Below are 72,089 nucleotides of genomic sequence, written 5' to 3'. Positions count from 1 at the left end.
AACACACACAGTAATGGGCAAAAGGCCTATTTGCCATATTTGGCTAATAGTGCATTTGCCCCTTTTTGAATCAATAAAAAAAAACATTTGAAACATAAAACCATTCATTGTCTCTGTGGATTACTAGACCCTCTCAATGGAGGAAGACAAGGACAGTGTTAATGTATTTATTTAACTAAAGATTATTATTGACGGCCAATGTGACTATCTAGGATCTCCATTGAGAGGGACTATTAATCCACAGGGACAATCAATGGTTTTATGTTTCAAATGTATTTAATTTGATTGTTTTGGTAATTACTGCACTGTACAGTAAGTGTATTTTATTTTGGTTAATACCCAAAGCCACTATAATCCACTTTGGACAAAAGGGATATACTTTACTATACTCTGTCTTTTCCTTTTTTTCCAACACTGCCTGCACAGAAGCAATGCACCACAGTCTCTTCCCCATGGAGCCAACAGTATTTCATTCTGTCTTTATATTTAGGGTCTAAATGGATAGCCTGAAGTTATTCCTCTCTCTGTTTCATACTGAAAGCATGGGGTAATTGGCCAAGCATTCAAGCAATTTATCAACCTCTGCCACTATTTCATTATCATTATTTTCATTGTATTAAGCTCACGGGACCCGCATTGGCTGTTAGAGGCTGGTCCACTTAAGGCTCTTTCAATCCTACACTATGTACACTTGCCACATTGACTTTAAATGCTGAATCCCGGTGGTCCTAATGAGGGATCTATATACTTCATAGGCGTTAACATCACCCCTTAGTATGCTTATACTCGTGCTATATATTCCGATATACATATGATAGGCCTTATTTTAGAAGAGGTTTCCACCAGGCGGGGGAATATCAGGGTTCAAGGTATATAAAACACAGAACCCCAGCAAGCTCTTTTTGGGAACCCCTGAGCCCCCACAAAAAAAAAATATATATATATATATATATATATATATATATATATATATATATATATACAGTATATATATATATATATCAAAATGGAGTGCTATTGAGCGTGGCATATGTATACAACAGAAGACAGAGAAGCCCAATGCTACATCCAACATAACAGAAATGCACAGTATAATACTTAAATATTCTCTTGAAATAGGGTCATTTAGTTTAACCCTTTGGCCAAAGCGTTGTAAGCTTGTGAGCCACGACAAGGCAGACACCTGTTCGCAAGGCCTACCCATACCAGATACAATACTACAGTGGTGGCCGAGCTGAATCTAATGCGGCTGCCACCGCAGTGTGCGCGCAATTCGCGTGGTGACACGGCTTGTCCGTGCGTCACTGTGACGTCAGTGTCACGTGGCGTGCCCGATTCCCCGGCTTCCCCGGCTTCCCCGACATCCCCTGAAGCTGAAGCGGGATAAGCGGGGTTACGGGGAAGCAGGAGGGGGACAGCAGGAGCAGCCAGGGGGTCGGGAAGGGACAGAAAGATGCACGCGAGGGGAGTGCAGGGAGGAGATGCGGCTGGCGCGCGGCCAAGTTCGGCGCCAGCCGAGCAAAGCCCCGGGAAATTACGGGGGTTTGTTAGACTCAGATGTGCCGCTGCTGTAATATACCTCTATTAGGATTAAAATTCTCATTTACCTCTATTAGGAGGGAGAAAGACCACAGTGGGTCTATATCCAGCAGAATGAGGCACTTGCAAACTAGGGAAGTGGGGAGGGGCGGGCTTAAAACCTGGGAAGGAGGAGCCACTAACCTCCAACAGCTGAAACAGCTGAGAATGGGTTAACAAAACACAGAACACCAGCAAGCTCTTTTTGGGAACCCCTGAGGCCCCACAAAATATATATATGTATTTGTGTCAAAATGGCGTGCTATTGAACGTGGCATATGTATACAACAGACGACAGAGAAGCCCAATGCTACATCCAACATGACAGAAATACACAGTAAAATACTCATTTACCTCTATTAGGCCAAAGGGTTAAACTAAATGACCCTATTTCAAGAGAATATTTAAGTATTTTACTGTGTATTTATGTCATGTTGGATGTAGCATTGGGCTTCTCTGTCGTCTGTTGTATTCAAGGTATATAGCCGAGTATTAAACTTATGGGACCAGTATTGGCTGATAGAGGCTGGTCCACTTAAGCTTACTCGCCAATCTTGGTTTCCTGGTTAAGAGGTAGCATCTCTATTGCACACATTGTGCTTTTACGTCATTTATTTGCTACTAAAGGATGACATCCTAATATAGTCCTCATTTATGATTCTGTTCTACTGTATTGTTTAACATCTAAGCTGAGTGATTATTTTATCACCAAACTGTATTTGCATTCTATCCTGCCAAAGGAGAGAGTTTGTGTTACCTGTGTTACCCTATCACGTATATGTCACTCCAGTGATGTAATTTAAAGGGTTAATAGGGGTTTCCCTAATCACCTCCCTCTAATGATCGGGCTCTAGGCACCTTATTGCAGCAACCAGGCATTGCAGAGTTTGGTGCAAAGCTAATTATATACACATGTGGAGGCAGATGATGGCGTCCTTGTATGTCTATTTGGGCATAATATCCATATCTACAAACGGATCAATATGCAGATGAATGTTTATAACTTAGCTTCTATAGTAATGTGGCAGACTAAACTTCTGTAATTAAACTTCAGTTATACTAATAACTGCAATTATCTTGCTTTTTAACATAGACAGGATACCAGGTAATGGGGTTGCTTTCCTCCAACTGATTGGCATTGGAGTGATAGTACACACCCCTCGATCAGGTATATACAGGTATAGCATGCAACATAGAACACCGCTCTTACCTTGACAAAGTGTCACGTAGACACGAAACTTGCGTCGAGCTTCTATGATGTAATTTCGTTGACGCCAGGTGCAGACAGAAACGGACTAGGATAGCAGTTTAGCGACACTGTGTCACTACATGGATCAGGTCGTATAATAACTATTACATTGGGATTTATCAGCAATATATGGGACTGATACAATTAACTATAATTCTGGTCAGTATATTCCCTCACTAGTGGAGTTGAGAGACAGCAGGCACGTTACCTGATGGCTATTTAACAACTATAGCGACATGGAGAGATTAGTTACATCTTTTTCATGTTGGGGACCAAACAAGTACTAACTGTCAATAGTTTGTTTCTATGTGTCCAGGCTGAATTTACGGAACTCCCAGGGATATTGATCAGACATCTAAACTAGCTAACGCATGTATACATTGCGGTATGAGGTGCGTATGTTGCATACCCTTGCTGTTATAACATGCATTTTGCTAACGTATAGTAGACCAGTTAGGTGACACTACCGAGACACTTGTCTCCCTATATGGCTCAGCTGACATCGCTATTATAGGTCTCTTGTTTTAATTACTGTATATGGGTTACACTGTATAGCAAGCACATGATTGCGGATTCTATGCAATTTCCATTCCAGAGACCAAACTGTCGGCGGCTAACTGCTATCCGTACCATACAATACCCTTCACCCATTGGGGTTAATTTGGACGAAACAAGTCTCATAGGGGTCAAGTTTGGTTAATGTCCGTTACAGGCTCTTCCTTATTTTAAATGATTTTATATGTGTTTTCTTCGTTGTTATTATATACCTAATAAAATATTTTATATGTTATACTGGAGTGGCTATATGTGATACAATTACCCCACAGATTGAATATTTCTGGCCACAATACCAGATGTATTAATATGGTTAATATTGAATGCAGTCAGGTGTCTTTTTTGGTTGATTCTTTCAACCTTCTTCTGCATATATTCACATATCCCTTGTGCACCTATTAACCTTTACTGTCTAATATAGTACTAGTTGAGCAGCAGGTACCCTTCTCATATAATATATTAATGTACCTAAGACTGTTCATATGGGGTGCATATGATAGGGTATGTTTTTAAGATGGGAACCTATTTAGTTGGCCAGTGCCATTAGAAAGGGCTGGAGTAGTTTAGTTAGCTTTCCCTAAAGGGAATAGGTGTTATTTTTATGATTTGTTTTGACTTAAAGGGATGGTGGGCCTGTTGGTGTATAATTTAACACTGTAAATAAACCCTGTGTAGTGAAATATAATGTTTCCAGCCATATTCTGGGATGAAAAGATACTGCAACGGGATGTAAGCATCACAATACACATAGGGGTCTCATTACTCACCAATTCCCACCACCTGTGTTTCTTACAAGGCAGCAACCATAGCTTCTACACTTGCTGGTAGATGTCTGATATCATTATGCACCATAGTGTGCCAGACAAAAAGCTAAAATAACAAAAATAGATGTACAGACACTTGTACTGATGTCCCATTATAGTTACAGCACTACAATGGTAGCCTTGTGCATACTGGAATTTAAAGGCACAGATGGACCTAACAATAAAGTACAACAGTTTTAAAGAGACATATTGTATAACTGAGAGTAGTACAAGGAGACCAGGGAGATAAAGGAAAGTTTTCACCATCTTCTTTGTCTGAATCACAGATAATGTCAGCCAGAGTGAAACAATGAATGCTGAAAGGGAATACGTTGTATCTGTGTAATAACTTACAATGTGGTGTACCACTAGATATTCAAACTTCCCATACATGTTGGTATAAAGTAAACCATTTTCCACACAATGTGCAAGGATACTAAATAAAACATAAGCAACCAGGGAAGATCACGGATTCTATTCCCACTGTGATGGTGAGGGGGTAACCAGGCTCACTAATAAAGGTTAAGCCCATCTGGTTGCCCATGATCAATGTTTTGGTGTCCTAGAGTGTCAGCTCTTGGACCCAATTGTTGTATATGTACTGCCATGCATGTATGGAAAATATGTGACAATAAAGAGTTTTTTTATGTTATTGCCTTTCCAGAGGTGCCAGCAAACAGAGTTTGCTAGGCTGTGAATTTCAGTTTAGGTTTTGCAGAGAAACCTTTGTCAGAATGTGTCTAGGTAAAGGGGTTCCAGAGTTACTGGAGATCCAAGAAATGCACCCGGAAATCAGGTCGGATTTCCGTACACATTAAAGCACATTTCTCCAGTAAAACCTCTCCCTTGAAAACATTCTTACGACTCACTGCCAGGATTCCCTGCTGCTGAACAGACCATAAAGGTATCCCCAGAACAGACAAGGGGTCCCTAGTATAAGGGAGGATGCCCAGTTAATTCCCAGATCACCCTGCACATGGTATAAGGGTTCAGGTGGTGCTCCAGTTATATATAAGACTGTGAGGTTTCTGTTAAAATATAAAGTCAGGTTTGCAGAGTGTCAGGCATATGGCTAGTGGGAATAGAAAAGTTCTCATTCTATGACTAACACAAAAAGACTTAGAAGATTTTAGCAGTAAAAAAGTGTAAAAGTATATTTTATAGAAGGGAACTGTTTTAATATGTATTATGCTTGGTGCCCTGTATACGCTGGGACCTTTAAAGATGGTATTCTGAGGAGGGCCAGTGGGCTACCAAAGTATGGTGCCACTAAGTCTGCCTAAGTCCATACTTGAAAGCCACAGATGCTTCCAGGGTTGTGAAAGTCCTCTAGACAGGATGCTCTGTGAAGTGCCCACGTTCTGGGATGAATACAAGCCGTTCCGGCAAGTAATCAACATCCCGAACCTGGAGTCACGAGCCCCACGGGTGGCTTCTGAATAACAAGTGGCTAAGGTGGCAAACTTGCACATGCCCTTGTTTCATTCAGACGAACCCGCTGCCTGACTTCAGTAGGCTGGCAGTCCTCTTAACGGCTGGTGAGAATATTCCCACGATCGGTATGGCTGGAGTATTTCATAAATGAACTCATAGCATGAACGATGAGAATCCTCAATGGTAGGCGCTACAAACCTTTGTGACCAAGGTAAAATCCACATAGATATCTACACTTAACCCCAAGAGGACCGGAGTGCTACACACTTGAAATCCATATATAAACGGCAACCGCAATGCAAACAGCCGAATTGGCAATCCCCTAGATCAGGGACAAAGTGACACATAGATGGCAGGTAGGCAACATTTCCTGAAGGGAAGACCTATAAAGAGGCACCTGTGAGACATTGAAACCACTCTTTGATAAAGCGCCACCGGCGAGAAACGCGTTAGAGGTTTCTCTTTTAACTAGGCATGATGCCTCAATAAATCTTTTGTTATTTTTCTATTTTTGGCCTCCAGTTCTCTTTCTTTTTAACACAGTGCTCCCTACCTTTTTTTTGTTCTTCATAAATGAACTCAGAAATACTATAAGGATGCTTCAGCCAATCCGGACCTGAGATACTAAGCGCCAAAATAGCAGCGGCAAATTCAAAGATGATCTGTGAGAGATGTCAGTGAGCCGGCTTCGAAAATTTCAGGTCGAGAATTTTTCAGGACAAGTTCTCACAATACTTTGTAACGGTCATGGCTGGAACTTCATGCCAAAAAGAATACCAGGACGTTTGGTACTAGCTCCCGGTCAAGGGATTTCAGCACCTCCAGAGGGGAAAGAGCGGTGAAGTCAAGAACTGCATGCTGACTTGAGTTACAGGACTTTTCGGGCTAAGTCCCGGTCAACCAAAAGACTTTGCTTTATGGACTTTTTTGTGTAGGAAAGGCTAGTTTTCAGCACCTCCAGAGGGGAAAGAGCGGTGAAGTCAGGAACTGCATGCTGACTTGAGTTCCAGGACTTTTCGGGCTAAGTCCCGGTCAACCAAAAGACTTTGTTTTATGGACTGTTTTGTGTAGGAAATGCTAGTTTTCACCCGAGACTCCTAGTAAGTGTGTTTTTCTGCTGTATTTTGTAATCCTCTGTATGTATATCTGTTTCAATGAAATCAATCACAATTTGTTTTCCTTTCTGGTTTTGCTCAGTGATATGATCCTGATATTAAGGTGTAAATGCCTGGTCTCCAGTGACACCCACTGTAGTGTCAGAGTGTTCCCAGGTTGGAAAATTGAACTGTAGAGATAGTGTGGCAAACTGCTCCCTTTATGTAGCACAGCCACTTGCCTATGCCCTTCCTCACACAGTCTTCTAGGGTTTGTTTTGTATAAAAGGGGGACAAACACGTGTATACACACAGCCCTCAACCTTCAGTGGTTTATTTCTCCATTAGTGATACTACATATTTTTAAACATCGTCACTTTAAGTCAAAACAAACTTATTAAAAATAACATGTGCTCCTGTCAGGAGTCTAACTCACATGCATATCCTTATCTGCTATATTGGCTGGCTAAGCCAGTTACCAACTTAAAAATAACACACAGAACAACATTGAGTCCTTAACTGTGAGATGGGGACAGCATCCCAATAGATCCTCAGATGCTGCAATATGTGAAGGGGGCCATCTACCCCGAACTGGATGCAGGGGAGCTGCGATACCCCCACCCTCCAGGCTCTAGGTGAGAGACTGAAAAAGCAACCCTCTCTGCTCTAAATACCTGTTCTAGTAATTAGGAGAGCAGGTGTGGGAAAAAACAAAATCACTCATCTCATGCCTGGAGTTTCTATCCCACAGTCTCAGCAACTCTGAAACTGTGGAATGGATCACTTGTTTCCCTTTTTTCCACTTTCTGCCTAAAAATCGGACAGACCGCTGCCTAATATTCTGGGACTATGTCACAATAGGTTTAGAGAAACAATCCATAGCAGTCATGATCTGGACCACAATAGATCAAAACTGCGTCCCTAAATAATCCACCTGCAAGTTTGGGGATTTAAAGCTGAAGCTTACCTTACCCCAAGAACCAATTAAGTTCTAACCTTTCATTCAGGCCCCTAGGGGCTACAGTATCCAATATGTACTGTAGGTCCATTTTGCTTCTTTCTGCAGTAAGATTTTCTCTCTGTCGCACCTCTCTGTAATGGTTTCACATTGTCAATTCAGAGACAGAGGAAAAGAGTGTGCTGATTTCACATCTATTAGCAATGTGGTTAAGAAAGTAATTATTGTGCAGATGGAAGGGAATTTCCACTAAAAGAAAATCCCAAAAATGTCCCATGAAACTTTCATTAATCACATTCCTCTGAGTAAACAACACATTGTTTGAAAAACTGTACCAATACAAATTGGCAAGAAACACACACATACATGCCAGATGCCCTTCAAACGTCATTTTATAGTAAGAGGAAGTTAGGAATTATATAAAAGGGGGTTCCTAAAGACCTAAGAAATAGAGACCAGCAGAACGTCATCTAAGAAGCCATATGATGGAGAGCTGGTGGAAGGCTATTCTGTTGCTGTCTGTGGCCACAGCAGTAAACTCTCTATCACTGACCCAAGAAATTAATAGTATCCAAGATGTTGAATATATTAAAAGGGCGGTAGACATCTACAATAAGAAGGAAAATATAAACGATATATTTAAGCCCCTTGATGATGACAATGACACATACCTGCAGGTAAGTTGGTATTTTTAATAATATAATGTTCCAGTAACAAGGGCTAACGGAAATGCTTAGTGGTAAGGATTAAACCTTTGAAGTAGATGGAAACATGTTACTGACAGATTAAACTCATTGTGAACCATTCATTCATCTGTCTTGCTTTATGAGTTTTGTACATTTTTACTATTGATCTTATTGAGCAGTACTCACATTTTCATAATACGTTTGTTTCTTCACAGGTGGATGAAAACTTACTGCAGCTGGTGTTCAAAATCAAAGAGACTGTATGTCCAAAATCAGAGAATTACAACATTGGGGAATGTGATTTCAAACCAGATGGGGTTAGTAAATATTACAGTATTTAGAATAAGAGACATAGAAAAGATAAATAACTAATTACAAAGTATACTATACAGAACATCAGGCTTCCAGATGGAAGGGATGTGTGCTCTGGATATATACATTTGTTATCACCATCTCATAACGGATTTCATATTTATTTAGCCCACTGTATTTGTGCCAGTAATTTACATGGGAAGTGGTTAACATTATGTATGTTATGAATCATGTTTAGTGGTGTATAGTAAGTGTATTGTGGTACTGTACATTATAACCATAAAGCAAATATACTCCTCTAATGAGAAATACTGAAATATTTTGACATTAGTATTTTTTACATGATATATCTTATTGAAGTTTGAATGAAATGAATGTGCAGAATATTGAAGAATCCCTCAGGTAACCTGTTCTATCTTTGCAGGAGGTTAGAGTCTGTTATACATACCTGACTGAGCAGAAAAATGAGGACGCCATAATAACATGCAGCTCACTGTCTCAGGTAGTTATCACCATTGTTTATATGAGGTGTACAAAGGTCCATGTAACCTAAGAAGTGCTATTCTATCAGGCACCTTCCAATGCCATAACCCTCTTTATGGCCCAATATATACAAAACCCAAAATAAGGGACCAAAACCCTCCTAACAGGGCACACAAACAGGTAACTAGTGCAAAAATACCAAAATATGTTACACAGAATATATCAATCCATAAGAAACTGCAAATTATGGCAAAGTTATTCCCTAATGCAATGTATGAAACCGCTCCTGTGGTAACAAATAATAATGCTTAATTGCCAATAGAAGTTATGGTATTATCGCGGGATTGGAGGAATACCACGGCTTGTCAGGAATAACATAGTCCAGGAGACGCCATACAAGATGCTCGTGGTCCTCCCCGTGGTCCCACAGCGGATGCAGGTATCAGACCACAGCCAGATGTATTTGTCACTTCTTTTTGCCAGGGTATTCCTCCGATCCCGCTCTGCTACTATAACTTCTATTTGGTATTAAGCATTGTTGTTTGTCACCTCGGAAGCGGTGTCATACGCTGCATTATGGAATAACTTTGTGCACATGGTTTTGCTTTTTCCCCCTTGTTACTTATGCTAGACTTACTCCTGTACTGGGCAATCTTCTGTTTACAGTAAGGTATTTATATCTATTTCAATTCTAATTAGGGGATTCCAATGGGAAACCCTTGTGGGATAATACAGAGTAATTATTATACTAACTATACATGTGTATATACTTTATTATTTGTGATTTAGGGTCCCCACCGATGACATGTTAGTACTGTATGTACTGCAGCTTTTTAATTGTTATTAATGTGCTGCGCCGTTTCTTATGAACTAATGTATTCTGTGTAATACATTTTGGTATATTGGCACTAGTTATATGTTTGTGTGATCTGGAGCTGGAAAGTGACTCAAGTAATAAGTATTGATAGATTGTGCTACATTTGACAATATAGAGTATAACTAAATATTCAAAAAGAATGATATCAAAATTTGCAAACAGCTCATGATGGCTTCTTGCTTCATTATACAAATATTTTTTAAGTAGCTATTATTTCAGAGATTATTTAATGTGTCTTTTTCTGTCCAGGTTCATCTAGTACATACATATAAATATATTTTATTTTCCCAGGATGACTGTGTGATCTCTCTTTAAAATCAGATTGCATACACTACATTTTTTTCATGCAAAACAGAGGCTGGTAGTTATGCATCTTGTCTACACTTGCATTATATAAAGATATAGGGAACTATATACAGAATTAAAAAATAACACACAGTATGACACATTAACGTTTCATAGGTCCACAAACCTGTCTTTCCCCATTATTTCTTAGTATACATTGATTCTATTGCAGCTAGGGATTCTGGGTAATGACATGCAAATGAGCTCTCAGTGTGTCACTTTTTGCTTCTTATCCATTATAACATGGATCCCTCAGCTTATGCCTGCAGTATTAAACAACTTTATCCGCACAGCCTAGGTAGGGAAATATATGCATATTCCTGAATTTAAATGTATTCCTGATGGAATGATGGATCCTCTCAATGTTTCTGCACAATTGCTCAGTGCTGGAGAATGAAACTATCTTGTCAAAGTTCTTGATAAACAGGAGTATCGCACAAGGATCTCACTATGATAATCCAGTGCCACATTACTTTACAATATCCCCATAACCAATGTTAATGACATATTCCATGCCTGCAAGTTCTAGTGTATTAGTGAAAATGTATCTACTGACAAACTACTTTTGTCTCTCTTTCAGCATTCCCGTGCAAAACGATCTTTTAAAAAGCGCTTCAAGAAATTTTTCCGCAAGGTGGAGAAGAAGATTCGCCCAGTAGTCAAGAAAATACTAGAAAAAGGCATCAAGGTTGAGAAGCGCTTTTGAGCCCTATAGCTGCTGGAAAATATCTGCCTAGACACAGCACAATCGCCTAATTATTGTCTCTGAAGATTGAAGGAGAATAATGTGATAAATTCTGTGCTCTGTTGCAATCATACTGATTTTAACCCAAACAGCGACTGTTTTCCAAAAATATGGAGAATAAGACATAAATAAGGATGGAAACCCATAATAACATTATGACATTCCTTTATTAACACATTGCTTCATCACACCAACGCTAAAGGGTCAACAGCACTTTTACTCACTGACATAATCTTCATATGAACATTCAGTAAAATATTTCCCCAGCCATAAATATACCTTTTACATACTGTACATCTCATAATTAACATTTCAACCTTATCACCACGTCTACTGTATTCATTCAGAAATGTAACAAATAGTACTTGAGCTTTTCCTGATTTATTTCAAGGCAATAAAAACACATGAAAAGATTTTGTACTTCTTCCCATTTACTTATGTGTTCATTGTGTGTTTCAAACAAACATGAAATATCCCCTCTACCCACTGGATGCCAAGATAACAAAGCAAAAGCTCTCCTACTTTGGTCACATCATTCGAAGCAAGTCGCTTGAGAAGGACGTCATGCTTGAATGATCGGTGGCAAAAGAGGAAGAAGCCGCCCAGAACTCGCTGGTTAGATACCATCGAGAAAGATACTGGACTGAACGCAGCCGAATTGAAAGAAGCCGTGAGAGATCGGAAAACATGGAGAACACTGAACCATAGAGTGGTCAAGAGTCGCACTCGACTGAACGGATAAGGAGGAGACTTTAGTAAATTATGGGTATATTGCTACCTCAGGTTAGGGCTTCCTTGGAAGCATTTACTATAAGTATAATGAGCAGCGAGAATAGACAATACTTTGAAAGACATGCTCTATTAATTTATACTACTGTACTAGTAAGCTATTGATCTGCTATGAAAAAAAAACTTTATTAAAAGTGAACAGAACCTCCTAATGACGACCATAAATGATACAAATGAATTATAAATTGTTTCAGTGAAAATTAGTAACAAACATTGAGAGTTAAAAAGATATAAATGTATCAGAAAAAAACAAAATGGAAGATAAAATACGGGTTCTGAGGGCAAACGTTAGAAAAATACTGGTGTAAGGGCTTCCACCTAGTATGTTTATAAACTTAGAGGCCAAATTACCTATGTATTCTTATGGGCTCAATTGTTTGTCTAGTAAAAAATATATTGGGGCCTATGCTAGTAGCCTTCATAAAACATCTCACCGGTTTTGTCAGTGTAGTTATCACGGTATTTAGAAAGAATCTGAAGACCTGTGATAGCTAAATGCCCAAAATTAGCGAGGAGCAACGATGTGATAATCGCCTCTCTCAAAAGTTGTCACCCTTGGATCTGCAGGGATATGGGCAGGCCAGCTGCATAGAGAGAGCCACCTCTATCTGCCAGCAATCACAGGGTTTTTAATAAAAATGTTATTACTAGTGTACGTGAGCAGGCGATCTCCGGATCAGAACCACGTTGTTTTCAGGTCCGGGGACCCCCTGCTTCACGAGATACAGGCCCCGTTATGGGGTGTCGGGTTCTCCTATGCATTTTAATGTCCTAGTAACGTGACCCGAGACATTTTAAATGCATAGGAGATACTGGCAACCCATAAACGGAAATGTATCTCGGGAAGCAGGGTATCCCTGGACCTCAAATCAATGCGGTTCTGCTCCAGAGACCCCCTGCTCCCGCACACTAGTATTTACATTTTTATTAAAACAGCTTCATTACCTTAGCGGCTATCCTCTAAGGCAGCGGTGCGCAAACTTGGGGGCGTGCCCCCATGGGGGGGGGCGCAAGATTGTTTAAGGGGGGCGCAGACAGCAGGCTCCGATTTTGCCTGAAGCAGAGAGAAAAGCAGTTGATAGATGCATTTTCCCTTTCGGCCATTAGGTGGCGCTGTGCTACACAGCTCCGGCATTTCCTCCATGTTGAAGCAGGTGGTGAGAGTGTGAGAGTGTCAGTGTGACATGGGGAAGGGGGGTGAGTGTGTGAGTGGGACATGGGGAAGGGGGGTGAGTGTGTGAGTGCTGACATGGGGAGGGAGTGTGAGTGTGTGTGTGACATGGGGGGTGATAGTGTGAGTGTGACATGGAGAAGCGGGGGTGAGAGTGGGGGGGTGAGAGTGTGGGGGTTGGGAGTGTGATATGGGGAGGAGGGAGACAGTGTGACATGGGGAGGGGGGTGAAAAACATGGGGATGAGAGTGACACTTGCGGGAGGGAAAGAGACTGGCGGGAGGGAGAGAGACAATGGCTGGAGGGAGAGTGTGAGAGATACACTGGGGAGATGGAGAGAGTGAGAAACACTGGAGGAGGGAGGGAGGGAGACACTGGGGAGAGTGAGAGACACTAGGGGGAGGGAGAAAGAGAGAGAGACACACACTGGGGGGAGGGAAAGAGAGAGTAGGGGGAGGGAGCGAGAGACACTGAGGAGAGGATAGAGAGACACTGGAGGGGGAGTGAGAAATACTGGGAGAGGGAAAGAATGGGAGGGGAGTGTGAGACTGTGGAAGAGGGAAGAGAGGTGCTGATGTGGCGGGAAGAGAGAGATTAATAATACAGCATAAATGGGGACGCTATTAGACAAATATCATAATATTTATTTTTAAGTGATGTAATTTGTGTTCTAAAAACTTTTTTTGTAGACGCGTGGTGGGGGCGTCACAAAGCTGGTTCGCCCTCATTGGCTGAACCAGCTCACATGCGCTGACGTCATGTGATTTTAATTACATCAAGATACGTGCTAAGTGAAGGTGAAAAAACGGCGCTAACTCTATTAGTGTTTCACTAAAAACTATACAGTGAGTGGTTTTAGCAAAATCTATTTGATTTTACAATAATAAAGACGTGCTCAAATAACGTGCAAATGATATATAAAAGGTTCAAACCCCCTGCTCAAACCCAGCTGGTAGGGACTGGTTTCGCTAGTCCCGCAAATCGTCACTTTCGTTGTATTCCAGGGGGAGCATGGAGGGAAATAGAACAAAAAAGACAAAAAAACAATCTAAGTGTAGACAGTTTTTAAATACTGTAATATTAAGTGTCTTGTCTTGGCTCGTATGTTGTGCCTACTTACAAGATGTAAGTTGTAATCAAGCGGTTTAGACACACAATGGTCTCTGCTGAGGTAGTTGTTCTCCACTCTGTGAAGCGGTCTCCAGTTGTCAGCTCAGCAACCAAGTGTATGTGAAGAAAAATGATACCATAGTGCAGACCAATATAATGATAAAACTAAACTTTATAAATTTAAAAATGAACACTTACAATAAAAATGAATATATTAAGCATTGTTCACAATCTATGTGATCAGGGAGAGAAGAGTGTGTTATACTTCAGGCTCACCCGCCTCTTCCGATGGGACTTGTTGTATTCAGCCTCTCTCTGCGACGCTATGTCTCCGGTGGTGGACTGTGTGACCCAGGCTGTATCTTCCCGTGGGCTGTTGGACTCCCCTTCAGCTATTGTACATCAGTACTGCGCTTGGAGCTGCCTTTCGGGTGGATGATGTCGCCTCTCTCACCGCCGGTGCGTCACTTCCGCTTTGTCCCGTCACGTCACTTCCGGGCGCGGCTGGTTGAATTTCTGAATGGCGATCACGCCTCTCTCCTCTCCCCTCTCAGGACGGCTCCCACTCTACGCGTTTCGCCAGAAAAGGGTGTGTGGCTTCCTCAGGAGTGTACCGCCCCTTGCACTCGGGTGTCTTTTATATCCTCCCCAATTGGTATTTGATTGTAAACACTTGTACAAATCACTTTAAAACACATGGTCTGCACTGGTTGTCATCTCTGCTTCTATACATATGGTGGAGCACTTTTTTTGGGAAGAAAATTCTCTGACTAGTTTTACAATTTAACCTCTTCCTTTCTCTATGGAGATGTGGAAAAAATTTGATCCTAATACTCTTATATTAAAAGGATGATCTCTGTATACAGAAGGAGATCAAGGGGACTTTGGTTATGTCCTTAATATAGGACTCGTTTGGTAGAAGGAATATGTTATTTAATAGGTCAATTTTTGATAGGATCTAGATTGATCCTGTTTTTCTTGCAGGGAATAGATTACAACATAAATATTGAATTGCAAAGAGCAATGAGGAGTCAAGGGAAAACAAGGGGGGAGGGAAAAAAATTCCTTTTTGATAAATTCTAAGGGCCTCAGAGGAGTAACAATCAAATATGAAATATTTCTTACTACAAAAAGTAGAAATGTATAAAAAATGGGAGCTCCATCATATATATGAATACATATACTCTCATTACATGTTATACATAGGTTTTCAAGAGGGGTTGATGATATAATCAATATACAAATTCACATGATTGAATAAGTGGGAAATACATGACCTTTTTGATAATAATGTTCACAGTGCAAATATTAAAGTCATTAAATTGATGAGACTTATAAGACCTTATATTCTACAGCACTTCTTCAATATATATATATACAGAGTCTTTATATAGATGTTGAAAAAACTTTTCATATTCTTTGTATATCTGGGGGAACTATGCTGGAGTGACAACAGTGACATAAACATTTTCTATTTGAATAACAGATGTTCATTGCGTGCTGTGGGAGATGAAAAAAAGGAAAGAGACAACAGAGAATGGAGAAAGCAAAAAACCGGTTAGTTTTATCCATTAATTATTAATCTCAATGAACTACAAAAATGGTGCCAGCTCTATTTCCATGTTCAGGCCCCTGGGGGAGAGGGTCCGCAACCTGTGAATCCAAAAAGTCTCCCTCTTAACGAGTTCCAGATTGCGATCTCCCCCCCGCCAGTGGCCCGCAACATGTTCTATAGGCATGTATGTCAGACCCGTGGTGTCCCCCTGGTGCTTTTCCATGAAGTGTTTGGAAAGACTGTGTGTTAGGAGAGATCTTTTAATGCTGCTCAGATGTTCTATGATTCTAGTTCGTATTTGTCTCTCAGTCTTCCCCACATACTGCAGTTTGCATGGGCACTCCAGGAGGTACACCACATGGTCTGACCTACAGGTCAAACTAGATTGTATAGTAAATCTCTCTCCTGTATTGTTTGATGTAAATTCCAGTTTGTCATTGGATTTAAATTGACATGCTTTACATGTCTTACATGCATGAAAGCCTTTACTAGATTGTAACCAGTTTTGAGGTTTAGATTTTTGTTTAAGGACACTCGGGGCTAGTGTATTTTTTAGGTTTCGCGCCTTCCTGAAAACAATATTGGGGTGCTCTGGTAGTTCTTTTCCCAAAACTGGGTCATTCTTTAATATGGCCCAGTGTTTGTGTATGATTTTCCTAATTTCCTTAGCTTCCCCATTATATGTTGTGAGAAATGCGAAATCCAGCTTATTTGTTGTTATTTTGTCTTTCCCCTTAGATTTCAGAAGGTCTCCCCTCTCCAGTTGGTCTATTTTTAGTAAGGCCTCATCTAGCTTATCCTCTTTATATTTCTTTTCTATAAATCTCTCCTTTAGTTTTGTTGATTGTTGTAGAAATGTTTCTCTCTCACTGCAGTTCCTTTTGATTCTAGTGAACTGACTGGATGGAACCCCGTCCATCCACCTTAGAAGATGGCAGCTAGTCCGCAAGATGTAGTTGTTTTTATCTGTTTCCTTAAAAAATGTTTTTGTCTTAATTAGATCATTTTCTATATAGATTTCTAGGTCTAAATAGTTCACTTTTTTGTCACTGTACTCACTCGTAAATTTAAGATTCAGCTCTTCGTTCTCCATGCCTATTAGGAATTCTTTCAACTTACTTTCTCCGTTCCCCCAAATTAGGTACACATCGTCGATGAAACGACGCCAGAGGACCAGGCCCTCCCCAAGCTCTCCATTCGGCCAGATGTTATCCTCCTCCCAAGACGCCATGAATAGGTTGGCGTAGCTCGGGGCGAACCTGGTCCCCATCGCCGTTCCTCGTTTCTGCAGATAATAACTGCCTTCGTACCAGAAGAAGTTGTGCTGTAAAATAAACATAATTCCATCAATAATGAAATTTGCCTGTGTTTCTGCAAGGTCTGTGTCTTTCATTAAAAATCTTTTTATGGCCCTGCATCCTTTGGTGTGGTCAATTGATGTATATAACGATACAACATCGCATGTAGCCATTATGAATTGTCTTTCCCATTTCACTTTACTTAGTGTATTTAGTAAATCTGTGGTGTCTTTTAAATATGCTTTTTGTTGCGTGACATATTTCTGGAGGAATATGTCTATGTACAGTGACAAATTCGCTGTTAGTGAGTCAATCCCCGAGACTATAGGTCTACCTGGGGGATTGACTTCACTCTTGTGGATTTTTGGCAGCTGGTAAAATACCGGAACTTTTGATTTGTCACTGTACAGAAATCTATATTCCCCCTCATCAAGTACTTCAGTGTTCTTACCCCTCTCTAATAAACACTTGAGCTCTTCTGTAAATTAATTTATTGGATTCCTTTTCAGTTTAATGTATGTTTCCTCGTCTCCCAATAGTCTTAAAGATTCCTGATTATACTTATCTCTGTCCATTAGGACAGTACCTCCCCCTTTATCAGCCTGTTTTATCACCAATTCTTCATTTTCTGTAATTTCTTTCAAGGCTGCTCTTTCTTGTTTGGTGAGATTTTCTTTTAATTTATGTTTACATTCCGCCAGGTTCTCAAAATCTGTATTTATCATCTGGAAAAAAGTTTCCAGATGATTACAGTAGCGACATATCTTATTGAACTAAATACCGGCGGCATGCCGGGATCTGCCCCAGCTGCCGCCAGTAATGCACGCGCGCCGCCGCGTTCCCCCACTCACCCCCCCTCCTCCATCGCGCGCAATTTACACACGCTTCCGGACCCCTGTACCCCTTCTGCTCTGCCACTCTGCTTCCCCGAACCCCCGCTTACCTTAATGTCATCTCCAGGGGTGTCGGGGAAGCCTGGGGAAGCCGGGGAAGACGGGGAAGCCGGGCGCGCATGTGACTGTGACGTCACAGTGCGCCGCCACGCGCCGCGGCTACCCGCTTTTCAGCCACATACAGCCAGCGGCTTTTGCTCGAATAAGAGCTGCCGCTGCTGTACCCTTGGCAAATTGAGGGTAGAAGGAGGATTTAGGTTTTAGACCTGTATGTATCATGTTAGCCTCTTGAGTCACTATTGGAGGAATGCTAGGTCCCAATCTAGGGGCTTGGTCTTTAGCCATAAAGAACCTTTTGAGAGTTAGCTTACGTAGAAATCTATTTGCATCCATAAAGAGATCAAAACTGCTATGACTCTTTACTGGAGCAAATGACAATCCCTTCGAAATTACACTTTTTTGTGTGTCTGTCAATATAACTTTACTTAAATTGAATACACTACTCTTAGGCTCTATCTGGCACTTCTCTTTCTTTCGTGATCTTTGTCTCCCCCCCCTCTTTCCTCTGACTGTCGGCTTCTTTTTAATTTCCCCTTTTCCTGTGTTCTCTGTTGATAATTCGGTTTGTCCTCTAAATTCGAAGACGTCCCTTTCTCTAAAAAAGAATCTGCATCATGTTGTTCCCTTGTAAGTGATTGACTCCTCTCCCTGCTTCTGTCTTTTCTGTCATGACTCCGTCCTGGAGACCTGTGTGTTTTTTGTCGTCTCTCTTTATCTCTTTGGGCTCTTTTATCTTTGTTAATGGGTGTAAAATTGGCCCTGCTTCTCTCAATTGAACTGAAACTGTTCGAGGGTTTGGTGTCCACTGAACGTGATTCGCCTTCCCCTCTTTCAGTGTCTGTTCTTAATCTCTCCCTAGAGGTGCTTCTATCTCTATTAGGTGCCCAGCTCTTGTAATTATTACCCCGATAATGTTGACTGTTCTTGCCTTTATAATTCCCTCTTCCCTGATCCCATTCTCTTCTAATTCTTCTTTTTTTCCAAGTCCTTTGTTCTCCCTTTAAATAATCTTCCTCATCCCTTTTGAATTTGCCTAACTTGGCTGTCTCTACTTCTTTTTCTAATGTGTCAATTTTCTTTTGCAAGGCCTTATCTTTTTCTTTGAACTCGTGTGTATCCTCTAGGGGAATTAGTCTTTCCTGGATTTCCAGTATGTCCTCATCTAATTTCTTAAGATGGTTGTTTTGTTGTTCAATGATTAAATCTATCAATGTAAAAGAACATTTGTCCAAAACATCATTCCATCTTAATAGAAACTCACTGTCTTCTAGATCAAAAGAGGGACTAATTGAGATCCTTAATCCCCTCGGTATGCGGTTACACCTTTTATATTCTTCTAGGAACGTGACATCAAGCCACTTCCTAGTGTCCCTTACAAAAAGTTTTTCAAGTTTGGCAAATTCAATTTCCACTGTATTCCCCATGTTATTATCAACCTCAATTACTTCTTGTGTAGTGTTGTTAAATTTAACAGTTCTAGATAATCTCTTAGAGAACACATTGCTACCTCTTGTCGCCATTTTTACTAATAGTAAGCAGCCCAATCACCAGAAACCAAGATATGTGCTAAGTGAAGGTGAAAAAACGGCGCTAACTCTATTAGTGTTTCACTAAAAACTATACAGTGAGTGGTTTTAGCAAAATCTATTTGATTTTACAATAATAAAGACGTGCTCAAACAACGTGCAAATGATATATAAAAGGTTCAAACCCCCTGCTCAAACCCAGCTGGTAGGGACTGGTTTCGCTAGTCCCGCAAATCGTCACTTTCGTTGTATTCCAGGGGGAGCATGGAGGGAAATAGAACAAAAAAGACAAAAAAACAATCTAAGTGTAGACAGTTTTTAAATACTGTAATATTAAGTGTCTTCTCTTGGCTCGTATGTTGTGCCTACTTACAAGATGTAAGTTGTAATCAAGCGGTTTAGACACACAATGGTCTCTGCTGAGGTAGTTGTTCTCCACTCTGTGAAGCGGTCTCCAGTTGTCAGCTCAGCAACCAAGTGTATGTGAAGAAAAATGATACCATAGTGCAGACCAATATAATGATAAAACTAAACTTTATAAATTTAAAAATGAACACTTACAATAAAAATGAATATATTAAGCATTGTTCACAATCTATGTGATCAGGGAGAGAAGAGTGTGTTATACTTCAGGCTCACCCGCCTCTTCCGATGGGACTTGTTGTATTAAGCCTCTCTCTGCGACGCTATGTCTCCGGTGGTGGACTGTGTGACCCAGGCTGTATCTTCCCGTGGGCTGTTGGACTCCCCTTCAGCTATTGTACATCAGTACTGCGCTTGGAGCTGCCTTTCGGGTGGATGATGTCGCCTCTCTCACCGCCGGTGCGTCACTTCCGCTTTGTCCCGTCACGTCACTTCCGGGCGCGGCTGGTTGAATTTCTGAATGGCGATCACGCCTCTCTCCTCTCCCCTCTCAGGACGGCTCCCACTCTACGCGTTTCGCCAGAAAAGGGTGTGTGGCTTCCTCAGGAGTGTACCGCCCCTTGCACTCGGGTGTCTTTTATATCCTCCCCAATTGGTATTTGATTGTAAACACTTGTACAAATCACTTTAAAACACATGGTCTGCACTGGTTGTCATCTCTGCTTCTATACATATGGTGGAGCACTTTTTTTGGGAAGAAAATTCTCTGACTAGTTTTACAATTTAACCTCTTCCTTTCTCTATGGAGATGTGGAAAAAATTTGATCCTAATACTCTTATATTAAAAGGATGATCTCTGTATACAGAAGGAGATCAAGGGTACTTTGGTTATGTCCTTAATATAGGACTCGTTTGGTAGAAGGAATATGTTATTTAATAGGTCAATTTTTGATAGGATCTAGATTGATCCTGTTTTTCTTGCAGGGAATAGATTACAACATAAATATTGAATTGCAAAGAGCAATGAGGAGTCAAGGGAAAACAAGGGGGGAGGGAAAAAAATTCCTTTTTGATAAATTCTAAGGGCCTCAGAGGAGTAACAATCAAATATGAAATATTTCTTACTACAAAAAGTAGAAATGTATAAAAAATGGGAGCTCCATCATATATATGAATACATATACTCTCATTACATGTTATACATAGGTTTTCAAGAGGGGTTGATGATATAATCAATATACAAATTCACATGATTGAATAAGTGGGAAATACATGACCTTTTTGATAATAATGTTCACAGTGCAAATATTAAAGTCATTAAATTGATGAGACTTATAAGACCTTATATTCTACAGCACTTCTTCAATATATATATATATATATACAGAGTCTTTATATAGATGTTGAAAAAACTTTTCATATTCTTTGTATATCTGGGGGAACTATGCTGGAGTGACAACAGTGACATAAACATTTTCTATTTGAATAACAGATGTTCATTGCGTGCTGTGGGAGATGAAAAAAAGGAAAGAGAAAGCAAAAAACCGGTTAGTTTTATCCATTAATTATTAATCTCAATGAACTACAAAAATGGTGCCATCTCTATTTCCATGTTCAGGCCCCTGGGGGAGAGGGTCCGCAACCTGTGAATCCAAAAAGTCTCCCTCTTAACGAGTTCCAGATTGCGATCTCCCCCCCGCCAGTGGCCCGCAACATGTTCTATAGGCATGTATGTCAGACCCGTGGTGTCCCCCTGGTGCTTTTCCATGAAGTGTTTGGAAAGACTGTGTGTTAGGAGAGATCTTTTAATGCTGCTCAGATGTTCTATGATTCTAGTTCGTATTTGTCTCTCAGTCTTCCCCACATACTGCAGTTTGCATGGGCACTCCAGGAGGTACACCACATGGTCTGACCTACAGGTCAAACTAGATTGTATAGTAAATCTCTCTCCTGTATTGTTTGATGTAAATTCCAGTTTGTCATTGGATTTAAATTGACATGCTTTACATGTCTTACATGCATGAAAGCCTTTACTAGATTGTAACCAGTTTTGAGGTTTAGATTTTTGTTTAAGGACACTCGGGGCTAGTGTATTTTTTAGGTTTCGCGCCTTCCTGAAAACAATATTGGGGTGCTCTGGTAGTTCTTTTCCCAAAACTGGGTCATTCTTTAATATGGCCCAGTGTTTGTGTATGATTTTCCTAATTTCCTTAGCTTCCCCATTATATGTTGTGAGAAATGCGAAATCCAGCTTATTTGTTGTTATTTTGTCTTTCCCCTTAGATTTCAGAAGGTCTCCCCTCTCCAGTTGGTCTATTTTTAGTAAGGCCTCATCTAGCTTATCCTCTTTATATTTCTTTTCTATAAATCTCTCCTTTAGTTTTGTTGATTGTTGTAGAAATGTTTCTCTCTCACTGCAGTTCCTTTTGATTCTAGTGAACTGACTGGATGGAACCCCGTCCATCCACCTTAGAAGATGGCAGCTAGTCCGCAAGATATAGTTGTTTTTATCTGTTTCCTTAAAAAATGTTTTTGTCTTAATTAGATCATTTTCTATATAGATTTCTAGGTCTAAATAGTTCACTTTTTTGTCACTGTACTCACTCGTAAATTTAAGATTCAGCTCTTCGTTCTCCATGCCTATTAGGAATTCTTTCAACTTACTTTCTCCGTTCCCCCAAATTAGGTACACATCGTCGATGAAACGACGCCAGAGGACCAGGCCCTCCCCAAGCTCTCCATTCGGCCAGATGTTATCCTCCTCCCAAGACGCCATGAATAGGTTGGCGTAGCTCGGGGCGAACCTGGTCCCCATCGCCGTTCCTCGTTTCTGCAGATAATAACTGCCTTCGTACCAGAAGAAGTTGTGCTGTAAAATAAACATAATTCCATCAATAATGAAATTTGCCTGTGTTTCTGCAAGGTCTGTGTCTTTCATTAAAAATCTTTTTATGGCCCTGCATCCTTTGGTGTGGTCAATTGATGTATATAACGATACAACATCGCATGTAGCCATTATGAATTGTCTTTCCCATTTCACTTTACTTAGTGTATTTAGTAAATCTGTGGTGTCTTTTAAATATGCTTTTTGTTGCGTGACATATTTCTGGAGGAATATGTCTATGTACAGTGACAAATTCGCTGTTAGTGAGTCAATCCCCGAGACTATAGGTCTACCTGGGGGATTGACTTCACTCTTGTGGATTTTTGGCAGCTGGTAAAATACCGGAACTTTTGATTTGTCACTGTACAGAAATCTATATTCCCCCTCATCAAGTACTTCAGTGTTCTTACCCCTCTCTAATAAACACTTGAGCTCTTCTGTAAATTCATTTATTGGATTCTTTTTCAGTTTAATGTATGTTTCCTCGTCTCCCAATAGTCTTAAAGATTCCTGATTATACTTATCTCTGTCCATTAGGACAGTACCTCCCCCTTTATCAGCCTGTTTTATCACCAATTCTTCATTTTCTGTAATTTCTTTCAAGGCTGCTCTTTCTTGTTTGGTGAGATTTTCTTTTAATTTATGTTTACATTCCGCCAGGTTCTCAAAATCTGTATTTATCATCTGGAAAAAAGTTTCCAGATGATTACCCTTGGCAAATTGAGGGTAGAAGGAGGATTTAGGTTTTAGACCTGTATGTATCATGTTAGCCTCTTGAGTCACTATTGGAGGAATGCTAGGTCCCAATCTAGGGGCTTGGTCTTTAGCCATAAAGAACCTTTTGAGAGTTAGCTTACGTAGAAATCTATTTGCATCCATAAAGAGATCAAAACTGCTATGACTCTTTACTGGAGCAAATGACAATCCCTTCGAAATTACACTTTTTTGTGTGTCTGTCAATATAACTTTACTTAAATTGAATACACTACTCTTAGGCTCTATCTGGCACTTCTCTTTCTTTCGTGATCTTTGTCTCCCCCCCCTCTTTCCTCTGACTGTCGGCTTCTTTTTAATTTCCCCTTTTCCTGTGTTCTCTGTTGATAATTCGGTTTGTCCTCTAAATTCGAAGACGTCCCTTTCTCTAAAAAAGAATCTGCATCATGTTGTTCCCTTGTAAGTGATTGACTCCTCTCCCTGCTTCTGTCTTTTCTGTCATGACTCCGTCCTGGAGACCTGTGTGTTTTTTGTCGTCTCTCTTTATCTCTTTGGGCTCTTTTATCTTTGTTAATGGGTGTAAAATTGGCCCTGCTTCTCTCAATTGAACTGAAACTGTTCGAGGGTTTGGTGTCCACTGAACGTGATTCGCCTTCCCCTCTTTCAGTGTCTGTTCTTAATCTCTCCCTAGAGGTGCTTCTATCTCTATTAGGTGCCCAGCTCTTGTAATTATTACCCCGATAATGTTGACTGTTCTTGCCTTTATAATTCCCTCTTCCCTGATCCCATTCTCTTCTAATTCTTCTTTTTTTCCAAGTCCTTTGTTCTCCCTTTAAATAATCTTCCTCATCCCTTTTGAATTTGCCTAACTTGGCTGTCTCTACTTCTTTTTCTAATGTGTCAATTTTCTTTTGCAAGGCCTTATCTTTTTCTTTGAACTCGTGTGTATCCTCTAGGGGAATTAGTCTTTCCTGGATTTCCAGTATGTCCTCATCTAATTTCTTAAGATGGTTGTTTTGTTGTTCAATGATTAAATCTATCAATGTAAAAGAACATTTGTCCAAAACATCATTCCATCTTAATAGAAACTCACTGTCTTCTAGATCAAAAGAGGGACTAATTGAGATCCTTAATCCCCTCGGTATGCGGTTACACCTTTTATATTCTTCTAGGAACGTGACATCAAGCCACTTCCTAGTGTCCCTTACAAAAAGTTTTTCAAGTTTGGCAAATTCAATTTCCACTGTATTCCCCATGTTATTATCAACCTCAATTACTTCTTCTGTAGTGTTGTTAAATTTAACAGTTCTAGATAATCTCTTAGAGAACACATTGCTACCTCTTGTCGCCATTTTTACTAATAGTAAGCAGCCCAATCACCAGAAACCAAGATACGTGCTAAGTGAAGGTGAAAAAACTGCGCTAACTCTATTAGTGTTTCACTAAAAACTATACAGTGAGTGGTTTTAGCAAAATCTATTTGATTTTACAATAATAAAGACGTGCTCAAACAACGTGCAAATGATATATAAAAGGTTCAAACCCCCTGCTCAAACCCAGCTGGTAGGGACTGGTTTCGCTAGTCCCGCAAATCGTCACTTTCGTTGTATTCCAGGGGGAGCATGGAGGGAAATAGAACAAAAAAGACAAAAAAACAATCTAAGTGTAGACAGTTTTTAAATACTGTAATATTAAGTGTCTTGTCTTGGCTCGTATGTTGTGCCTACTTACAAGATGTAAGTTGTAATCAAGCGGTTTAGACACACAATGGTCTCTGCTGAGGTAGTTGTTCTCCACTCTGTGAAGCGGTCTCCAGTTGTCAGCTCAGCAACCAAGTGTATGTGAAGAAAAATGATACCATAGTGCAGACCAATATAATGATAAAACTAAACTTTATAAATTTAAAAATGAACACTTACAATAAAAATGAATATATTAAGCATTGTTCACAATCTATGTGATCAGGGAGAGAAGAGTGTGTTATACTTCAGGCTCACCCGCCTCTTCCGATGGGACTTGTTGTATTCAGCCTCTCTCTGCGACGCTATGTCTCCGGTGGTGGACTGTGTGACCCAGGCTGTATCTTCCCGTGGGCTGTTGGACTCCCCTTCAGCTATTGTACATCAGTACTGCGCTTGGAGCTGCCTTTCGGGTGGATGATGTCGCCTCTCTCACCGCCGGTGCGTCACTTCCGCTTTGTCCCGTCACGTCACTTCCGGGCGCGGCTGGTTGAATTTCTGAATGGCGATCACGCCTCTCTCCTCTCCCCTCTCAGGACGGCTCCCACTCTACGCGTTTCGCCAGAAAAGGGTGTGTGGCTTCCTCAGGAGTGTACCGCCCCTTGCACTCGGGTGTCTTTTATATCCTCCCCAATTGGTATTTGATTGTAAACACTTGTACAAATCACTTTAAAACACATGGTCTGCACTGGTTGTCATCTCTGCTTCTATACATATGGTGGAGCACTTTTTTTGGGAAGAAAATTCTCTGACTAGTTTTACAATTTAACCTCTTCCTTTCTCTATGGAGATGTGGAAAAAATTTGATCCTAATACTCTTATATTAAAAGGATGATCTCTGTATACAGAAGGAGATCAAGGGGACTTTGGTTATGTCCTTAATATAGGACTCGTTTGGTAGAAGGAATATGTTATTTAATAGGTCAATTTTTGATAGGATCTAGATTGATCCTGTTTTTCTTGCAGGGAATAGATTACAACATAAATATTGAATTGCAAAGAGCAATGAGGAGTCAAGGGAAAACAAGGGGGAGGGAAAAAAATTCCTTTTTGATAAATTCTAAGGGCCTCAGAGGAGTAACAATCAAATATGAAATATTTCTTACTACAAAAAGTAGAAATGTATAAAAAATGGGAGCTCCATCATATATATGAATACATATACTCTCATTACATGTTATACATAGGTTTTCAAGAGGGGTTGATGATATAATCAATATACAAATTCACATGATTGAATAAGTGGGAAATACATGACCTTTTTGATAATAATGTTCACAGTGCAAATATTAAAGTCATTAAATTGATGAGACTTATAAGACCTTATATTCTACAGCACTTCTTCAATATATATATATACAGAGTCTTTATATAGATGTTGAAAAAACTTTTCATATTCTTTGTATATCTGGGGGAACTATGCTGGAGTGACAACAGTGACATAAACATTTTCTATTTGAATAACAGATGTTCATTGCGTGCTGTGGGAGATGAAAAAAAGGAAAGAGACAACAGAGAATGGAGAAAGCAAAAAACCGGTTAGTTTTATCCATTAATTATTAATCTCAATGAACTACAAAAATGGTGCCATCTCTATTTCCATGTTCAGGCCCCTGGGGGAGAGGGTCCGCAACCTGTGAATCCAAAAAGTCTCCCTCTTAACGAGTTCCAGATTGCGATCTCCCCCCCGCCAGTGGCCCGCAACATGTTCTATAGGCATGTATGTCAGACCCGTGGTGTCCCCCTGGTGCTTTTCCATGAAGTGTTTGGAAAGACTGTGTGTTAGGAGAGATCTTTTAATGCTGCTCAGATGTTCTATGATTCTAGTTCGTATTTGTCTCTCAGTCTTCCCCACATACTGCAGTTTGCATGGGCACTCCAGGAGGTACACCACATGGTCTGACCTACAGGTCAAACTAGATTGTATAGTAAATCTCTCTCCTGTATTGTTTGATGTAAATTCCAGTTTGTCATTGGATTTAAATTGACATGCTTTACATGTCTTACATGCATGAAAGCCTTTACTAGATTGTAACCAGTTTTGAGGTTTAGATTTTTGTTTAAGGACACTCGGGGCTAGTGTATTTTTTAGGTTTCGCGCCTTCCTGAAAACAATATTGGGGTGCTCTGGTAGTTCTTTTCCCAAAACTGGGTCATTCTTTAATATGGCCCAGTGTTTGTGTATGATTTTCCTAATTTCCTTAGCTTCCCCATTATATGTTGTGAGAAATGCGAAATCCAGCTTATTTGTTGTTATTTTGTCTTTCCCCTTAGATTTCAGAAGGTCTCCCCTCTCCAGTTGGTCTATTTTTAGTAAGGCCTCATCTAGCTTATCCTCTTTATATTTCTTTTCTATAAATCTCTCCTTTAGTTTTGTTGATTGTTGTAGAAATGTTTCTCTCTCACTGCAGTTCCTTTTGATTCTAGTGAACTGACTGGATGGAACCCCGTCCATCCACCTTAGAAGATGGCAGCTAGTCCGCAAGATGTAGTTGTTTTTATCTGTTTCCTTAAAAAATGTTTTTGTCTTAATTAGATCATTTTCTATATAGATTTCTAGGTCTAAATAGTTCACTTTTTTGTCACTGTACTCACTCGTAAATTTAAGATTCAGCTCTTCGTTCTCCATGCCTATTAGGAATTCTTTCAACTTACTTTCTCCGTTCCCCCAAATTAGGTACACATCGTCGATGAAACGACGCCAGAGGACCAGGCCCTTTCCCAAGCTCTCCATTCGGCCAGATGTTATCCTCCTCCCAAGACGCCATGAATAGGTTGGCGTAGCTCGGGGCGAACCTGGTCCCCATCGCCGTTCCTCGTTTCTGCAGATAATAACTGCCTTCGTACCAGAAGAAGTTGTGCTGTAAAATAAACATAATTCCATCAATAATGAAATTTGCCTGTGTTTCTGCAAGGTCTGTGTCTTTCATTAAAAATCTTTTTATGGCCCTGCATCCTTTGGTGTGGTCAATTGATGTATATAACGATACAACATCGCATGTAGCCATTATGAATTGTCTTTCCCATTTCACTTTACTTAGTGTATTTAGTAAATCTGTGGTGTCTTTTAAATATGCTTTTTGTTGCGTGACATATTTCTGGAGGAATATGTCTATGTACAGTGACAAATTCGCTGTTAGTGAGTCAATCCCCGAGACTATAGGTCTACCTGGGGGATTGACTTCACTCTTGTGGATTTTTGGCAGCTGGTAAAATACCGGAACTTTTGATTTGTCACTGTACAGAAATCTATATTCCCCCTCATCAAGTACTTCAGTGTTCTTACCCCTCTCTAATAAACACTTGAGCTCTTCTGTAAATTCATTTATTGGATTCTTTTTCAGTTTAATGTATGTTTCCTCGTCTCCCAATAGTCTTAAAGATTCCTGATTATACTTATCTCTGTCCATTAGGACAGTACCTCCCCCTTTATCAGCCTGTTTTATCACCAATTCTTCATTTTCTGTAATTTCTTTCAAGGCTGCTCTTTCTTGTTTGGTGAGATTTTCTTTTAATTTATGTTTACATTCCGCCAGGTTCTCAAAATCTGTATTTATCATCTGGAAAAAAGTTTCCAGATGATTACCCTTGGCAAATTGAGGGTAGAAGGAGGATTTAGGTTTTAGACCTGTATGTATCATGTTAGCCTCTTGAGTCACTATTGGAGGAATGCTAGGTCCCAATCTAGGGGCTTGGTCTTTAGCCATAAAGAACCTTTTGAGAGTTAGCTTACGTAGAAATCTATTTGCATCCATAAAGAGATCAAAACTGCTATGACTCTTTACTGGAGCAAATGACAATCCCTTCGAAATTACACTTTTTTGTGTGTCTGTCAATATAACTTTACTTAAATTGAATACACTACTCTTAGGCTCTATCTGGCACTTCTCTTTCTTTCGTGATCTTTGTCTCCCCCCCCTCTTTCCTCTGACTGTCGGCTTCTTTTTAATTTCCCTTTTTCCTGTGTTCTCTGTTGATAATTCGGTTTGTCCTCTAAATTCGAAGACGTCCCTTTCTCTAAAAAAGAATCTGCATCATGTTGTTCCCTTGTAAGTGATTGACTCCTCTCCCTGCTTCTGTCTTTTCTGTCATGACTCCGTCCTGGAGACCTGTGTGTTTTTTGTCGTCTCTCTTTATCTCTTTGGGCTCTTTTATCTTTGTTAATGGGTGTAAAATTGGCCCTGCTTCTCTCAATTGAACTGAAACTGTTCGAGGGTTTGGTGTCCACTGAACGTGATTCGCCTTCCCCTCTTTCAGTGTCTGTTCTTAATCTCTCCCTAGAGGTGCTTCTATCTCTATTAGGTGCCCAGCTCTTGTAATTATTACCCCGATAATGTTGACTGTTCTTGCCTTTATAATTCCCTCTTCCCTGATCCCATTCTCTTCTAATTCTTCTTTTTTTCCAAGTCCTTTGTTCTCCCTTTAAATAATCTTCCTCATCCCTTTTGAATTTGCCTAACTTGGCTGTCTCTACTTCTTTTTCTAATGTGTCAATTTTCTTTTGCAAGGCCTTATCTTTTTCTTTGAACTCGTGTGTATCCTCTAGGGGAATTAGTCTTTCCTGGATTTCCAGTATGTCCTCATCTAATTTCTTAAGATGGTTGTTTTGTTGTTCAATGATTAAATCTATCAATGTAAAAGAACATTTGTCCAAAACATCATTCCATCTTAATAGAAACTCACTGTCTTCTAGATCAAAAGAGGGACTAATTGAGATCCTTAATCCCCTCGGTATGCGGTTACACCTTTTATATTCTTCTAGGAACGTGACATCAAGCCACTTCCTAGTGTCCCTTACAAAAAGTTTTTCAAGTTTGGCAAATTCAATTTCCACTGTATTCCCCATGTTATTATCAACCTCAATTACTTCTTCTGTAGTGTTGTTAAATTTAACAGTTCTAGATAATCTCTTAGAGAACACATTGCTACCTCTTGTCGCCATTTTTACTAATAGTAAGCAGCCCAATCACCAGAAACCAAGATACGTGCTAAGTGAAGGTGAAAAAACTGCGCTAACTCTATTAGTGTTTCACTAAAAACTATACAGTGAGTGGTTTTAGCAAAATCTATTTGATTTTACAATAATAAAGACGTGCTCAAATAACGTGCAAATGATATATAAAAGGTTCAAACCCCCTGCTCAAACCCAGCTGGTAGGGACTGGTTTCGCTAGTCCCGCAAATCGTCACTTTCGTTGTATTCCAGGGGGAGCATGGAGGGAAATAGAACAAAAAAGACAAAAAAACAATCTAAGTGTAGACAGTTTTTAAATACTGTAATATTAAGTGTCTTGTCTTGGCTCGTATGTTGTGCCTACTTACAAGATGTAAGTTGTAATCAAGCGGTTTAGACACACAATGGTCTCTGCTGAGGTAGTTGTTCTCCACTCTGTGAAGCGGTCTCCAGTTGTCAGCTCAGCAACCAAGTGTATGTGAAGAAAAATGATACCATAGTGCAGACCAATATAATGATAAAACTAAACTTTATAAATTTAAAAATGAACACTTACAATAAAAATGAATATATTAAGCATTGTTCACAATCTATGTGATCAGGGAGAGAAGAGTGTGTTATACTTCAGGCTCACCCGCCTCTTCCGATGGGACTTGTTGCATTCAGCCTCTCTCTGCGACGCTATGTCTCCGGTGGTGGACTGTGTGACCCAGGCTGTATCTTCCCGTGGGCTGTTGGACTCCCCTTCAGCTATTGTACATCAGTACTGCGCTTGGAGCTGCCTTTCGGGTGGATGATGTCGCCTCTCTCACCGCCGGTGCGTCACTTCCGCTTTGTCCCGTCACGTCACTTCCGGGCGCGGCTGGTTGAATTTCTGAATGGCGATCACGCCTCTCTCCTCTCCCCTCTCAGGACGGCTCCCACTCTACGCGTTTCGCCAGAAAAGGGTGTGTGGCTTCCTCAGGAGTGTACCGCCCCTTGCACTCGGGTGTCTTTTATATCCTCCCCAATTGGTATTTGATTGTAAACACTTGTACAAATCACTTTAAAACACATGGTCTGCACTGGTTGTCATCTCTGCTTCTATACATATGGTGGAGCACTTTTTTTGAGAAGAAAATTCTCTGACTAGTTTTACAATTTAACCTCTTCCTTTCTCTATGGAGATGTGGAAAAAATTTGATCCTAATACTCTTATATTAAAAGGATGATCTCTGTATACAGAAGGAGATCAAGGGGACTTTGGTTATGTCCTTAATATAGGACTCGTTTGGTAGAAGGAATATGTTATTTAATAGGTCAATTTTTGATAGGATCTAGATTGATCCTGTTTTTCTTGCAGGGAATAGATTACAACATAAATATTGAATTGCAAAGAGCAATGAGGAGTCAAGGGAAAACAAGGGGGGAGGGAAAAAAATTCCTTTTTGATAAATTCTAAGGGCCTCAGAGGAGTAACAATCAAATATGAAATATTTCTTACTACAAAAAGTAGAAATGTATAAAAAATGGGAGCTCCATCATATATATGAATACATATACTCTCATTACATGTTATACATAGGTTTTCAAGAGGGGTTGATGATATAATCAATATACAAATTCACATGATTGAATAAGTGGGAAATACATGACCTTTTTGATAATAATGTTCACAGTGCAAATATTAAAGTCATTAAATTGATGAGACTTATAAGACCTTATATTCTACAGCACTTCTTCAATATATATATATACAGAGTCTTTATATAGATGTTGAAAAAACTTTTCATATTCTTTGTATATCTGGGGGAACTATGCTGGAGTGACAACAGTGACATAAACATTTTCTATTTGAATAACAGATGTTCATTGCGTGCTGTGGGAGATGAAAAAAAGGAAAGAGACAACAGAGAATGGAGAAAGCAAAAAACCGGTTAGTTTTATCCATTAATTATTAATCTCAATGAACTACAAAAATGGTGCCATCTCTATTTCCATGTTCAGGCCCCTGGGGGAGAGGGTCCGCAACCTGTGAATCCAAAAAGTCTCCCTCTTAACGAGTTCCAGATTGCGATCTCCCCCCCGCCAGTGGCCCGCAACATGTTCTATAGGCATGTATGTCAGACCCGTGGTGTCCCCCTGGTGCTTTTCCATGAAGTGTTTGGAAAGACTGTGTGTTAGGAGAGATCTTTTAATGCTGCTCAGATGTTCTATGATTCTAGTTCGTATTTGTCTCTCAGTCTTCCCCACATACTGCAGTTTGCATGGGCACTCCAGGAGGTACACCACATGGTCTGACCTACAGGTCAAACTAGATTGTATAGTAAATCTCTCTCCTGTATTGTTTGATGTAAATTCCAGTTTGTCATTGGATTTAAATTGACATGCTCTACATGTCTTACATGCATGAAAGCCTTTACTAGATTGTAACCAGTTTTGAGGTTTAGATTTTTGTTTAAGGACACTCGGGGCTAGTGTATTTTTTAGGTTTCGCGCCTTCCTGAAAACAATATTGGGGTGCTCTGGTAGTTCTTTTCCCAAAACTGGGTCATTCTTTAATATGGCCCAGTGTTTGTGTATGATTTTCCTAATTTCCTTAGCTTCCCCATTATATGTTGTGAGAAATGCGAAATCCAGCTTATTTGTTGTTATTTTGTCTTTCCCCTTAGATTTCAGAAGGTCTCCCCTCTCCAGTTGGTCTATTTTTAGTAAGGCCTCATCTAGCTTATCCTCTTTATATTTCTTTTCTATAAATCTCTCCTTTAGTTTTGTTGATTGTTGTAGAAATGTTTCTCTCTCACTGCAGTTCCTTTTGATTCTAGTGAACTGACTGGATGGAACCCCGTCCATCCACCTTGGAAGATGGCAGCTACAGTAGTCCGCAAGATGTAGTTGTTTTTATCTGTTTCCTTAAAAAATGTTTTTGTCTTAATTAGATCATTTTCTATATAGATTTCTAGGTCTAAATAGTTCACTTTTTTGTCACTGTACTCACTCGTAAATTTAAGATTCAGCTCTTCGTTCTCCATGCCTATTAGGAATTCTTTCAACTTACTTTCTCCGTTCCCCCAAATTAGGTACACATCGTCGATGAAACGACGCCAGAGGACCAGGCCCTCCCCAAGCTCTCCATTCGGCCAGATGTTATCCTCCTCCCAAGACGCCATGAATAGGTTGGCGTAGCTCGGGGCGAACCTGGTCCCCATCGCCGTTCCTCGTTTCTGCAGATAATATCTGCCTTCGTACCAGAAGAAGTTGTGCTGTAAAATAAACATAATTCCATCAATAATGAAATTTGCCTGTGTTTCTGCAAGGTCTGTGTCTTTCATTAAAAATCTTTTTATGGCCCTGCATCCTTTGGTGTGGTCAATTGATGTATATAACGATACAACATCGCATGTAGCCATTATGAATTGTCTTTCCCATTTCACTTTACTTAGTGTATTTAGTAAATCTGTGGTGTCTTTTAAATATGCTTTTTGTTGCGTGACATATTTCTGGAGGAATATGTCTATGTACAGTGACAAATTCGCTGTTAGTGAGTCAATCCCCGAGACTATAGGTCTACCTGGGGGATTGACTTCACTCTTGTGGATTTTTGGCAGCTGGTAAAATACCGGAACTTTTGATTTGTCACTGTACAGAAATCTATATTCCCCCTCATCAAGTACTTCAGTGTTCTTACCCCTCTCTAATAAACACTTGAGCTCTTCTGTAAATTCATTTATTGGATTCTTTTTCAGTTTAATGTATGTTTCCTCGTCTCCCAGTAGTCTTAAAGATTCCTGATTATACTTATCTCTGTCCATTAGGACAGTACCTCCCCCTTTATCAGCCTGTTTTATCACCAATTCTTCATTTTCTGTAATTTCTTTCAAGGCTGCTCTTTCTTGTTTGGTGAGATTTTCTTTTAATTTATGTTTACATTCCGCCAGGTTCTCAAAATCTGTATTTATCATCTGGAAAAAAGTTTCCAGATGATTACCCTTGTAATCAAGGGTGATTGGGCTGCTTACTATTAGTAAAAATGGTGACAAGAGGTAGCAATGTGTTCTCTAAGAGATTATCTAGAACTGTTAAATTTAACAACACTACAGAAGAAGTAATTGAGGTTGATAATAACATGGGGAATACAGTGGAAATTGAATTTGCCAAACTTGAAAAACTTTTTGTAAGGGACACTAGGAAGTGGCTTGATGTCACGTTCCTAGAAGAATATAAAAGGTGTAACCGCATACCGAGGGGATTAAGGATCTCAATTAGTCCCTCTTATGATCTAGAAGACAGTGAGTTTCTATTAAGATGGAATGATGTTTTGGACAAATGTTCTTTTACATTGATAGATTTAATCATTGAACAACAAAACAACCATCTTAAGAAATTAGATGAGGACATACTGGAAATCCAGGAAAGACTAATTCCCCTAGAGGATACACACGAGTTCAAAGAAAAAGATAAGGCCTTGCAAAAGAAAATTGACACATTAGAAAAAGAAGTAGAGACAGCCAAGTTAGGCAAATTCAAAAGGGATGAGGAAGATTATTTAAAGGGAGAACAAAGGACTTGGAAAAAAAGAAGAATTAGAAGAGAATGGGATCAGGGAAGAGGGAATTATAAAGGCAAGAACAGTCAACATTATCGGGGTAATAATTACAAGAGCTGGGCACCTAATAGAGATAGAAGCACCTCTAGGGAGAGATTAAGAACAGACACTGAAAGAGGGGAAGGCGAATCACGTTCAGTGGACACCAAACCCTCGAACAGTTTCAGTTCAATTGAGAGAAGCAGGGCCAATTTTACACCCATTAACAAAGATAAAAGAGCCCAAAGAGATAAAGAGAGACGACAAAAAACACACAGGTCTCCAGGACGGAGTCATGACAGAAAAGACAGAAGCAGGGAGAGGAGTCAATCACTTACAAGGGAACAACATGATGCAGATTCTTTTTTAGAGAAAGGGACGTCTTCGAATTTAGAGGACAAACCGAATTACCAACAGAGAACACAGGAAAAAGGGAAATTAAAAAGAAGCCGACAGTCAGAGGAAAGAGGGGGGGGGAGACAAAGATCACGAAAGAAAGAGAAGTGCCAGATAGAGCCTAAGAGTAGTGTATTCAATTTAAGTAAAGTTATATTGACAGACACACAAAAAAGTGTAATTTCGAAGGGATTGTCATTTGCTCCAGTAAAGAGTCATAGCAGTTTTGATCTCTTTATGGATGCAAATAGATTTCTACGTAAGCTAACTCTCAAAAGGTTCTTTATGGCTAAAGACCAAGCCCCTAGATTGGGACCTAGCATTCCTCCAATAGTGACTCAAGAGGCTAACATGATACATACAGGTCTAAAACCTAAATCCTCCTTCTACCCTCAATTTGCCAAGGGTAATCATCTGGAAACTTTTTTCCAGATGATAAATACAGATTTTGAGAACCTGGCGGAATGTAAACATAAATTAAAAGAAAATCTCACCAAACAAGAAAGAGCAGCCTTGAAAGAAATTACAGAAAATGAAGAATTGGTGATAAAACAGGCTGATAAAGGGGGAGGTACTGTCCTAATGGACAGAGATAAGTATAATCAGGAATCTTTAAGACTATTGGGAGACGAGGAAACATACATTAAACTGAAAAAGAATCCAATAAATGAATTTACAGAAGAGCTCAAGTGTTTATTAGAGAGGGGTAAGAACACTGAAGTACTTGATGAGGGGGAATATAGATTTCTGTACAGTGACAAATCAAAAGTTCCGGTATTTTACCAGCTGCCAAAAATCCACAAGAGTGAAGTCAATCCCCCAGGTAGACCTATAGTCTCGGGGATTGACTCACTAACAGCGAATTTGTCACTGTACATAGACATATTCCTCCAGAAATATGTCACGCAACAAAAAGCATATTTAAAAGACACCACAGATTTACTAAATACACTAAGTAAAGTGAAATGGGAAAGACAATTCATAATGGCTACATGCGATGTTGTATCGTTATATACATCAATTGACCACACAAAAGGATGCAGGGCCATAAAAAGATTTTTAATGAAAGACACAGACCTTGCAGAAACACAGGCAAATTTCATTATTGATGGAATTATGTTTATTTTACAGCACAACTTCTTCTGGTACGAAGGCAGTTATTATCTGCAGAAACGAGGAACGGCGATGGGGACCAGGTTCGCCCCGAGCTACGCCAACCTATTCATGGCGTCTTGGGAGGAGGATAACATCTGGCCGAATGGAGAGCTTGGGGAGGGCCTGGTCCTCTGGCGTCGTTTCATCAACGATGTGTACCTAATTTGGGGGAACGGAGAAAGTAAGTTGAAAGAATTCCTAATAGGCATGGAGAACGAAGAGCTGAATCTTAAATTTACGAGTGAGTACAGTGACAAAAAAGTGAACTATTTAGACCTAGAAATCTATATAGAAAATGATCTAATTAAGACAAAAACATTTTTTAAGGAAACAGATAAAAACAACTACATCTTGCGGACTAGCTGCCATCTTCCAAGGTGGATGGACGGGGTTCCATCCAGTCAGTTCACTAGAATCAAAAGGAACTGCAGTGAGAGAGAAACATTTCTACAACAATCAACAAAACTAAAGGAGAGATTTATAGAAAAGAAATATAAAGAGGATAAGCTAGATGAGGCCTTACTAAAAATAGACCAACTGGAGAGGGGAGACCTTCTGAAATCTAAGGGGAAAGACAAAATAACAACAAATAAGCTGGATTTCGCATTTCTCACAACATATAATGGGGAAGCTAAGGAAATTAGGAAAATCATACACAAACACTGGGCCATATTAAAGAATGACCCAGTTTTGGGAAAAGAACTACCAGAGCACCCCAATATTGTTTTCAGGAAGGCGCGAAACCTAAAAAATACACTAGCCCCGAGTGTCCTTAAACAAAAATCTAAACCTCAAAACTGGTTACAATCTAGTAAAGGCTTTCATGCATGTAAGACATGTAGAGCATGTCAATTTAAATCCAATGACAAACTGGAATTTACATCAAACAATACAGGAGAGAGATTTACTATACAATCTAGTTTGACCTGTAGGTCAGACCATGTGGTGTACCTCCTGGAGTGCCCATGCAAACTGCAGTATGTGGGGAAGACTGAGAGACAAATACGAACTAGAATCATAGAACATCTGAGCAGCATTAAAAGATCTCTCCTAACACACAGTCTTTCCAAACACTTCATGGAAAAGCACCAGGGGGACACCACGGGTCTGACATACATGCCTATAGAACATGTTGCGGGCCACTGGCGGGGGGGAGATCGCAATCTGGAACTCGTTAAGAGGGAGACTTTTTGGATTCACAGGTTGCGGACCCTCTCCCCCAGGGGCCTGAACATGGAAATAGAGATGGCACCATTTTTGTAGTTCATTGAGATTAATAATTAATGGATAAAACTAACCGTTTTTTTGCTTTCTCCATTCTCTGTTGTCTCTTTCCTTTTTTTCATCTCCCACAGCACGCAATGAACATCTGTTATTCAAATAGAAAATGTTTATGTCACTGTTGTCACTCCAGCATAGTTCCCCCAGATATACAAAGAATATGAAAAGTTTTTTCAACATCTATATAAAGACTCTGTATATATATATATATTGAAGAAGTGCTGTAGAATATAAGGTCTTATAAGTCTCATCAATTTAATGACTTTAATATTTGCACTGTGAACATTATTATCAAAAAGGTCATGTATTTCCCACTTATTCAATCATGTGAATTTGTATATTGATTATATCATCAACCCCTCTTGAAAACCTATGTATAACATGTAATGAGAGTATATGTATTCATATATATGATGGAGCTCGCATTTTTTATACATTTCTACTTTTTGTAGTAAGAAATATTTCATATTTGATTGTTACTCCTCTGAGGCCCTTAGAATTTATCAAAAAGGAATTTTTTTCCCTCCCCCCTTGTTTTCCCTTGACTCCTCATTGCTCTTTGCAATTCAATATTTATGTTGTAATCTATTCCCTGCAAGAAAAACAGGATCAATCTAGATCCTATCAAAAATTGACCTATTAAATAACATATTCCTTCTACCAAACGAGTCCTATATTAAGGACATAACCAAAGTCCCCTTGATCTCCTTCTGTATACAGAGATCATCCTTTTAATATAAGAGTATTAGGATCAAATTTTTTCCACATCTCCATAGAGAAAGGAAGAGGTTAAATTGTAAAACTAGTCAGAGAATTTTCTTCTCAAAAAAAGTGCTCCACCATATGTATAGAAGCAGAGATGACAACCAGTGCAGACCATGTGTTTTAAAGTGATTTGTACAAGTGTTTACAATCAAATACCAATTGGGGAGGATATAAAAGACACCCGAGTGCAAGGGGCGGTACACTCCTGAGGAAGCCACACACCCTTTTCTGGCGAAACGCGTAGAGTGGGAGCCGTCCTGAGAGGGGAGAGGAGAGAGGCGTGATCGCCATTCAGAAATTCAACCAGCCGCGCCCGGAAGTGACGTGACGGGACAAAGCGGAAGTGACGCACCGGCGGTGAGAGAGGCGACATCATCCACCCGAAAGGCAGCTCCAAGCGCAGTACTGATGTACAATAGCTGAAGGGGAGTCCAACAGCCCACGGGAAGATACAGCCTGGGTCACACAGTCCACCACCGGAGACATAGCGTCGCAGAGAGAGGCTGAATACAACAAGTCCCATCGGAAGAGGCGGGTGAGCCTGAAGTATAACACACTCTTCTCTCCCTGATCACATAGATTGTGAACAATGCTTAATATATTCATTTTTATTGTAAGTGTTCATTTTTAAATTTATAAAGTTTAGTTTTATCATTATATTGGTCTGCACTATGGTATAATTTTTCTTCACATACACTTGGTTGCTGAGCTGACAACTGGAGACCGCCTCACAGAGTGGAGAACAACTACCTCAGCAGAGACCATTGTGTGTCTAAACCGCTTGATTACAACTTACATCTTGTAAGTAGGCACAACATACGAGCCAAGACAAGACACTTAATATTACAGAATTTAAAAACTGTCTACACTTAGATTGTTTTTTTGTCTTTTTTGTTCTATTTCCCTCCATGCTCCCCCTGGAATACAACGAAAATTTTAATTACATCAGGCAGGGGGAGCCCGAGAAATTTCATGGATGAAAAGGGGGGCTCGGCATAAAAAGTTTGCTCACCCCTGCTCTAAGGGAATAAAGGTTTTTAACTTCAATAGTCTGTTTATTGGGGGCTGAAGGGGTGGATGAAGGGGGTAGTAGCCCCAGGGTGGGTGGTTAGGCCTGTCAGGAGGGTTGGGGGAGGAGTTAACCCATAACTACCATAGCGGTAGGCTTAAATATCCATTCTTGTGGATAATACTCCCTTCACCCAATCCCTCTACCTCCAATAAAGAAAACTATTCACAGCAACCCTACTACCCACCTCCTGTACCTCCAACAACTCCCTCCCCACCACAAGTACAGTAATGGGCAAAATAACTATTATACAGATATGGATAATAGCTCAGTTGCTCATTATAAAATCAAACATTAGCCAACCAGCATAAATAAAGTAAATACAACTTTCTACTTACCCCTGTCATCAACAAGGGCATCCTCATTAGCATTCTCCAGGTCCATGTCCTCCGTTGGCAGCAGGAGTACAAAAAAAATACAAACTAATGGCCACTAGCCCCTTAATCACCTTAGCGATTAATAACCACTAAAGTAATTAAGCTACCCACACAGGAGGACTAACCACCCACCCGCACAAGTACCCCCACCCTCTACCCATTGATTGGCACAGTGGTACATCATACCTATATAATATAGGCAGGATAAGCCACTATAGCAGTCAATGGCCAACCTACATTATTAAAACACTCAAGCACAGCAATACACAACAATTAAAGAAATAAACAAGCACCTAATCACCACAAGAATAAACAATCTAAAAAGCCTCAACTACACAGCAATAAAATTATTCTAACACAAAAGCAACAAAAGTATAAAAATTAAATATACCAAAATAAAAGAATACAATTAACCAACAAAACTAATCAAGAAATAAAACCGCTAGCCAATCCTAAAATGTAATAAAAACAAGCCATCCAAATACCAAACAATTTATTGAAAACAGTTAACAGAAATAGAAAAAATAACAATCAATTGGAAACAAGCATTTGCCAAAAAAATGCGTTGCCTATCACTGTATTTATCTGTACCCTAATGGGGCACAGATTAATACATTGGCAGTCAATGGGCAATTAAAAACATAAAAATATATATACAATAAAAAACCTGTAAAATACATATATATATAAATATTGAATGTCTTACCTTTATGTAACCCTTATTCCCCCCCCCCCCCTAGACTCAACTGGTGTATCTAGGGTGCGTGAGGGCCGATTACATGGTTGTGGGTGGTGCATACCTGTGAGAAACAGGAGGGCCTGAGCTTCCCGCGGTGTTATTGGGGAGACAGGACTAGGCTTCTGAGGTACTGTATTGGCCTCCATGGTTTCTTAGTGGTACAGCGCCTCCATCTCCTATAATTCCAAGGGATATGGGAAGAGACCCTTATAGAAGAACCCCCTTGGTCCCGGGGTGAATGCTCCAGAATCACACAGCGCAAGTGTTAAAAGCAACAGAGTCTTTATTGTACTCACTCTCGGCAGGGCAGTGAAAAGCAGCAACAGTTCACAGCAACACCGGTACAAGGTACACACTATGCCTCCTTCTCCTATCCCACCAGATCCTTCTCCTCAGGATGGTCTGAAGGGTGTTACTGTTCCCTGCCTCCACCCACAACCCAGGGCGCTACGGGTGGGGTTAGCTCTTCCCTCACCCCCCAAGCAGGGTGAGAGGCATCGGTCCACCTATAGATCACTAGGCCCCTACTCCTCCGGAACCTAGCTAACACTCTCTCTCTGACTATCTGACTGTCCAGCCAGACACTCCAACACTCTCAGACTCCAGAGCATAACTCTCTCCTCTCTGAACTCAGGGAGTCGACAGAATGACCCAGAGCACACAGGAACCGCAACTAAGTTTGGTCAGCTCCGCCCCTCATGACATCAGCAAGACCTCCCCTCTGCACCGGCTTGCAGCAGAGACAGGCTTGCATCAATCAAGCAGGCAGGGCTTGCAAGGGGGAAAACCCATGATTACTACTGGGGCCTGCCATTAACAGGGCTTACCACAGTAGTAGGAAGATTTAGTAGCCCATGCTGTTTACAGGGGGCTACACTCTCCCTGTGGTGGAATCCAATGGTCCCCACTTGGACCTAGCTTTGGCAGTACCATCCTGCAGTGAACAACCTGGGGAACAAACACAGGTTATACACACACATGGTAATAACATCTTTGAGGTAGTAATTATCACACAACTGAATCCAGTTACTCCCAACATGGAGAACCTAATAATAATGCTTAGGGTCTGGCTTTCGTATTTTCCTGCCATTGTGATCAGTGACCGTTACAGCAAAGGACTGGACTGACCCATGTTCTGGTTGATAACTTACACCATGCATATAGATACATCTACCTATGCTCCATATGCGCACTAGTTCACTAATTTTGTCCTCATTATGGTAACCGGCCTTACCAAACTTTGGGGCTTATGCAGAGAGGTACCTTACAGAAAGGCTGAAATTCGCCGCAGGATTGGCAAGAAATTTGGTCCTATGCAGAGTACTCCGTTAGCGCGGTGTGCTTTAAATTGCTATTTAGGCGAGTTTCACTTGGCGTGAAACTCGCCATGTAGTGGCGCGCTGTATTTGGCCACAATACTGCCAACTTTTGTTGGCGGGAAAAATATCCTCTGAACGCGCCATTTAGTAGCTCCGATTGGCGCGTACATGTATTGTTTGGTCCCTTATGTTCGTCCAATTTTGTCCATTATGTTCGTCCAATATTATTTAACCACAGAGATATTAAGGGATGTTAGAGAGGACTCCAGCAATACGGATAATCATTATATTTGGATAGGTGGGCCTGGAATATCTATTATGGTTTCTGCTATATAACATCCCCACTGTACCTATTTTATATTCTGTATCCTAATTGAAAATTGCCAATAAAATTTTAAGTAGGAAACAAAAAAAAAGGAGGTGGGCACATGATACAGCGTCCAATCAGATTGGAGCTGTACCATCTGACTGGAAAATACTGTATGACATCACAGGCCCTATATAAGGCCTGTGCATCTCATTTAACAGTAAGAAGACGATGAGAGAACACCATTGGGTTTTAGATTGACAGATGAAGATAGATTTAAGAAAAGAAAGAAATAATGACAGATAAAGAAGGAGGTGATAGAAGATAAAACAGAGAAACATGTTGTTACCTGTTATGGATCTTCAAGGTGGATGGCGTTGGATTGAGTTTGACGACGTCGCAGTACGAGAGCTTCCTGATATACCGGGATTTTGATGGTCAACGCTTCTAAAAGGTATGAACAATATTGAATGTATGTAATTTAATTTTACAGGGTTTTTATTGTATTTTTTTATTTGTATGTTTTTCATTGCCCATTGACTGATAATGTATTAATCTGTGCCCCTTTAGAGTACAGATAAATACAGTGATAGCCAATGCATTTTTTAGCAAATGCGTTTTTCTTTTTTTTGTTGTTGTTTAGACTTCTGTTTATTGTTTGGCTTAAATATTTGTAATTTGGATGGCTTGTTTTTTTTTTTCATTTTCTGATTGTTTAGCGTTTTTAAATAATTATTTATTTTGTTGGCTACTGGTTTTAGTTGATGTGTTGGCTAGTGGTTTTATTACTTAATTGATTTGTTGGCTAATGTTGGGAATTACTTAATTGTTTTGTTGGTTAGTACTTTTATTTATTAAATTGATTGGTTGGTTAGTGCTTTTATTTATTAAATTGATTGGTTGGTTGGTGCTTTTATTTATTAAATTGATTGGTTGGTTGGTGCTTTTATTTATTAAATTGATTGGTTGATTAGTGCTTTTATCTATTTAATTGATTGATTAGCTAGTGCTTTTATTTATGTACGTAATTGGTTGGGTAGGGCTTTTATTTATGTATATAATTGGTGGGCGGCTTCTTTTATTTATTGAATTGTGGTGTTTAGGTGCTTGTGTATAGTGTTTATTATTGTGTATTTTTGGCCTTCATGCTTTTTTTTATTAGGGTGACAATTGAGTGATATACTGTAGTGGCTTATCATGACCATATTACATAGGTATGATGTACTACTATTCCAATCAATGGGAACAGGGTGGGTTGTAGTAGTCCCGGGGTGAGTGGTTATGCCACCTGAGTGGGCAGCTGGGGAGTGTGGGTTAACCCCTAATTACTATAGCAGTTATTAACAGCGAAGGTGATTAAGGGTTAGAGGCCATTAGATTGTATTTATTCATGTATTCTTGCTGGCATCGGAGGACATGGACCTGGATTATGCTGACAAGGATGCCCTTCATGATGGCAGGGGTAAGAAGAAAGGTTTATTTACTTTATTTATGCTGACTGGCTAATGTTTTATTTTATAATGGGCAACTGAGCTATTATCTATATCTGGATAATAGTTATTTTGCCCATAACTGTACTGTATGTATTGGAGGGGATGTATTTATTTGAATGTATGCATATATTTTTGTTTTTAGGCACAGGATTGGTACCGCAGGCCAGCAGAGATCACCAGACAACCCACAGAGACCACCCGAGGACCCCCGGAGACCCACAGGGATCACCCACGGAGACCATCCGAGGGCCACCAGACACCCGCGGGGACCAACCGAGGACCCCTGCCAGCCTCTGGTATCATTTCTGTTCATAAAAACAAAAATTTGTTTTTATGGGTGGGTGGGTTGTGTATTGGTGGGTAGTACATATTTCAATGTTTATTGGGGGCAATTGCCCCCAATAAACCCGCTATTGTGCCTTAACCCCTTCATTGAAACTTATGCCAAACTAGGTGTACTTTACAGGAACAAATCCTTTCTAAGCCTGCTGGTCAGAAAGCGTATCGCACAGCAGATGATAATGCCAATTATCGACTATGGGGACATAGTATATGGCTCGGCACCCCAAACCCACCTTAGCAAACTTGACACCCTCTACAATTCAATTTGTTGTTTTGTTCTCCAATGCAACTACAACACACATCACTGCGAAATGCTCAAAGAACTTAATTGGTCATCACTTGAGTTTAGGCGCAAAGTTCACCTTTCCTGTCTTGCCTTCAAATACTTTCTGGGCAAGCTACCCGTCTATCTGAACAAGCTCCTCACCCCTACCACACGAAGCACCTATAATCTGAGATCTGACTCCAAAAGACTGTTCATGGTCCCAAGGCTCAACAAAGTATCCGGCCGCTCCTCCTTCTCTTACCGTGCACCCCAAATCTGGAACAACCTACCGGAGACTCTCACATCCACCACCAGTTTAAGTTCTTTCAAAACTAAGGCTATCTCATATTTTTATCTGGTCTGTAACTGTTACCTATAATATACATCTTCACTAACTGTGCATGCAATGTATTGTATATAATGTAAACCCTGTTAATTTATGTAACTGTATTTGTAACCATGTATTATTTGTCATTTTAACTCTATGCCCAGGACATACTTCAAAACGAGAGGTAACTCTCAATGTATTACTTCGTGTTAAAACAGTTTATAAATAAAAATTGCCTTAGCGGCTATCCGGTAAGGTATTGAAGCTGTTTAAGGTACATTTTATTTATAGTGTGCGTGAGCAGGGGGTCTCCTAAGCTGAACCGCTTTGATTTTTGCCTCAGGTTCCCGCTGCTTCCCGAGTAACAGGTATGGGGCATTGGGTGCCGGTATCGCTGCCATTGTTAAATCGTCACGTGACTGTGGGATTTAAATATGTTATGCTGATGCTCGCCACAAACCGGGACCGGACCGCGGGGCTGAGGTGGGGTTACATTATCACCGACCTTAGTCCGCGCAGACTGATCCGGAGTGCGCAGTTCGTAGTCGTACATCGCAGGGTCAGGATTGGAGAAGGCAGCATCGTCGTTATTGAAGCCAAAGTCGGGGTAGGAGAAGACAGGACAATCGATGGCCGAAGCAGGGTCAGGATAGAAGACATCCGGGTGGTCGTAGTAGTAGCAAGGAATCGGCAACAAGCAGACAGGAGTTCCCCGCTTCAGCTTAGGAGCGTGAGCGCGGGAGTGGCTTCTGCGCGAGGAGCGGCCTCGGCCCATGACGCCGATCTCAGCAGGAGGAGACAGCAGGCTGGCCGAAGTTCACCGCAGGGCAGCGTCGGGGAGAACCAACGCTTCAGCGCAGAAGTCCAAGGCAGGCCACTGCAAGGGGATAGCAGCAGGCCGCAGGAAAGGAAGGGTAGCCACTGCTAGGAGGGAATGCAGCAGGTACCGGTGCTGGCAACACGCTTCAGCACAGGAGAAAGAAGAGGCCTCTGGATACTCAGGAACTTGGAAGCACAGGCAGAAGCTGCAATGAGAAGCAGCACATGTGCCATTGATTGCCAGAGGAAACTTTTGCAACTGCAGAAGTCTGCAAAAGCTATAATCAAAGCCAGGAGTGGATTCTTTACAGTATCCCCCCCCCCCCTTCAGGTGAGAACTCCGGACGAACAGGGTCCATCACAGATTTGGGGGACATGGAGTTGTTTCTAAACCTCCTTAGGCGAGAGGTGGCATTGAAAGCCCACGATTTGTTGGGATTCTTTACAGTACCCCCACCACTGGGTGAGAAGCCTGGGTGCATAGGACCATTCATAGGTCTGGGAGACATCGAGTTGTTCCTGAAGTGTCTCAGGCGAGATTTAGGTCCAAAATCCAGGTGTACATTGGCGAGTGCCGCAAAAGACAATGGTGGCACTGCAGTTTTTGGTACATGGGCAATGGGACCAGGGGACTCCGGAATAGGGACATCAGAAGGGCCGCAGCCAGGTATCCGGCGCATAGTAATAATCCAAGAATACGGGACACAGGACACTGATTGTTGGACAAAAATGACATTGGGGAATTCGGGGCAGACAATGGCCTTGGTGGAATCAGCATGTAAAAAGTTGCGAGAGTCTTTAGCTCCCAAGGAATTCAGGGTGGTGGTTAGCGAGGGTGTAGGGCGGGCGGGTTCACTGCAAGATATTGGAGTAGTAGTCTTGATACAAACCTGGCTTGTAATCCCAAGCAATTCGAGAGAGCTGGTAGTAGTGTTTACGTAATTGTTGGTTGTGGTACATGCAGTTGCAGGATCCGCCTCCTTTGGCCTCTGAAATTTGGGGGGAAGGAAATCCAAAGTAATGGTCTTGGCGAAGGGCATAGTAAGCATCACGGAGATAGTAGGGGACAGCACGTCCAAACCCATAGTGGGGCCATCAAGAACAGGGATGGACGCCTCAGGCAAAGCAACGAGGTCCAGCATGAGTGTCCTCGTCCTAGAGAATAAAGACATGCAATCCAGAAAGGGCACTTCAGACACCGCACAGAAACCTGCGAGTACAGACTCTGTTTGAAAGGTGAGAAAACAGATCTTATCCGAGAAAGCAGGAAGTCGGGTAAACGGTGTAACAGGCTTAGGAATAGAAGTCTTGGGGTTAATGCTGGGTATCTCCAACACAGAAAAGGAAAACAGTGAATTAGAGCTTGGCTTAGGGGTGGAGGTCCCAGGTACCCAGGTCTCGCATGATACTGTGGGAGAAGCAATGCGAAATATTACTGTTTTAAACATAGGGTTCTTAACATTGGTAGTTCCAGGCACCTCCCTGAGAGGTAACCCTAGTTTTGCGACAGGACAGTCAATAGTAAGTACCCCAAGTATTGTGGGAGACACAGAGAAATACAAGTCCATCTTAAAGAGGGGTTTTTTTGAAAAAAGGGACACAGCGGGTATTACTGAAAGTTCCAAATGTGATACCCCAGAGTTCGTGGTAGTAGACATACAGTCAGTAGTGGATACCCCGAATACTGTGGGCGAATCAGCGTGAATCAGTATTATTAAAGGAGTGGGCATCCCAGACTTAAAGTCATCTTTAATCATCCCGGAGGCTGTGGCATGATCCGTGACAGAAGCTGGGGTAGACTCTCCAATAGAAACAAGGGACATCTTGCTAGTCACTGAAGTGGGTGATTGAGAACCAGCAGGAACTGAACTAGCTACTGTAATGAAATCAGATAGCATTGCGCTTGTTTCAGAATTGGATCCCTGAGAATCCCTAGTGAGGGCATCAGACTCCATAGGAGACTCAGTGACATGGGTCTTAGAACCAATTAAAGGAATTGCAGGTATCACAGACTTAATAGGAGAAATACCTTGCAAAACAGAAATTTTAGTAAAGGTGATAGGCATAACAGATAGGAAAAACAGAAGTAAGCTAGAGAAGGTTGCTTCTACAACAGAAGATTTGGAAGCGGCAGAGCTTAACTCAGCGGCTGCTGGAGAACTTTTAGCTACAGTGAGAAGGGACTGCAGGTTTACAAAATCAGGGATAAGGGAAGTTTCAAACTTGAAAACCTGATCCTCCAAATAGGAGGGCCCTAACTTTAATTGTACTAAGGGAGCAACAGCAGATACGCTGATCACAGAAGGGGTCACTTGGAAAAGGACATAATATGTACTGTTCACTGTAAACCCTAGGATTTGAGAAGAGGAGAACACAGACAGTGCAAATGGGGCAACCACGACTGTGCTGGTCTCTGAAGTGGGTATTTGGGAAAGAGTGTCTGGGACATCAGAAACGACAACAGATTCCACGAAAAGGGGTCTATGTTCAGAATCAAGGGTCTCAGCTCTCTGAGTGACAGACGGGGGCAGCGAAATACCTAGGAGTAGGGATTCTGCGAACAGGTTAGAGAAACAAACGGCTCCAGAATACTTTTAACTGGAGCCAGTATTATTGCCGAAAGTTCAGGGGACGTAGCCCCGAGAATTTTAGCTGAGTCAGGAGACATAAGGGGTTCATCCTCTGAGGCTAAGGAGGTGTCGCTGACTGACGGACTACAGGGATTTACCAAGGGAGGTTCATAGGGCTGACCTGTAGGGGTTAACATAGGAAAAACCTCAAGGATTAAATTACTCTGTACCTGAGAGTCAGGGAAATAGAAGCTAGTCTCCGAGAGTGGGGTCATAGGGGGTTCTGCCTCTTGCCCTAGGGACCTAACATTAGACTGCGGAATACTAGGGTTAGCAGTAGGGACCTCACAGAGCAGACTAGCAGGGGTTAAAACAGAAAAAACCTCAGGAACAGAGCTTAGAATTTTTGGGTTAGAAAAAGAAGGCAAACAGGATTCATTCTCTGGTGCTAGGGAAGACACACTGACCTGGGGAATGCAGGGATTTACAGTGGGGGACTCATAGGCCAGACTAGCAGGGGTTAAGACCGGAATAACCTCAGGGACAGAATTTAGGGAGGTTAACTCAGGATTAGGGAGCGTGGCAGCTTCTTCCTTAGCGGGCAGCGACAGAGAGATGGTTTGGCCATTCTTAGGAGAGGGAGGTACCCCCACAGGTTTAGCAACAGGACTGGCAGCATAGGAGATCTGCCAAGCAGCAGCGTAGCTGGCAAGGAGGGGGTCCTGTTCTTTTATGCAAATGTCAAGTGTTAAGGAAAGTACATGGAGTATATCCTGAGACTGAGCCAACATGAGGAGGGCGCCCTGTTGTACTAGATGAATGTCCAGTGATGAGGCCAGGGCATAGAGTGCCTCTTGGGCGTCGGCCAGTTCCATAGGGTACACGTTATCCCAGGTTATAGGGGAATCAGGAGAGCGAATACAAGCGGCCAGAGACTGTTTTAAGTTCTGGATACAGCAAGCCTTAATAAAGAGATCACAACGGCATTGTCTTTGCAAAGGGGTTAAACCTTCATACGTATACAGACCTTCAATCAAGGCTATTATTTCACACAGATACTGGCCTTCATAGTGGGACTGGTACGCAGGCCGGGACATAACTTCAGTTGGAAAATTGCCTACCCCCGCCACGGCGCGGTCCGGTTTTTGTTGGCCGAGCATACTGTTACGCCGATGCTCGCCACAAACCGGGACCGGACCGCGGGGCTGAGGTGGGGTTACATTATCACCGACCTTAGTCCGCGCAGACTGATCCGGAGTGCGCAGTTCGTAGTCGTACATCGCAGGGTCAGGATTGGAGAAGGCAGCATCATCGTTATTGAAGCCAAAGACGGGGTAGGAGAAGACAGGACAATCGATGGCAGAAGCAGGGTCAGGATAGAAGACATCCGGGTGGTCGTAGTCGTAGCAAGGAATTGGCAACAAGCAGACAGGAGTTCCCCGCTTCAGCTTAGGAGCGTGAGCGCGGGAATGGCTTCTGCGCGAGGAGCGGCCTCGGCCCATGACGCCGATCTCAGCAGGAGGAGACAGCAGGCTGGCCGAAGTTCACCGCAGGGCAGCGTCGGGGAGAACCAACGCTTCAGCGCAGAAGTCCAAGGCAGGCCACTGCAAGGGGATAGCAGCAGGCCGCAGGAAAGGAAGGGTAGCCACTGCTAGGAGGGAATGCAGCAGGTACCGGTGCTGGCAACACGCTTCAGCACAGGAGAAAGAACAGGCCTCTGGATACTCAGGAACTTGGAAGGTAAGAACGCTAGGAGAGAGGCCTGGGGCGGTTTGTGGCAGAGACAGTAACGTCCCAGGTAGGAGATTATGCTCGGCACTGTTTCAGTGCCAACGCCCAGGTTATAAAGGGCGGAGATCCAATCACAGGAGGAGGGTGTGTGAGTATTCCTCCAATGATGTAGCACAGGCAGAAGCTGCAATGAGAGGCAGCACATGTGCCATTGATTGCCAGAGGAAACTTTTGCAACTGCAGAAGTCTGCAAAAGCTATAATCAAAGCCAGGAGTGGATTCCTTACAAAATACTAGCGGAGATACCAGCACCCCATGCCAGGGCCTGTAACTCGGGAAGCAAGGGGTCCCCAAGGCTGAAATCATTGCGGTTAATCTCAGGAGAACCCCTGCTCCCACACACTATTAATAAAAATTACCATTAAAGCAGCTTCATTACCATAGCGGATAGCGGTTACGGTAACTAATTTGTTAAATTTTTTATTTGGGTTTTAATATTAGTGTATTGTAGCAGGGGTCTCTGGAGCAGAACTGTGTTAATTTGAGGTCCGGGGACTCCCTGCTTCCCGAGATACAGGCCCCGTTATGGGGTGCCGGTATCTCCTATGCATTTAAAATGTCCCGCGTTACGGGGCCTGTATATTTCGGGCGAGATTTGCGCAGGGAGAAGCGGCTCTCTCTGAGCAGCTATCTCTGCAGCAAATGTAGCAAAGGAGGGGAGAAAACGGAGCACTAGATCCACAAGGCTATGCCAAAAAATGCAAGGATGCGTTCCCACAGTGCAGGCTTATTTAATGGGTCAGATACAAAAAAGATACACACCAACGCATTTCGGACTATAACAAGTCCTTTCTCAAGGTGAAGAAAGGAGGATTCACCTTGAGAAAGGACTTGTTATAGTCCGAAACGCGTTGGTGTGTATCTTTTTTGTATCTGACCCATTAAATAAGCCTGCACTGTGGGAACGCATCCTTGCATTTTTTGGCATAGCCTTGTGGATCTAGTGCTCCGTTTTCTCCCCTCCTTTGCTACATTTGCTCTTCAACAGGCAGAGGCACAGTTAACCCGTGGACACCTGGACAACTGAAGACCCACTTTTCATCGTGGACACCTTCCCATGTGAGTCTTTCCAGGATAGTTCTGGACTTTATTTATCATGATTGTTCCTTTCATATAGATGCTTACTACTCATATATCCTTACTACCGTGCATTGTGGGATTGTAGTGTTTACATGCATCTTCTGGACATTTCATATGTATATCCTTTATCGGGTTAATCCACTTTTCTACAATCAAGACATGTGCAGTGTTTGCTGTATTCTTTAGAGCACCATACAACGTTTTCATCATTGTATCTCTGCAGCAGAAAGAAATCGCTGTGTGAGCCCTTTTCAGAAGGGCGATCATACGTCGCCGGCTATTCGGCAGTTTTGCAAATGTAGCTATCACAGATATTGTAGACTTTCGGCATAGCGCGATAGCAACGCTGGCAAAACTGGCGATTTAAACAGCCTGCGATTTTATTTCCCTGCTCTTAGTGCATAGGCCCCCTTGATACAGTATCTGTATAAAAAAGAAGAACTATTAGCATTTTTTGCAACTAATAACAAAACTGGGGTTTACTGTAACTATCATAGCAACAATGGTGCAATTCTGAGGCAATACAAACTGCATCAGCTATACACTATATCACTAGAATCTAATTGATTTAAATGGTAATTGGGAATGTAATCTTTGCTGCATATAAGGCTGATTTTTTTTGCACCATAATTGCACCATTTTTGCTTCCTTACATATGTCCCTGGGAGTATGCAAAATAGAGGTTTAAAACTCATTTGGTAAGGCCCAGATTTACTACAAAAATGCTATGCTTATATCACACACACTCTATGTACAGTAGTTTTTATGGAAATCCTTTTATGAAGTGTGAAATACGTTTCATTTAAATACTTTCCATACACATTGGCATATCTCCCAGGGTACCTCAGGTTTCTTTTTCACGCTCTCTCCCCGATTAATCCGAGTGTGGATTTTTAACAATCCAGCCACGGATTTCGGGTTCAATAAAATTGGGCTAGATTGTATCCAATGACAGATTTGGATTAATCTGCTGTGATTTTTTTAGTACCCAATCAGCAGACAGATTTTGGCAGCACGTCATATTAGGCTTATGGGCAATAACTCAGCACAGCTGCGATATCAGGTTATTAACCATGTGACACTATTACAGAGAGGTGGAGACAGAGAGAAAATCTTACTGCAGAAAGAAGTGAAATGTAACTTCATATTAGATACTGTAGCCCCCCGGGGCCTGAATGACAGGCTAGAACTTAATTGGTTCCTGGGGTAAGCTTAGTTTCAGTTTTAAATCTAAAAACATGTGGGTCGATTCTTTAGGGATGCAGTTTTGATCTATTGGGATCCCGATCCAGGACTGCTTCTGTTTCTCCATACCGTACATATCTCTATAGTTCAGTTTTACAACCTGGACACCCTGATGGTACAGTGGGTATAGAATCTGTGATCTTTCTTGGTTGACTCTTTAAAACTGTTGTACCTTATTGTTAGGTCCTTCTGTACCTTTAAATTCCTTTATGCCTAGTCAACATGAGCAAACATACTGTGATCTTCATGAAAAGTTTTAAATGGGGCATGTCATAATAAAGACATCACAACTGAATACCTAGTCTAATCCAAAGCAATGCACTTAAAGTTATCTTTCCGGTGTAGATACCCAATAAGAACATGGGGGAAGTACGTAGTAGTAGATGAAAGTATGTTAACGGATGATAATGACCACAAATATCCAGAGAGAAAATTACAAGGTGGAAAGTTGGATGAAAGGAAGGAAGCCATCAAACTAATTGTATCAAATACAAATTAGGTATAGTATCTAAACCAAAAATAGTTGTATGAGTATCACATCATTAGAACTCCAAGGGGAGTGAGGTAGTGGTAGCAGAAGACCACATTTGTCAAAGGCAAGGATCACGAGGAGATTGAAGATAATGGAACATGGGGTATAGGGCACACCCGAAATAGAAGTGGACAACAGCCAATGTATACTCTTCCCACATCATAGCGACTAGCATGCACATTTCTTTTATTGCAAATTACATTTTACAGAGTAATAAATGTCCATAAATGGGTATTTAGCATATACTTGTACACAATATATGTGAAATATTGCTATATAAAATGGTGGAAGATGTAGAATTCTTGGTTCAACAAAGGAAAAAAAATTGATGATTACTCTTCTATTACCAATGTGGTTACGAAAGTAATTATTGTGCAAATGGAAGGGATTTCCACTAAAAGAACATCTCAAAAATCTTACATGAAACTTCCCGTAATAATCTTCCTCTGAGTAAAGTTACAACATGTTATTTGAAGTACTGTTGCAATAAAAATTGTATAGAAAGCATACATGCCATACATTTAAACATAATTTTATAGTAAGAGGAAGTTAGGCATTAAATAAAAGGGGATTCCTAAAGACCTAAGAAATAGAGACCAGCAGAACGTCATCTAAGAAGCCATATGATGGAGAGCTGGTGGAAGGCTATTCTTTTGCTGTCTGTGGCCACAGCAGTAAACTCTCTAACACTGCCCCAAGAAATTAATAGTATCCAAGATGTTGAATATATTAAAAGGGCGGTAGACATCTACAATAAGAAGGAAAATGTAAACTATATATTTAAGCCCCTGGATGATGACAATGACACATACCTGCAGGTAAGTTGGTATTTTTAAACATATAACACCCCAATAACATGGGCTAAAGGAAATGCTTAGTTGTAAGGATATAACCTTTGAAGTAGATGGAAACATATTACTGCCAGATTTAACTCATTGTGAACCATTCATCTGTTTTGCTTTTTGAGTTGTGTACATTTTTACTATTGATCTTATTGAGCAGTACTCACATTTTCATAATACGTTTGTTTTCTTCACAGGTGAATGAAAACTTACAGCAGCTGGTGTTCAAAATCAAAGAGACTGTATGTCCAATATCAGAGAATTACAACATTGGAGAATGTGATTTCAAACCAGATGGGGTTAGTAAATATTACAGTATTTAGAATGAGACATAGAAAAGATAAATAACTAATTACAAAGTATACTAAACAGAACTTCAGACTCCCAGATGGAAGGGATGTGTGTTCTGGATATATACATTTGTTAACACAATCGCATAAAGAATGTCATATATTTTTAGCCTACTGTATTTGTGCCAGTAATTTACATGGGAAGTGATTAATATTATTTATCTTATGTATCATGTTCAGTGGTGTATACAGTAGTATGTGGTACTGCACTTTATAACCCTAAAGCAAATATACTTTTCTAAAGAGATATACAGTACTGCAATGTTTTGCTAATCATATTTTTTACATGATATATCTTATTGAAGTTCCGTTAAAATAAATGTGCAGGATATGAATTCTAATCTGGATTACTATTAACTTTAAGAAGCAGCTATAGTTTGTTGTCCATGGGTTGGGAATTAGAACAAATATGAGCAAGGTAACTGAACGTATAACCCAATTGTAGAATATTTTTCCCTAATAACTTGAGATCTGGTTTCAAATATACTCAGCAATCCCTCAGGTAACCTGTTCTGTGTATTTTTGCAGGAGGTTAAAATCTGTAATACAAACCTGACTGAGCAAGAAAATGAGGACATCATAATAACATGCAGCCCACTGTCTCAGGTAGTTATCACCATTGTTTTAATGAGGTGTGCAAAGGTCCATATAACTAAGCAGTGCTATTATATCAGACACCTTCCAATGCCATAACCCACTTTATGGCCCAATATATACAAAACTCAAAATAGGGACCAAAACTCTCCTAACAGGGCACACAAACAGGTAACTAGTGCAAAAATATCTAAATGTATTATACAGAATGTATCAATCCATAAAGAGTGGCAAATTACGGCAAAGTTATTCCATAATGCAGCGAATGACACCGCTCCTGTGGTAACAAATAATAGTGCTTAATTGCCAATAGAAGGTTATGTATTGAAGCGGGATTGGAGGAATACCACGGCTTGTCAGGAATAACATAGTCCAGGAGACGCCATAAAGATTATCGTGGTCCTCCCCAAGGTCCAACACCAGATGCAGGTATCAGACCACAGCCAGACGTATTTGTCACTTCTTTTTGCCATGGTATTCCTCCGATCCCGCTCTGCTACTATACTGCTGCGGCCGAGTTTATTCGAGCATTTGCCCGTTCTCGGCCGCAGCAGTAACCTGGCGCGCGCCGGAGGGTGCCGGGCGCGCGCCGAAGCAGCGGAGGAGCGCCCTCCGATCGGGGCGCTCTCCCTCCCGCTGACAGGTCCGCCGGGTCCCCCAGAACCCCCTGCCGCCGTCTCCCACATCGCGGGACACCAGGGCTCCCTCGGGGAGCCCTGGACGCGCGTGCAGGGGGCGCAGGCACCCGATGACGCGTGACCGCGCATCGGTGATGCGCGGCACGCTGAGGGAGTGCGGCTAGCACGCCGGGGCATCCCCCGGCTTGCGGTGCTAGCCGTGTTGCAATAAAGTGTGTCGGTAGTGTAACTTCTATTTGGTGTAACGGTGTTTGGGTAGTGACCCAATCTCATATGAGCCCTACCACCATGTCTCCCACCCATGTTACATAAGGTGTTGTGTGGTGCACCTGCTGGCTTACAGAACTCCTGAGTCTCCCGCGATGGTATTGGGGATAGCATCAGGACTGGCTCATGAGGTAGTGCTGAGTTATACTCACTCATGGTACAGCGCTTCCATCTCTTCCAGACCCCCAGCGTAGCAGGGAGGAGTCTCTGAAAGAGAACCTCTTTGTGCACCTTCTTCCCGACTGACTCCACAATCAGGACAGAAGCGTTGTTTCTCTTTGACAGCCTTTATTACAACAGACCATGGCCGACTGCCCATCATAGCTGCCGGTCTCCAGCCGCTCATCACACAGTTTGTCAACCCAAAGGAAGTCCCTGGACACTCACTCCTAGTCAGGGCCCTAGACACAGGGTTACATTGGTATTAAGCATTGTTATTTGTCACCTCAGAAGCAGTGTCATACGCTGCATTATGGAATACATTTAGTTTTGTATTTTTTCCCCTTGTTACTTACAGGCCTTAGTCCTGTACTGGGCAATCTTCTGTTACTGTAAGGGATTTATATCTATTTCAATTCTCATTAGGGGATTCCAATGGGAAATCCTTGTGGGATAATACAGAGTAATTATTATACTAACTATACATTTATATATTCTTTATTTGCTATTTAGGGTCCCCATGGATGACATGTTAGTACTGTATGTACTGCAGCTTTTTAATAGTTATTAATGTGCTGCACCGCTTCTTAAGAACTAATATATTCTGTGTAATATATTTTGGTATGTTGGCACTAGTTAAATGTTCGTGTGATCTGGAGCTGGAAGGTGTCTCAAGTAATAAGTATTGATAGATTGTGCTTTATTTGACAATATATAACTAAATATTAAAAAGAATGATATTAAAAGTTTGCAAACAGCTCATGATGGCTTCTTGCTTCATTATACAAATATTTTTTATGGAGTTTTTGTTTCAGAGACTATTTAATGTGTCTTTTTCTGCCTAGGTTCATATATACATACATATAAATACTTTTTATTTTCCCAGGATGATATTTTTTTCAAGCAAAACAGAGGCTGGTAGTTATGCATCTGGGCTACACTTGCATTATGTGATATAAATATGTTGCTTATAGGGAACTATATGCAGCATAAACAAATACCAGTTACAGTATGAGCATATTAACGTGTCACAGATCCACAAACCTGCCTTCTCTACAGCAGTGTGTGTGTGGTGTGCTGTGCCATTGTGTTGTATGTGTGTGTAGCAGCAGCAGCAGCAGAGTTTGTGTGTAGCAGCAGTTTGTGTGTGTGTAGAGCTGTTGTGTTGTGTGTGTGTGTGTTTATATGTAGAGCTGGAGTGCTTTGTGTGTGTGTGTGCGTACACAGAGGGGGCGGCAGTGTCTGGATATAGATAGCTGCAGTGTAAGCATATATAGAGGTGGTTTCATGTATTAACCATTTTATTTTAATAAAAAAATCTATATAACTATACAAAAAGTGTCTTATTTATGAAAAAAGCCTACATTTAGCATATAATAGTAATAATCCCCTCAGAACAGGGCATTACAGGCCAATAATGGCCTGGCTGGGTTAAAATCCCTCAGCTTCACCTTGGCCAGTAATGCCCTGTTCTGAGGGGATTATTATTTAAGTATCACACAATGATCTCACTATAATAATTCAGTGGCTCATTACTTTACAATGTTAATGACATATTTCATGCCTGCAAGTTCTAGTGTATTAGGGAAAATGTATCTACTGACAAACTACTTTTGTCTCTCTTTCAGCATTCCCGTGCTAAACGATCTTTTAAAAAGCGCTTCAAGAAATTTTTCCGCAAGGTGGAGAAGAAGGTTCGCCCAATAGTCAAGAAAATACTAGAAAGAGGCATCAAGGTGGAGCGGCGCTTTTGAGCCTTATAGCTGCTGGAAAATATCTGCCTAGATACAGCACAATCGCCTAAATATTGTTTCTGAAGCATGAAGGAGAAATAATGTGATACATACTGTTCTCTGTTGCAATCATACTGATTTTGCTCCAAACACCGACTGTTTTCCAAAAATATGGAGAATAAGACATAAATAAGGATGGAAACCCATAATAAACCTTATGATATTCCTTTATTAACACATTGCTTCATCACACCAACGCTAAAGGGTCTACAGCACTTCTACTCATTGACATAATCTTCATATGAACATTCAGTAAAATATTTCCTCAGCCATAAATATACCTTTTACATATTGTACATCTCATAATTAACATTTCAACCTTATCACCAAGTCTACTGTATTCATTAAGAAATGTAACAAATAGTACTTGAGCTTTTCCTGATTTATTTCAAGGCAATAAAAACACATGAAAAGATTTTGTACTTCTTCCCATTTACTTATGTGTTCATTGTGTGTTTCAAACAAACATGAAATATCCCCTCTTCCCACTGGATGCCAAGGTAACAAAGCAAAAGCTCTCCTACTTTGCTCATATCATGTGAAGCAAGTCGCTTGAGAAGGACATCATGCTTGGAATGATCGGTGGTAAAAGAGGAAGAGGCCGCCCAGAACTCACTGGCTAGATTCCATAAAGAAAGATACTGGACTGAACATAGCAGAATTGAAAGAAGCCGTGAGAGAGCGGAAAACATGGAGAACACGGATCCATAGAGTGGCCGAGAGTCTCACTCGACTGAATGGATAAGGAGGACTTTAGTAAATTATGAGTAGGTTTCTACCTCAGGTTAGGGCTTCCTTGGAAGCATTTATTGTAAGTATAATGAGCAGCGAGAATAGACAATACTTTGAAAGACATGTGCTATTAATTTATACTACTGTACTAGTAAGCTATTGATCTGCTATGAAAAAATAAACTTTATTAAAAGTGAACAGAACCTCTTAGTGACGACTATAAATGATACAAATGAATTATAAATTGTATCAGTGAAAATTAGTAACAAACATTGTGCGCTAAAAAGTTATAAATGCATCAGCAAAAAACAAAATGGAAGATAAAATACGGGTTCTGAGGGCAAATGTTAGAAAAATACTGGTGTAAGGGCTTCCACCTAGTATGTTTATAAACCTAGAGGCCAAATTACCTATGTATTCTTATGGGGTCAATTGTTTGTCTAGTAAAAAATATATTGGGGCCTATGCTAGTAGCCTTCATAAAACATCTCACAGGGCCTGTTACGCCGCCTGTTTTGTCAGTGCAGTTATCACGGTGTTTAGAAAGAATCTGAAGACCTGCGATAGCTAAATGCCCAAAACTAGCGAGGAGCAGAGATGTGATAATGCCTCTCTCAAAAGTATTCACCTGTGGTTCTGCAGCGATATGGGCGGGCCAGCTGCATAAAGAGAGAGCCCCCTCTATCTGCCAGCGATCACAGGATTTAAATAAAATTTTTATTACTAGTGTACGTGAGCAGGCGATCTCCGGATCAGAACCGCGTTGTTTTCAGATCTGGGGACCCCTGCTTTTCGAGATACTGGCCCCGTTATGGGGTGTCTGGATCTCCTATTCATTTTAATGTCCTAGTAACGTGACTCGAGACATTTTAAATGCTTAGGAGATACCGGCAACCCATAATGGGGCCTGTATCCCGGGAAGTAGGGGGTCCCTGGACCTCAAATCAATGCCGTTCTGCTCCAGAGACCTGCCGCACACTAGTATTAATATTTTTTATTAAAACAGCTTCATTACCTTAGAGGCTATCCTCTAAGGGAATAAAGGGTTTTAACTTCAATAGTCTGTTTATTGGTGGCTGAGGGGGTGGATGAAGGGGGTAGTAGCCCAAGGGGGGTGGTTAGGCCTGTCAGGAGGGTTGAGGGAGGAGATAACCCCTTAAATACCATAACGGTGGGAACTGCTATAGTAATGAAGGGGTTAACCAGTCCCGCTAAGCCCCCCCCCCACCCGTAAAGTCTAAACATCCATTCTTGTGGATAATACTCCCTTAATGCAATCCCTCTACCTTCAATAACTAAAAATAATCACAACAACCCTACTACCCACCTCCTCTACCTCCAACAACCCCCCCCCCCATCAAGTACAGTAATGGGCAAATGAAATGTACTATTATCCAGATATCAATAATAGCTCGTTTGCCCATTCTAAAATCAAACATTAGCCAGCCAGCCTAAATAAAACTGTCTACTTACCCCTGTCATCAAGAAGGGCATCCTCATCAGCATACTCCAGGTCCATGCCCTCCATTGGCTGCAGGAGTACAAGAAAAAATACAATCTAATGGCCCCTAGCCCCTTAATCACCTTAGAGATTAATAATCGCTATAGTAATTAAGGGGTTAACCCCCTCCCCCGCAACCCACACAGGAGGACTAACCACCCACCCTGGCACAAGTACCCCCACCCTCTACCCATTGATTGGCACAGTGGTAAATCATACCTATATAATATAGGCATGATAAGCCACTATAGCAGTCAATGGCCAACCTATTAAAACAATCAAGCATAACAATACACAACAATTAAAGAAATAAACAAGCACCTAAACACCACAACAATAATATAACTAAAAAGCCTCAACTACACATCAATAAAATTATTCTAACACCAAAACAACAAAAGAATATAAATTATGTTATACCAAAATAATAGAATACAATTAAAGAAACACCTAACCAACAAAACAAATCAAGAAATAAAACCGCTAGCCAATCCTAAACTGTAATAAAAACAAGTCATCCAAATACCAAACAATTTAGTGAAAACAAAAAACAGAAATAGAAAAAATAACAATCAATTGTAAACAAGCATTTGCCAAAAAATGGATTGCCTATCACTGTATTTATATGTACCCTAATGGGGCACAGATTAACACATTGGCAGTCAATGGGCAATGAAAAAAATAAAAATTAATACAATAAAAATCCTGAAAAAATACATTTACTGTACATGCATTCAATATTTATCCTACCTTTAGAAGTCTTCACCCTCTGAATCCCAGTGTATCAGGAAGCTCTCGACCCGGGACATCATCCACTGCAAGCCGTCTCCATCCTCCATGAAGATCAGCATCAGGTACAAAAATCTTCTTTCTTCCATCTTCTTTCTCCTTCTTCTTTCTTCTGTCATTCTTTCTTGTCTTCTTTTCTTCTATCTTTTTTTCTTTCAAGCCAAACCCCATGGTAAATCCAAAATGGATGTTGACTCATTGACATCTTCTGCTAAAATGAGACAGAACAGGCCTTATATAGTGCCCGTGATGTCACATTTTGGGTCAGATGGTACAGCTTCAATCCGATAGGAGCTGTACCATCTGACCTTAAAATGTGACATCACAGGCCCTATATAAGGCCTGTTCATCTCATTTTACAGTTAGAAAAAAAGGAGGTGGGCACATGATACAGCATCCAATCAGATTGGAGCTGTAGCATCTGACCTGAAAATGTGACATCACAGGCCCTATATAAGGCCTGTGCATCTCATTTTACAATAAGAAGATGACAAGAGAACATCCTTTCTGAATTTACCATTGGGTTTTAGATTGACAGATGAAGAAAGAAGGCGGTGATAGAAGATAAAACAGAGATACATTTTGTTTCCTGTTATGGATCTTCAAGGTCGATGGCGTTGGATTGACTATGAGGACGTCACGATATGAGAGCTTCCTGATACACCGGGATATGGAGGGTCAACGCTTCTAAAGTTAAGAACAATATTGAATGTAAGTAATTTTAATTTTACAAGTTTTTTATTGAATTTTTTTTTTTTGTATGTTTTTCATTGCCCATTGACTAATAATGTATTAGTCTGTGCCCTTTAGGGTACAGATAAATACAGTGATAGCCAATACATTTTTTAGCAAATGCTTTTTTTCTTTTGATTGTTGTTGTTTAGATTTCTGTTTATTGTTTGGCTTAAATATTTGTAATTTGGATGGCTTGGTTTTTTTTTTTCATTTTCTGATTGTTTAGCATTTTTAATTAATTATTTATTTTGTTGCAACTGGTTTTAATTGATGTGTTGGCTAGTGGTTTTATTACTTAATTGATTTGTTGGCTAATGTTGGGAATTACTTAATTGTTTTGTTGGTTAGTGCTTTTATTTATTAAATTGATTGGTTGGCTAGTGCTTTTATTTCTTAAATTGATTGGTTGGTTAGTGCTTTTATCTATTTAATTGATTGGTTGGCTAAAACTTTTATTTATTATATTGATTGGTTGGCTAGTGCTTTTATTTATGTATTTATTAGGTTGGCTAGTGCTTTTATTTATATATGTAATTGGTGGACGGCTTCTTTTATTTATTGAATTGGGGTGTTTAGGTGCTTGTGTATATCTTTTATTATTGTGTATTTTTGGCCTTCATGCTTTTTTATTAGGGTGACCATTGAGTGATATACTGTAGTGGCTTATCATGCCCATATTATATAGGTGATGTACCACTATTCCAATCAATGGGTCCAGGGTGGGTATAGTAGTTCCGGGGTGGGTGGTTATGCCTCCCTGGTGGGCAGCTGGGGAGGGTGGGTTGACCCCTTAATTACTATAGCAGGTATTAACAGCGAAGGTGATTAAGGGGTTAGGGGCCATTAGATAGTATTTTTTCATGTATTCTTGCTGGCATCGGAGGACATTGCCCTGGAGTATGCTGACAAGGATGCCCTTCATGATGGCAGGGGTAAGAAGAAAGGTTTATTTACTTTATTTATGCTGGCTGGCTAATGTTTTATTTTATTATGGGCAACTGAGCTATTATCCATATCTGGATAATAGTTATTTTGCCCATTTCTGTACTGTATTCATTGGGGGGATGTATTTATTTGAAGGTATGCATATATTTTAGTTTTTAGGCACAAGATTGGTACCGCAGGCCAGCAGGGACCCCTGGACCACAGGGACCACCCGAGGGCCCTTGGACACCCACGGGTACCAACCTAGGACACCCGCCGGCCTCTGTTATCATTTCTGTGCATTAAAATAATAAAAGAAAGCTGTGTGTGCTGAGCACGCGCATAGTAAGTGAAACTTCTTTGACTTTTGTCACAGAAATTGTATTTGTATTGGTGATGTTTTAATTAAAAATCAAAATACAATTTCATTGACAAAACGCAAATAAATTTGACTTATAATGCGCGTGCTCGGCACACATCCCCTGTATTAGCTATTTGCACTAAGTGTGAATTCCTTGTGTGTATGTGTGTCAGTCAGTGTGTATGTGTGTCAGTCAGTGTGTGTATGTGTGTCAGTCAGTGTGTGTATATGTATCATTCAGTGTGTATGTCAGTCAGTCAGTCAGTCAGTCAGTGTGTATGTATGTCAGTGTGTGTGTGTGTGTATATGTGGGGGGGGTGGTGTGTGTGTGTGGGGGGGTGGTGTGGGTGTGTGTGTGTGGGGGGGGGGGGTGTGTGTGAGGGGGTGGTGTGTGGTGGGGGGGTGGTGTGTGTGTGTGGGGGGGGGTGGTGTGTGTGTGGGGGGTGGTGTGTGTGTGGGGGGGCTGGTGTGTGTGGGGGGGTGGTGTGTGGGGGGGGTGGTGGGGTCAGTCAGTGTGTGTGTGGGTCTGGGGGGGGCAGTCAGTGTGTGTGGGGGTCTGGGGGGGTCAGTCAGTGTGTGTGGAGGTCTGGGGGGGGTCAGTCAGTGTGTGTGGGGGTCTGGGGGGGTCAGTCAGTGTATGTGGGGATCTGGGGGGGTCAGTCAGTGTGTGTGGGGGTCTGGGGTGGTCAGCAGTGTGTGTGGGGGTCTGGGGTGGTCAGTCAGTGTGTTTGGGGGTCTGGGGGTGTCAGTCAGTGTGTGTGGGGGTCTGGGGGGGTCAGTCAGTGTGTATGGGGTCTGGGGGTGTCAGTCAGTGTGTGTGGGGGTCTGGGGGGGTCAGGCAGTGTATGTGGGAGTCTGGAGGGGTCAGTCAGTGTGTGTGGGGATCTGGGGGGGTCAGTCAGTGTGTGTGGGGGTCTTGGGGGTCAGTCAGTGTGTGTGGGGGTCTGGGGGGGTCAGTCAGTGTGTGTGGGGGTCTGGGGGGGTGTCAGTGTGTGTTGGGGTCTGGGGGGTTCAGTCAGTGTGTGTGGGTCTCTGGGGGGTCAGTCAGTGTGTGTGGGGGTCTGGGGTGGTTAGTCAGTGTGTGTGGGGATCTGGGGGGGTCAGTCAGTGTGTGTGGGGGTCTGGGGGGGTCAGTCAGTGTGTGTGGGGGTCTGGGGTGGTCAGTCAGTGTGTTTGGGGGTCTGGGGGGGTCAGTCAGTGTGTGTTGGGGTCTGGGGGGGTCAGTCAGTGTGTGTGGGGGTCTGGGGGGGTCAGTCAGTGTGTGTGGGGGTCTGGGGGGGGTCAGTCAGTGTGTGTGGGGGTCTGGGGGGGTCAGTCAGTGTGTGTGGGGGTCTGGGGGGGGTCAGTCAGTGTGTGTGGGGGTCCGGGGGGGTCAGTCAGTGTGTGGGGGGGTCCGATGGGGCATGCGTGGCTTTCCTCTGCATCCCCATGACTACTGAGCATGCGCGGCTTGGCAGTGGATGTGCAGGGCATTAGTAGCGGCGCCGGCGGCTATCGCCGCCGCCGCATCTGATTTGTGGAGCGGGTGTGATGTCAGTGTTGGGGTCGGGCTGAGCCAGAACACAGCCCGGCCTCAACTACCAGCACTGACGTCACATCCGTTTCATTTCTGTCTTCACAATCCATTTTTGCCCCAGTTCGAATGAGGTGCCACTAAGGAAGTTTCAATTCAAAAAGTTTTGCTTTTATGTGTGTTAGGGGTATAGGGGTTGTTGGGAGCACAGGGGGTGGGTGGGTTGTGTATTGGTGGGTAGTACATATTTCAATGTTTATTGGGGGCAATTGCCACCAATAAACCTACTATTGTGCTTAACACCTTCATTGCCTTAGTTGCTATCCGCTAAGGTATTGAAGCTGCTTTAAGGTAAATTTTATTTATAGTGTGCGTGAGCAGGGGGTCTCCTGAGCTGAACCGCTTTGATTTTTGCCTCAGGTACCCGCTGCTTCCCGAGTTACAGATATGGGGCATTGGGTGCCGGTATCGCCGTCATTGTTAAATCATCACGTGACTGTGGGATTTAAATACTAGCGGAGATACCAGCACCCCATTCCAGGGCCTGTAACTTGGGAAGCAGGGGGTCCCCAAGACTGAAATCAATGCGGTTAATCTCAGGAGACCCCCTGCTCCCACACACCATTAATAAAAATTACCATTAAAGAAGCTTCATTACCATAGCGGATAGCCAGTACGGTAACAAATTTGTTGAATTTTTTATTTGGGTTTTAATACTAGTGTATGGTAGCAGGGGGTCTCCAGAGCAGAACTGTGTTCATTTGAGGTCCGGGACCCCCTGCTTACCGAGATACAGGCCCCATTATAGGGTGCCGGTATTTTCAATGCATTTAAAATGTCCCTCATCATGTAACCATGGGAATAAAATGCATAGGAGATACCGGCACCCCATAACGGGGCCTGTATATTTCGGGCGAGATTTGTGCAGGGAGAAGCGGCTCTCTCTGAGCAGCTCTCTCTGCAGCAGAAAGAAATCGCCGGGTGAGCCCTGTTCAGAGATTCGATCATCACGTCGCCGCCTACTCGCCAGTCTCGCAAATGTAGCTATCACAGATATTCTAGGATTTCTGCATAGCGCGATAGCAACGCTGGCAAAACTGGCGATTTAAACAGCCCACGATTACCCCCCCCCTCCCCCTGCGCTTAGTGCATAGGCCCCTTAACGTTCTTGTTTTGATAGAGTATCTGCATAAAAAAGAACTATTGGCTTTTTTTCACTACTAAGAAAACTGGGGTTTACTGTAGCTATCATAGCAACAATGGTGCAATTCTGGGGCAATACAAACTGCATCAGCTATACACGATATCACTAGAATCTGATTGATTTAAATGGTAATTGGGAGTGTAATCTTTGCTGCATATAAGGCTAATTTTTTGGCCCCATAATAGCACCATTTTTGCCTCCGTACATATGCCCCATGGAGTATAAAAAATAGAGGTTTAAAAATAATTTGGTAATGCCCAGATTTACTACAAAAATGCTATGCTTATATATGTATACATGTATGTGTGCATGTACTGTACAGTAGTTGGTAAGGAAATCCTTTAATGAAGTGTGAAATACGATTCATTTAAATACTTTCCACAGATATTCGCATATCTCCCAGGGTGCCTCAGGTTTCTTTTTCACGCTCTCTCCCCGATTAATCCGAGTGTGGATTTTTAACAATCCAGCCACGGATTTCAGGTTCAATAAAATTGGGCTAGATTGTATCCAATGACAGATTTGGATTAATCTGCTGTGATTTTTTAGTACCCAATCAGCAGACAGATTTTGGCAGCACGTCATTTTAGGCTTATGGGCAATAACTCAGCACAGCTGCGATATCAGGTTATTAACCATGTGACAAAATTGTAAGGGGTAAGTGGCCCCAATTAACCAGTGCTACAGAGCATATGTGACCCACAGTAATTGTAAAGTAAATGTTTTTAACTGCGTTTTAAACCGGATCACTTGGTGTGGTATTGCATGCTTGAGGCTATATGCATTAAACCCCTAGATGGCACAAGGTATAACAGAGGTGTGCAGAGTTGTAAGTAGGGAGTGTTTGGACCCCCCCTTGACCTCTGCAATTTCCCTGAATTGAATAATCTTGTATGCCTGGGGTGGCTCTCATTTAAGCAGCAGGTTTACTCACATGCGGTGTGAACGCCGGTTCTGTGTGCTCCATGGCTGACAAGGGATGCAGAAAAAGTGTACCTGTTCCGGTTTGGAAGGGGTGTTTCAGCGGGCACCACGAGGCAGGAAAAAACGTAGCAACTGCTGGACTGTGCTGTGAAATGTCCTTTATTAAAGCTTAGTTAAAAAGAGGGGGGAAAAAGGATGCCCCTGCACCTCTAACGCGATGCAGTTTTGATCTATTGGGATCCCGATCCATGACTGCCATGAATTGTTTCTCTATACCTATTTCTATAGTTTAATTTTACAACCTTGGCACCCTCTGGTGGTACAGTGGGTATATAATTTGTGATCTTCCTTGGTTGACTCTTTAAAACTGTTGTACCTTACTGTTTGTTCCTTCTGTACCTTTAAATTCCTTTATGCCTAGTCAATATGCACAAACATATTGTGATCTTCCTGAAAAAGTTTTAAATGGGGCATATCATAATAAAGACATCACAACTGAATACCTAGTCTAATCCACAGCAATGCACTTAAAGTTATCCTTACTGTGTAGATACCCAATAAGAACATGGGGGAAGTACGTACTGTCACGGCCCCTTTTATTCTCCAACATCTCCGGTTTGTTTGGGTCGTTTATTTCGAATGCCACGCACTTCACCGCGATCATGCCGCATTCATGCAGAGACAGCGCCAATAGTATCAGTGAAAGTGTGTATACAGCACGCCGCCCATAATGTTGCACGCACGCCGCCCATAATGTTACAGTAGCTTGCTTGTGTACCTCTAATACAGACCTCACATAAATGTGAGACTGTAATGTTGAAAACAGTTGAAAACAATTAAATAAGCACAGCGCTAATACTGTACAATGCACGCAGCCGCGGCTTTAAATGCCGGAACATGCCGCATCAAACACTGCATCTGCCCGCAGTTTTCAAAGTGGCGCTTAAACGGCCGCAGGAGGCTAAAGGTGGCCGCCACTGTAGTAGTAGACGAAAGTATGTTAACGGATGATAATGACCACAAGTAACCAGAGGGAAAATTGCAAGGTGGAAAGTTGGACGAAAGGAAGGAAGCCATCAAAACAATTGTATCAAATACAAATCAGGTATAGTATCTAAACCAAAAGTAGTTGTATGAGTATCATATCATTAGAACTCCAAGGGGAGTGAGGGAGCAGTAGGAGAAGACCACATTTGTCAAAGACAAGGATCACGTGGAGATTGAAGATAGTGGAACATGGAGTATTGGGCACACCCGAAATAGAAGTGGACAACAACCAAGGTATACTCTTCCCACATCATTGTGACTAACATCCACATTTCTTTCATTGCAAATTACATTTTACAGAGAATAAATGTCCATAAATGGGCATTAAGCATATACTTGTACACAATACATGTGAAATATTGCTATATAAAATGGTGGAAGATGTAGAATTCTTGGTTCAACAAAGTAAAAAAATGTGATGATTTCTCTTCTATTAGCAATGTGGTTAAGAAAGTAATTATTGTGCAGATGGAAGGGATTTGCACTAAAAGAAAATCTCAAAAATGTCCCATGAAACTTCCCTTTATCATCTTCTTCTGAGTAAAGTTACAACATGTTGTTTGAAGAACTGTAGCAATAAAAGTTGTATAGGAAGCACACATACATGTCAAATGCCCTTCAAACGTCATTTTATAGTAAGAGGAAGCTAGGAATTAAATAAAAGGAGATTCCTAAAGACCTAAGAAATAGAGACCAGCAGAACTTCGTCTAAGAAGCCCTATGATGGAGAGCTGGTGGAAGGCTATTCTGTTGCTGTCTGTGGCCACAGCAGTAAACTCTCTATCACTGACCCAAGAAATTAATCGTATCCAAGATGTTGAATATATTAAAAGGGCGGTAGACATCTACAATAAGAAGGAAAATGTAAACTATATATTTAAGCCTCTGGATGATGACATTGATACTTACCTACAGGTAAATAGGTATTTTTAACAATATAACACCCTAGTAACATGGGCTAAAGGAAATGCTTAATGGTAAGGATTAAACCTTTGAAGTAGATGGAAACATATTACTGCCAGATTTAACTCATTGTGAACCATTTATTAATCTGTCTTGCTTTTTGAGTTTTGTACATTGTTACTATTGATCTTATTGAGCAGTACTCACATTTTCATAATACGTTTGTTTTCTTCACAGGTGGATGAAAACTTACAGCAGCTGGTGTTCAAAATCAAAGAGACTGTATGTCCAAAATCAGAGAATTACAACATTGGGGAATGTGATTTCAACCCAGATGGGGTTAGTAAATATTACATTATTTAGAATAAGAGACATAGAAAAGATACATAACTAATTACAAAATATACTATACAGAACATCAGGCTTCCAGATGGAAGGGATATATACATTTGTTATCACCATCTCATAACGGATTTCATATTTATTTAGCCCACTGTATTTGTGCCAGTAATTTACATGGAAAGTGATTAATATTATGTGTCTTATGAATCATGTTCAGTGGTGTATAGTAAGTGTATTGTGGTACTGCACTTTATAACTCTAAACCAAATATAAGTTTCTAAAGAGATATACTGCAATGTTTTGCCATTCATATTTTTTACATGATATGTCTTATTGAAGTTCCTTTAAAATAAATGTGCAGGATGTGAATTCTAATCTGGATTACTATTTACTTTAAGAAGCAGCTATAATTTGTTGTCCATGGGTTGGGAATTAGAAAAAAATATGAGCAAGGTAACTGAACGTATAACCCAATTGTAGAATATTTTTCCCTAATAACTTGAGATCTGGTTTCAAATATACTCAGCAATCCCTCAGGTAACCTGTTCTGTGTATTTTTGCAGGAGGTTAGAGTCTGTAGTACATACCTGACTGAGCAGAAAAATGAGGACGTCACAATAACATGCAGCCCACTGTCTCAGGTAGGTATCACCATTGTTTGAATGAGGTGTGCAAAGGTCCATGTAACTAAGTAGTGCTATTATATAAGAGCCTTCCAATGCCATAACCCACTTTATGGCCCAATATATACAAAACCCAAAATAGGGACCACAACCCTCCTAACAGGGCACACAAACAGGTAACTAGTGCAAAAATGCCTAAATACTGTATATTACACTGAATATATCAATCCATAAGAAACTGCAAATTACGGCAAAGTTATTCCCTAATGCAATGTATGAAACCACTCCTGTGGTAACAAATAATAATGCTTAATTGTCAATAGAAGTTATAGTATTATAGCGGGATTGGAGGAATACCACGGCTTGTCAGGAATAACATAGTCCAGGAGACGCCATACAAGATGCTCGTGGTCCTCCCCGTGGTCCCACAGCGGATGCAGGTATCAGACCACAGCCAGGCGTATTTGTCACTTCTTTTTGCCATGGTATTCCTCCGATCCCGCTCTGCTACTATAACTTCTATTTGGTATTAAGCATTGTTGTTTGTCACCTCGGAAGCGGTGTCATACGCTGCATTATGGAATAACTTTGTGCACATGGTTTTGCTTTTCCCCCCTTGTTACTTATGCTAGACTTACTCCTGTACTGGGCAATCTTCTGTTTACTTATAGGTATTTATACAGTATCTATTTCAATTCTCATTAGGGGATTCCAATGGGAAACCCTTGTGGGATAATACAGAGTAATTATTATACTAACTATACATGTGTATATACTTTATTATTTGTGATTTAGTGTCCCCACCGATGACATGTTAGTAGCTTTTGAAGTGAAACTTCTTTGCTGGCCCCTGCATAGTTTTGATAGAACAAATCCCTTGTGTTGTAACAAAATTCCAGGATGGAAGGAACATCACGCTACTACTGTGCGCGCGCCCGTGCGCACGCCACACCGGCGCATGCGCAGACCTCAAAGCGCTTCCCTTTCTTCCAGCACACACGGAGCTTGGAGCCAGCGATGCGGCAGTCGGGCTTGCAGTACATGCGAAGCAGCAGCCAAGCTCAGCGCGCATGCGCAGTGTGGGCCGGGCTTGCTGAACATGCGCAGTAACGGCACAGCCGGCACCGTGCAGAGGCGCCTCCAACGCCATGCACAGGCGAATCCAGTGCCGTATGCAGGCATATCCAATGCTGTTCGCAAACGTGGCTGGCGCCATGCGCAGCCAGCTCGGCGAACATGCACAGGTGTGGCTCGCCCGAGCACCTGCAGGCCCACCCAGCACCGCTCACATGTGCAGGACCCCAAAAGTTGGCTGCAATTTCCATAATCAGCGGCCTGGACCCTTTGAAATACCTGGCTCATACTGAACTCTTTGCTGCACAGGTGGGCCCCCTATATACAAAGTCACCCACACACCCAGTCACCCACACGCCCTCACAGTCTGTCACCCACACACCCAGTCACCCACACGCCCACACAGTCTGTCACCCACACCCACAGTCAGTCACCCACACAGTCAGTCACCCACAAACACAGTCCCCACCAAGTCACACACCCACCCACACACACACACAGTCACCCACACACCCAGTCACCCATCCAGGTCAGTCAGTAACCAACCAAGGTCAGTCACCCATCTAGTCACGCACCCAGGGCAGTCAGTCACCCCTCCAAAGTCAGTCAGTCATCCACAGAGTCACCCACACAGTCACCCACAGTGTCACCCACACAGTCACCCACCCACCCACCACATACACACACACACACAATCAATCACACGCACACGCACACAGTCACGCACACACAGTCACGCACAAAAACAGTCACGCACAAACACAGTCCCGCACACACAGTCACGCACAAAAACAGTCACGCACACAGTCACGCACACACAGTCACGCACAAAAACAGTCACGCACAAACACAGTCACGCACAAAAACAGTCACGCACAAAAACAGTCACGCACAAAAACAGTCACGCACAAAAACAGTCCCGCACACACACACAGTCACGCACACACAGTCACGCACAAAAACAGTCACGCACAAATACAGTCACGCACAAACACAGTCCCGCACACACACAGTCACGCACAAAAACAGTCACGCACACACACAGTCACACACAAATACAGTCACGCACACACACAGTCACGCACAAACACAGTCACGCACAAACACAGTCACGCACAAATACAGTCCCGCACACACACAGTCATGCACACACACACTCACGCACACACACAGTCATGCACACACACACTCACGCACACACACAGTCACACACAAACAGTCACGCGCACAAATAGTCACGCGCGAACACACGCACAGTAACGTGCTTACACACAGTCGCGCACACACACAGATTCACACACAGTCACAGAATCACACACACAGAATCAAACACAATCACACACAAAGAGTTAGACACACACACACACACACAAAAAGAATAGCAACCACAGACATTCACACAGAGTCACACAGTCACATGGTCACACAGTCACACACACATACGCAGTCACACTGACAGTCACACGCACACAGTCGCACACAGTCACACACACACACAAGAATTCACATTAATAAAAAACAGCAACATCACAAATACAATTTCTGTGACAAAACAGGGACAAAAGAAAAAGAAGTTTCACTTAAAATGCGCGTGCTCGGCACACACTTATTAAAATAGTTGTTAATGTGCTGTGCCGTTTCTTATGAACTAATATGTTCTGTGTAATACATTTGGGTATGTTGGCACTAGTTACATGTTTGTGTGATCTGGAGCTGGAAAGTGTCTCAATTAATTATAGATTGTGCTTTATTTAAGTAATAATCCCCTCAGAACAGGGCATTACTGGACAATAATGCCCTGGCTGGGTTAAAGTCCCTCGGCTTCGCCTTGGGCCTTCAACTCTTCCAGCCAGGGCATTATTGTCCAATAATGCCCTGTTCTGAGCGGATTATTACTATTATAGGCTAAATGTAGGCTTTTTTAAATGTTCATAAAAAAGATACATTTTTGTAGTCATTGATTTTTAGCAGTGTATATACCTGTGTAGGAAAAATAAGTAAAGTAGTGATGAGAAGGCTGAGGAGCCGGAGAGAGAGGTTTAGGGGGGAAGGGAGGTGTAAGGGGGAGAGAGGTGAAGGAGGGGGGTGGGAGAGAGGTGAAGGAGGGGGGAAAGAGAGAAGTAGTGGGGGGAGGGAGAGAGGAGAGGGTTAAGAGAGAGGTGA

The 72,089-nt window shown here is 41.5% G+C and overlaps 3 protein-coding genes and 2 long non-coding RNA genes across 5 annotated transcripts; all 5 read left to right on the top strand.

The window, feature by feature from the left end:
* The first annotated feature begins 8,115 nt into the window (after nt 1–8,115).
* On the top strand, nt 8,116–11,530 carry LOC142488814 (cathelicidin-6-like). The gene is made up of 4 exons (XM_075589156.1): nt 8,116–8,348; nt 8,573–8,674; nt 9,094–9,171; nt 10,955–11,530. Exons 1-4 carry the CDS (start codon nt 8,154–8,156, stop codon nt 11,078–11,080), a joined length of 501 nt encoding a protein of 166 aa, XP_075445271.1. The 5' UTR covers nt 8,116–8,153; the 3' UTR covers nt 11,081–11,530.
* Nucleotides 11,531–15,625: 4,095 nt separating this feature from the next.
* On the top strand, nt 15,626–17,144 carry LOC142488813 (uncharacterized). The gene is made up of 3 exons (XR_012799677.1): nt 15,626–15,746; nt 16,483–16,521; nt 16,886–17,144. It is a non-coding gene; the product is annotated as an uncharacterized LOC142488813 (long non-coding RNA).
* A 14,824-nt stretch (nt 17,145–31,968) lies between these two features.
* LOC142488812 (uncharacterized) lies at nt 31,969–33,376 on the top strand. Its single transcript, XR_012799676.1, has 3 exons — nt 31,969–32,089; nt 32,826–32,864; nt 33,234–33,376. It is a non-coding gene; the product is annotated as an uncharacterized LOC142488812 (long non-coding RNA).
* A 19,767-nt stretch (nt 33,377–53,143) lies between these two features.
* Nucleotides 53,144–57,669, top strand: LOC142488815 (cathelicidin-related antimicrobial peptide Bf-CRAMP-like). Its single transcript, XM_075589159.1, has 4 exons — nt 53,144–53,429; nt 53,651–53,752; nt 54,332–54,409; nt 57,090–57,669. Exons 1-4 carry the CDS (start codon nt 53,235–53,237, stop codon nt 57,213–57,215), a joined length of 501 nt encoding a protein of 166 aa, XP_075445274.1. The 5' UTR covers nt 53,144–53,234; the 3' UTR covers nt 57,216–57,669.
* A 9,984-nt stretch (nt 57,670–67,653) lies between these two features.
* On the top strand, nt 67,654–68,946 carry LOC142488811 (cathelicidin-related antimicrobial peptide Bf-CRAMP-like). The gene is made up of 3 exons (XM_075589155.1): nt 67,654–67,899; nt 68,125–68,226; nt 68,793–68,946. The coding sequence occupies exons 1-3, from the start codon at nt 67,705–67,707 to the stop codon at nt 68,889–68,891; spliced, it is 396 nt and encodes a 131-aa protein (XP_075445270.1). The 5' UTR covers nt 67,654–67,704; the 3' UTR covers nt 68,892–68,946.
* The last annotated feature ends 3,143 nt before the right edge of the window (nt 68,947–72,089 follow it).

Source organism: Ascaphus truei, chromosome 2, assembly GCF_040206685.1.
Source record: "Ascaphus truei isolate aAscTru1 chromosome 2, aAscTru1.hap1, whole genome shotgun sequence".
NCBI lineage: Eukaryota > Metazoa > Chordata > Amphibia > Anura > Ascaphidae > Ascaphus > Ascaphus truei.
Note: the sequence above shows the minus strand (reverse complement) of the source record. Positions and strands in the feature narration are given on the sequence as shown.

Bases quoted from the DNA above. Each gene is read 5' to 3' on its own strand.
- LOC142488814 (XM_075589156.1), top strand. From the start codon at position 8,154: ATGATGGAGAGCTGGTGGAAGGCTATTCTGTTGCTGTCTGTGGCCACA. The intron at 8,349-8,572 runs GTAAGTTGGTAT...GTTTCTTCACAG, and splicing joins ACAATGACACATACCTGCAG to GTGGATGAAAACTTACTGCA. The intron at 9,172-10,954 runs GTAGTTATCACC...TCTCTCTTTCAG, and splicing joins CATGCAGCTCACTGTCTCAG to CATTCCCGTGCAAAACGATC.
- LOC142488815 (XM_075589159.1), top strand. From the start codon at position 53,235: ATGATGGAGAGCTGGTGGAAGGCTATTCTTTTGCTGTCTGTGGCCACA. The intron at 53,753-54,331 runs GTTAGTAAATAT...GTATTTTTGCAG, and splicing joins GTGATTTCAAACCAGATGGG to GAGGTTAAAATCTGTAATAC. The intron at 54,410-57,089 runs GTAGTTATCACC...TCTCTCTTTCAG, and splicing joins CATGCAGCCCACTGTCTCAG to CATTCCCGTGCTAAACGATC.
- LOC142488811 (XM_075589155.1), top strand. From the start codon at position 67,705: ATGATGGAGAGCTGGTGGAAGGCTATTCTGTTGCTGTCTGTGGCCACA. The intron at 67,900-68,124 runs GTAAATAGGTAT...TTTTCTTCACAG, and splicing joins ACATTGATACTTACCTACAG to GTGGATGAAAACTTACAGCA. The intron at 68,227-68,792 runs GTTAGTAAATAT...GTATTTTTGCAG, and splicing joins GTGATTTCAACCCAGATGGG to GAGGTTAGAGTCTGTAGTAC.